Consider the following 72,089-nt stretch of genomic DNA (forward strand, 5'->3'; position numbering starts at 1 on the left):
GCAGACACACAGAGAAAGAGGGAAAGAAAGAGAGAGAGAGAGAAAGAAAGAGCAGGTGCAACAAGCTGATATTACCCTATCAGCGAATCTGAAGCATGTTCTTTGAAACTTTCTCCTTCAGCAGAAGGTCGCAGTGCTTGCTGCAGTCCATATTAAGGACACTATTGAAAGGCCTTTGTGTGTGTGTGTGTGTCTTTCTTGGCGCTTGCCGACTGCCGAATGGTAAACAGCAGAATGGCTTCCTCATTACCTCCTGGAAGCACGCAGACAAACGGCACCAATCGCAGAGCAGATACAAAACCCGCCGAGCGACAGATTTTGTGACTCAGTTTTTTTTTCCAACATAAATAGCGAGAAAGCAGACACCCTCCCTGTGTAGGTCCACCTCAGATTGCTTAGTAACTTCAGTGCTGGCGTGTTTTGTCCTTCACACACAGAAAGAGAAAAAAGCAACATGGGAAAAGATAAATAAATAAAGCGCCCTGAGTAATAATATCTGAGGCTCTTTCACACCACTGTGGCACATCATAGTGAGCCATGTTCTCCGAATAATTAGTGGATAACCTGTTAGGGGCAGCAGCTGAGCATTGCTGGGAGTCACTAATGAATAGTCTCATAATCGCTTCCTAGGTTAGATTAGAAGGACGCCATTAACATCAACTCATCTGCCTGGACATCTGACGCATGAAAGGAGGCCCATCCAGCCGCAATCATCCAGTTAGTTTCTTTTTAAACGGGGCCTTTATCAAAGTCTACTTTCATCTATAATGCGCGACTTTCTCGGGAGGTGGCGGAGGCTGCACAATGCGGCGCAGCGGGCCTCGGTCTGTCACATTGGGTAGATGTTTTTTTGTGTGTGTGTGTGTGCGTGTGTGCGTGTGTGTGTGTGTGTGTGTGTGTGTTATTTGTCGGCTTCAATTATAATCCGGTCGAAAGGCACCGCAGAAAGTGCGGTGCGGAGTGTCTGGTCCCGGAGGAGGGGCCAAAGAGTGGCAGGGGGCTCCCAGAGGAACATCTGATGTCGCTGTGTCCGTCAGAAAACAAACGCAACCAGAGCGCGTTAGTGTCACTTGATCATTTCGGCTTCCGTGACAGATCTTGTCCACGGATCCTCAGTAGGAGAAAGATCAGTGGGTTGTTAGACACAAAGTGGGGGGGGGGGGTTCCGTAACAACTTCCATTGATGATACAGATTCATTTTATGTTCTACTTCCTTTGATTGGTAATCAAAAGATATCATTTTCACGCGACGCCATTTCGGCAGGGTTTTGTCAAATAAAGCGGTACTTGTCAAGCTTAGTGGGCCATTCTCATTAGGAGAGCAGTGTGTTGTTAAGTAGCGTTTGCCGCCATAAATGCCTGCTTCACATTTCACTAGTTCCTTCTTTAAAAAAATAATAATAATAAAAATAAAAAAAATGGCGGAACATCAGTCAGATCGGAGGGAAACATCCACTTTCGAGTCTGGAGTTTGACTAGGTCACTCTAAAGCCATTATGTTTTGATGGAAACCGTTTTATTGCAGCTCCATCTGTATGTTGAGGGTCATTGTCCTGCTGTGTCGCTCTGTCTTACCTTAACTTTGATGAGATTTTCTCTCTCTGCTGAAGAAAAGCATCCTCACAGCAGGAAGCTCCCTGACCAGCTTGTCGCATGTTCGGCAGAATGTCTCGGTAGATTTGCAGATATATTCTCTCATTTTCAGATAATGGACTGAACAGTGTTTTAGTCAGTTCTCAAAGCCACATTGTTATATGAGTTAATGCTCCCTCAATAACTGCATCTCTGACCTATCTTACGACTTCATGATGATATTTGATGCAACATGCAGAGGTTAAATACAGGTGGATTACATTTACTAATTAGGCGACTTCAGAAGGCAATTGGCTGGAATAGATTTTGACTTATACATGATGCAACGAAATGTATTACAATAACAAAAATCTCAAGATTCTTATATGCAGATGACACCATTGTATATTTATGTGTAAAAAAAAAACAAAACAACAAGCATCAGGATGCATAAAAAGTATCTGGTCATAATATTTAAGTTTAGTGTTGATGCCAGTGTGTGTGGTACTTTTAGGATCTATTTAATACATCCAAATGTTACTGAGGGTCACAGTACTGCATAAGGTATATTATTAGACTCAAAACTTACTTCTAAAGTTCATGTAAAAAAAAAAAAAAAAAAAAAAAGTTGCAACTAAAATGTGATTTAGTTAATTGTGGACACTTTACTACCAACGCTTCACATATAGGAATTGCACATAAGTTATTATATTAAACAGCAATGTTTTAAAAATACTGAATTAAAAAGTAAACATTTTACAGCAGCTGCAGAGTTTTGACTCTCCAAAGACAAGATCGAATCAACAATTACTAGTTAGAGATTTATGCTTTTTTTTATTTTTTTAATTCTTCATTTTTCTGAGAAACTTTTATCCAACATTTTGTAATTCAATAAGTCAAACGTTTTAATGTTTAATGTTGCTTTTCACAATCCGCCAGTCAGGGACTGCAGGGGCTTTGATTCTACGGCTGATTCTGGCATGTTGTTGAAGGACGAGCTGAAGTGCTCATTTTAATAAGTCTGGATTGTTCTTGTTAAAGTAAATAAAGGATTTTGACACGAGGACTGCACTTTTTCTTTTTCTGCTCCTCCTTCAACCAACATGTTGGTATTTTGGTGCAGCTGGCGGACTTTGAAGATGGCTTCCTGAGAATGAAAAATACCTGTCCTCAGGCTAAATCTGAAATTTTAATGTCCGCATCATCAAGCTGGGATGTTTTAGGGCTATGCAATTTATATGATGTAGCTTCTGATCATAATTTCATCGTAGCCTCATAAACTTACTACTTTATAGGATGTGTTGTGTTTTTATAAGTCCTATTTGAAGTGTGAAAAAGTTCTCCTGCTGTTATTGATTTCCTGTCCTCTTCATTGCAATTATAGTTTTAGTTTTTTTTTCCAAGCCCTGGCAGTTTTCATGGCAACTTTAATATAGCTAATCTGGGAAAGTAAATTTCTCTGTTATACATTACATTTGATTTAAATTAAATATGGTCTCTGGGGTGCATACATCCACACTGGCTATAATGAATCAGTCCCGGTGTTTGGAGAAAGTTGAAAGCAACCAGCAGTCACTGAGAGATGTTTTGTTGTTGTTTTTTTAAACATTATTTATGTAATAGTACTGAACACAACAAAACTAGAAATAGCCCGGGCCTCCAGGGAAAAATATCACATCAAGAGATAATTAGGAGAGCAGACTTGGCTTTAGTGGTTCTCAGGACAGTCGACTACAAAGACAAAAAGAGAAAAGTGAATTCATCTTTAATGTAATGGGCAAATTCTGCTTAGCTGCTGGATATTTTTTTTAGTTCTCATTAATTAGGATTAATGCAAAAAAAAAAAAAAAAAAAAAAAAAGTTGTGAAAATGTATCAACCAGATTTCCTCAGTTTGTGTGCTTCAGATCTTCAAACTAATTGTAATAGCCACAGCAATGGCAGATTACTCCCTGACCTGCATCATCAAAAGAGGCTAAAACATCCCCAAAACACCACATCATAAAAGTTACAAAGTCACTTCTAATGCTTAAAGACTCGGGTGATTCGGTTGGATCTATTGTCCACAAATGGAGAAACAGTGGACGGCCTTTGAGGAGCCGACAGGCGAAAAGACCTGCTGACCAAAAGCAAAATGAAGGCTCGTCCAAAGTTTTCCAAAAACTGTTTTCAAAGAACTGTAGCATGGAATATCCAGATTATTTCTTACATTTAAAACTCAATGCATAAGCCTGGAACTATTGAAGAATTTTAATACGATATTGTGACTTCTAAGGACCCTGCAGAAACACTTTTAAACATGTTAAATATTAATATTGCATTACAAGCTGGGAATTGGCCTGTAAAACTGCTTTAGATCACATTGATGTAACATTCAAGCTTTGAAAGTCTTAGTCAAAAAAATCAAAAACATGCAGTCATATTTTGAAGAAATATGAATTATTGTACCTGGGGGGAAAAAGTCCACGGATCATTTCCTGCATGTCTTCTTCCTGTCCAGCTACTAACAAATCGAGGCCAGTAACTGTAAAACTAAAACTATCACAATATTGCAAAATTTCGTCAGTTACTGTTTTAAACTTTATTTAATGCGCTTTTTGCTCCCTTTTCTCATCCACCTTTGCAAAAGACAAAAGATATAAATTAATCAGTATTGTACATTAAAATTTACTTTGTAAATATTCATTATTTGCTTCCCCTGATTTTAAACAAACTAAAGAAATAAAATAAATGAATAAAATCAAGTGATTTTTTTTTTAGAAAGAAGCAATTTTTCCATTTATCTTTGCTTTGATTAAAGAAAAAAGTCATTTTTGTCAAAACACCAAAATTTATTACATTTTCTGCAAGTAACTCACATCAACATGGTGCAGGTTTCTTTAGAAAAGTATTTGACAGCAATATTGTACAACACAACTGAATATTCTTCATTTAGATACAAAAACGGGTAGATCTGAAGGAAACTGTGGACGCCGCAACCAAAACATTCACCGGAAAGATGAGGACATGATAAACACGATACCTTGCAGAGGAAGACTCTGTATTTGGTCACACAAGTCGTCTTTGACTTTTAAAACCTCTTCAATACCCTTTTTGTTACGAGATGTTTAGATATGAAAGAGAAACATTTAGAGCTCTTTCCTCATATTATAGGTGTAAGATTTATTAATGAAAAACATCTGAATGAATCTGGGCAGATAAACAATGCCATAAGCAGATTTTTTAATATTCTGAATAGATATTGCAAATAAAGTTATGTGCCTTCAGCAGTATTGGTGAATATTAGAGTGTCTCCTCTATGCAATAGTGTTCAATCTGTCTCGTAGTTCAAGATTTTAACTGCAGCGTGAACTGGGATATGTACACACTTTGAATAAAAACATGAAAATGCAAACTCTAGGGTCAGTTCCTTTTTATGAATAATTTAAAAAACTAAATCCATACAAATTCTGTCGACGTCAAGGCATATGCAAGTGATTACATGTTTCCAGTGCAAACGAAAGATGTCACTAAACCAGATGTCCAAAATGAGGAGAAGGAGACGGCCATGTTGGAGAACAGATGTCTCCAACACACGTATTTGATACACGGAGTCTCTTACGCTTTTGCTTCAGCTCAGAAAACTGGCATGAAAGCTTGAAATCTGGCCACAAGCCAGAGCTAAACACTCTTGCTCCCTGTTGTGCTCCACCTCCCATTTTGGCGTGCAGCGGCGGCCTTTAGTTGAAAGAGGAGGAGAGACGGAGAAGCGGCCCGGTCTCCGGCTCGAGGATTCCAGCGCAGGCCGTCTGTGAGGATGGAGGGAACATGGCGGTGGAGGCTCCTCTCAGCAGGAGCAGTTCCCGCAGCCCTTCACGCTGTTCAGGATCTCCTCCTGCAGCTTCTTTCTCTCCTCCTCCTTCTGGGACAGCCGCTCGGCCGGCGGCTCGGCTGAGTTCTTGCCGGCGCCGCTGTTCAGGATTTTGCTGTTCTGAGCGTTCCACAGTTCTGCGTATAAGCTGCCTGGGGTGGCGAGGAGGGCGCGGTGGCTGCCTTGCTCTGCCACTTTGCCCTGGAAACACAAGAGAGGAGCGAACGCTCGGATTAAAATGAAGGGGCCACGAGCGCAGAGACACAGTCGGCGCTGCGTCGTGACCGCGCTGCTAAGAGTCCGCGACGCCTCCCCAACAACTGTTGCGTTCTCGCAGCAAAAAAAAACAAAAAAAAAACACAAACTCGTGGACGAAAACGACAAACGCTTCCCCTCCCACGCAGCCAACACACAAACGAGGGCATCCCCTTCCCCCACCTCGGCTGAGCGTGCAGAGGTGTTGGCAGTGTCTTTAGCACACCCAGGACGAGCATGTGACTGTACCCTGCTCGTTATTTTAATGAGCACCCCAGGCAGTCCTCTGCTGGTGACACTAGCAAACACTGTGGCGACATCACACGCAGACGTGCCTCCTCGTCACAACCCCTCTGATCCCCGCCATCTGACTCCGGGAACACGGAACGAGACAAGCAGTTCAAAGAAGTCTCCTCTCATTTTATCCTCCCGCTCAAGCACTGGTGGAAAATGTCAGCTCACCTGCATCGCTTCTAATATTAACTCTTACTTTCTAGATAATAACCGACTTCACTCCTGGTCTCTTTGTGTTTCACAGCCGTGCGCGGCGCCGCTTATTTCCGCTCGCCTGGACGCAGAAAAAGAGATTCGCTCCTGCCACAGTTTAGAACAATCGCGGTTGTCAGAGGAGCCATCTGAGGAGCCATGTATAGCCCTGAACAAGGCCTCATCAGTGTCTGGGAAGATGGCCCATACATTATTAGACACGGAGACAAACAACACGAGCCATCTGACCAAAACAGCCAGTCGAGTCAGACTGCTTTAATGAGCCCTTATGGAGAAAATAATACATTCTCTTCTGCAGACAGTCGTCCTGTTGTTGTTGAAGTTAATGAGAAAAGTTAAACGAAGCAGGTTTTTATCACGTACGATGAGGAAAAGGTAACGGTGGGAAATAAATGAGTGCCAAAACCGGCGCGGCGGGCTATATGCTCATTGCTGGCAGATACGGAGCGCCGAAGGTTACGCAGAGTGCAGGTCATCGTCCTTCTCTTCAATGCAAACGTAGCTAATTGGACTGGCAATTAACACCGAGGATGTTTGGGCTCAGAAAGTCAGCCGCGATATGATTCGCTTTCCCATCACGCCAATGTTCTGAATGAAAATGTTAACGAGCGGAGATATGCAGCCACGCTAAAGACGCACAGGCGAGCTCTCACCTGATTGAGGACCAGAATCTCATCCGCATCTACGATCGTGGACAGCCGGTGTGCGATGAACAGCGACGTCCGGTCTTTTACTATCTCCTTCGTTGAACTCAGGATGTTCTGGAAGCACAAAGAAAATGATCGAAACCTGCAGCAATTTGTTTTCTTGCAACTTTCGTGTGATAAATCGACATAATAGAGTACATCATTGTGGAGTGGAGGGAAAAGGATCCACGACTTACAAATTGTACCCAAAGAAAAATATGAGAAAGGTGCCATGTTTTAATTTTCAGCTTCTTAAAGCATTTATCATTTCCCTCCACACCGAAGAAATTCAATGTTTTTAAAAGAATGCGTCATTTTCTTTCCGCTTCACAACCATACACTCTTTGGCGTCGGTCTGTCCAATAAAATCCCACCAAAACATTATTGAAGGTTGCTGTTTTAATGTGAGAACATGTGAAAAAGCTCACAGGAAGTGGATACGTCTGTAGGGCTCTGCTTAAGATCCTAAGCCTTACAATAGCATCCCGTAATCCAGAGGAAAACAGTTTGCAATAACTGTGGTGTGAAAAAGAGCATGAATGACAGAATATATATGAAACATATTCCCACACCTTGATTCGACAGAGACACTCAAAGTCAATACAATGTTGCTCAGCAACATCCACCTTCATTTGCTTTTCTTTCCACTGTGTGCATATGATAATCTAAAAACATCTTTGTTATGAGAGGCAACAGTAAAAAAAAAATAAATAAAAAAAACTCAATTAACAGCCACGTTTGCTGCCCAACTCGGGGTTTTTTCTGCACAAGTTCAGAAAGATCGTGCTGAACTTTCTCATTAGATGTAACATTTACAAAGACCGTGTGGTTTAAGCTGAGCTGGAGATTAAGTGGGAGAAACAGAGGCAGGTGGCGGGGGGAGGAGTGCATTGGGGTGCAGCGCGTGTGTGCGTGTGTGTGTGTGTGGGAGGGTGTGGTGTGTGTGTGTCACAGCAGGTATGTGACGCAGGAGGGAGCTGAATTATTGTGTACCTACAGCAGGTGACTGAGTGGGTGTTTGTTCTGCTAAATGTGTATGCAGACGGTGCGAACTGTTATTATGCACGCATGCCGGTGTCTGTCTCGGCGGCAGGACCGACCTCTTCTGTGATGGAGTCCAGGGACGAAGTCGCTTCGTCGTACAGGAGGATGGGCGGGTTCTTGAGGATGGCGCGGGCGATGGCGACGCGCTGCTTCTCCCCGCCTGAAACAGACAAAGAGACGTTATTAATAAGAGGTGGAGAGAGCCGCGGTGTTTGACATACGCAAAGAGACGGGCAACAAGTTGCCGTTTGGCTCGTCTCTTCATTATTGCCGCAAACTGAGGGGCCATTGCTCACACAATAGCAATGCTGCAGGCTTTGAGTCTGTGAAAAAAAAAAAAAAAAACTGACTTTCATTTAATTGTGAGGAAAAAAGTCAGCAGGGCTCAAAGATTTCTCCCACTGTGTCTGACTCGGCCTTTATTACATGCGAGCGGCGTGTGGCCTCTTGAAAGAAAGCGGCTTTCAGCGAGTGTAAACATGGCTGGCGGTGGAGAGCGGCGAGCACGGCGACGCACGCTGGCCCCTTCCTGATCCACACCCCTCCTCTCATCGCTCGCTGGCAGCTGTCACATACAGCAGCAGTGAAATTAATGAGAACTTAGTCATGTCTTTATTTTGTCCGTTCTCTCACTTACTCCACATGCCGCTGGTAATTGCGCGTCGAAGACAGAAACGGTTCACAGCCCTGTTTACGTGGGCTAAAGTGAGTGACGCTAAGAACCCGATTGCACAAAGTCTCGTGTTGATCGAATTAGGACAACTTACAGGCAGCCTGCACTTAAACACACTTATGGTCTTCAAGTGAAGAAATGAATGAGCGCAGCGATGGTGGAAGTGATTAAACTGAAACTCTGACGCAGTTTGTAGCCGTTTCAAAAAAAGTTATTTTGACAACTTAGCCGTTTGTGCATCCGAGGTCAAAACGTTTCTGAGCAAATGCTTAAAAACGACATTGCTGCCATTTCAAAATGTTTCATCAGAAAATACAAATTATTTTTAGAAGCAAGATGCTTTTTTTTTTTTATTACTTTAACTCAAAACAAGCCAGGTGTAGCTCACTAAAAATGTTCCAAGATCTGGTGCCAGTTATCAGTGACTCATGCCAACAAAATTAACACTACTCATTGGAAAAAAAAAAGAAAAAAAGAAAAAAAACTAAATGTTCGTTGAAAAGTTATTTAATTAAATCCAAATGTCTCGTGTATGCCTGCGTAACTTTTGTAAGTAACTTTGACAAGAATTTGCTTTGCATGTTGATACCCGCCCACTTTTGAGGCGGCACTCTGCTCAATGCAAACACAGCCAGGACCGGAAAACAACAGGGCCAGGCTCGGCAGGGCAAAAAGGCCTTAATGCTGCAACATAAAAATCATGCAACCCACCCACAAAACTGAAGCTTTTCAGCCAGTCGCACCCCTCCATGTCAACGGAAAGAAAAGGAAACAATATCTGCTAGGAAACATGGAGGAGGCTCAGCGTTATATTGAGAAGCACATGGCTTGGTATTTATAAGATTCTATTTATCTATTTGAATTCAAGTCTATTAAACTTTTAATTAAATTATTTTGCTATAAAAACAGTGAGGTGATTTATGTGCTCAAACACTTTAACAGCCTTTCTTTGTCCAGAACTGCAGGTGAAGGTCTGACAAAATTGCAATTTTGGAAAACATTTTAGCTCCAAGAACTGATTTTTTTTTTTTTATGCTTACAGCTACACGCAGTCATGAGAGGAATACTGCAAAACTCTTTCAAATCTCCACATCCTCATGACAAATATACAAAGAGAACCAATCTCTGTTAGTTTGTCATTCGCTCGGTGGAAAAACAGAAGACATCTGTGAACGTGCGTGAAGGTGTGAACCTTGGCTTTTAGAGATGGAGGAACGGCTCGAGTGTGTCAGCTTATTGTCTTCCTGGATGACCTTGTTTCCCTGGAGATTCAGCCCACAGACAGATGTCCTAACATTGTTCGTCACTATTTGTGATATAATGAGTAGCTGATTTGTTTTGTTTTTAGCAGGAGGGAAGGTCCGTAGGGAGCACAGCATGGCAGGTTCATGGAATGAGCAGATTTGGGTGATTTTAAGTTTAATTAACAATGGTCATGTATTTATACGAGAACAGCTTGCAGAATTGTGTCATAGCGTTTGCATATTAATTTGTCAATCCAGCAAATCTGGATTTCTGCCAACAAAGTATTTTTCACTCTTCAAAGTAAAAAAACTGTGATGTCTGCCACATTTTCCTTTCTGACCTGTTTTGTGCTCCAATACACTGATGATGAACGCAAAGTACCCAAAATGCAGCTGAAACATTTGTCATTAAATTTTACAATGCTCAAGACAGAACCCTACGTTTCTAAAGCAGGAGAACAACATTTTCTGCAAGGTTTGTTAATGAAAACATTAACTAACTCTACTGAAATTTGTTATGAGCGAAATTATCAACAAGTCATATGAAAACAGAGTTAACATGCTAATGTTAGCGTAGCGAACATAGAAATGCGAACACGAGGCCAGGTTTAAAAAAGAAAAAAAAAAACGAAAAAACTAAACTAAAAGCTTTGCCATATTTTGGTGACACTTCAGCGGCTTTACGCACCCAAAAGCACAACCAAAAAGTATATAGAAAATCCAGAGGAACTGAAATGTCAGGGGTTTCACTAGGGACACACAAGGAGCCTGAGCTACAGTAATAAATATATTTCATTATTCTTCTTTAAAGAATAAATAGGTGATTAAAATGTTTCAAATCAGAAAAACAAATCTCTTCCATTTTTAAGGAAACATTTAAAAAAAAGCTCAGTGTTTGTGATATTTGACATTGATATCTAATATTATATCTAATAATGTTGAAAGTCAAAACTTGACTTTAATCAATAGCTGTCTGGTATTTCATTATTGTAAATCTCATCAAACATACAACAGCCTGGGTTTTGTTTCCACGCCTTTCCTGAGCTTTTGTCAATAGAACATAAGCTATTAGTAGCTAATTAACAGGATGACAGCTGAGCTTTTAAATTCTTTACTTAAGAATGCAATCAGGGGAGCGAGACAAAACACACAGCTCCGGTTCGTATCTGGGAGACGGCGTCCAATGAGTAGACATAAATGTGCAGCAGACCTGACAGCTTGAGGCCCCGCTCTCCAACCTGGGTGTCATAGCCATGGGGCATCCTGAGGATAGCATCATGGAGGCCTGCTAAACGTGCCACTTGGTACACCTCCTCTGCTGTGGCGTTTATGTTGCCGTACTGCAGGTTGTAGAAGATGGTGTTGTGGAACAGAACGGCATCCTGGTGATGATAAAGTCGGGGAACAAAATGAGGCTTCCGAGGATATTTTCATGGCAGCAGCGAGAGAAACAGAGGATGGCAGATACAAACAACAGGATTGGGGGGCAGAGGAAGAGGAGCAGAGCAAATGACAAAAATATGTTCACGCGCCATCTGTTCAGCTCATCCTCGGTGCTCGCAAAGCAAAAATGATCATTGCTAACAATTACTCTAACATTACTCGATGCTAATCATCGCTGTGTATAATTCCCCAAAGTCGTTTTTATATTACATCGACCATTTATAGACTATGATAGTAACAGGGATCCTATAGATTTCCCCATTGAAAATGTTAAGGCGTTTCAAAACCTTCTGTATGAAATATACTGCATCTCATTTTCATTTAAGGAGAAGTTTGGTTTTATCATCTGCATTTGGTAAAGGACAAGAGGGTAACAAAACAAAATAACACAAAGTATTAAAATTTGGAAATTTAGATTTTATATTTTAAACAATAAAAAAATCTAATCTATTTTCTTTTATTCATGCTTATAATGCAAATTATAAAAGCAAACTCAATTTCCAAACATTATAAATCTATAAATCAATGTCATTTAGAAAGAACTCTAGATGTACATAATTTGGTAGGACAGTGATGCTATAAACACATTGTTTTGGTGCTTTATTGCACTGGTGTTTGTCAGACCTGCGGTACGACTCCCAAAGCCTTCCTCAAGCTGTCCAGGCTGACTTCTCGGATATTCTGTCCCGCGATGTAGATGTTACCCTGGTGGGGCTCATAGAAACGGAACAGCAGCCGCACAATGGTGCTCTTCCTGCAGACAGACAAGAAAAATCTATGTTATTGCCTCGTCTGTAAAAATCAGACAGCCACACCCCCTCGGGGTCTGCCAACTATGCTTCCAGTCGTTGGAGGAGTGGCGACACTAGAGATGCACCAATCAACCAACCTGAGGTAATCAGCAGGTCAAATACATGATTTTCTTCTTACTATTCAAACAGTGTCCCAAAACTAAGAACTCCTCCCTGTTTGTTCTATAAACGCAACAATCAAAGCACGAACTTTAGTGCAACATTTAAAAAAAAACAAACAAAAAATATATATATATATATATATATATATATATTGAAATCAGGTAAATTGGTGGACATACAGCAGCAAATACAGAGTATTTGAGCCACTGGAGACCAAAAACAACACAGAGGCCAACTTTGCATGTGCTAAAAACATCAATGATGATGAGTTTAATATTCTGGACGAAATGCAGTAAATGAAGGAACTATGAATTCTACTTTATAGCAGAAAATCTTGTCGTAATATTTCCGGCATTTAGGTTGTAGAGCAGGACAATGGACTAAAGTGCACCCTCATGTCCACATCCAGCATTTTAACAATTTTTGGAAGGTGTGATGCTTTTTGAGATATCTGACAGTTGTCCAAATAACATGAAAGCAGTTCATTCTTGATTTAACAAGGAAGTAATTGTAATTTAATGTTGAACAAGGTGGTTTTGGATGCCCATTTTCCATTTTTAGATATTTTTAAACATATAAACATTTTTACAGTAGTAAAAATCAATATAATTATGCAAATACTTTTTTTTTTTGATTCAAAACTACAGCTTCAACCAACAAACCTGCAACACATTGATCTCTTTCACATCTTACAGTCCTTAGAAAAACAAAGAAAGTCAAAATAGGTTGATGGGTCGACTTCAATCAGAGCCAGAAACTGGTGTCACCCAGGATGTGGCTGTTTGGTGCATCTCGACATGACAACGCTAAAGGTTTCAATTTACTTTTCAAGCCAGAACCTACCCTGACCCGCTGCCACCAACTATAGCCACCTTCTTCCCGGCGGGCACCTCAAAGGACACCCCGTTTAAAACCTTCTGGCCCTCGAGGTATTCAAAACAGACGTCCTCGAAGCGGATTGTGGCGTCCTGCGGTGTGACGATTAGTGGCGGGGCGAGATCCTTCTCCTACAGCAAACCATCCGAGGGTTGGCAGACAAAAGAAGAATGGGAGAAGGAGAGAAGCGTGAGTCAAGGCCTGGAGTGATGCAACGGCATCTTCTAAAGAGGCAGAATGCAGAGACATTCATTGCATTTGTAAGCCGTCATTACAAAAAGCCCTCTGAATCTTCACTCTGCCCTTCATTTTGAATGCTCAAGGATCAATAATAAACTTTAGCTTCATACTGAGCTCAGAGATGTGGCCAAGGTCAGCACTGAATAAAACTTGGTCCTTTGCCTGAGAGTGAAAGCATTTTCTGTAAAACCTACAAGAAACATTATCACCCACAATCTGCCTCTCTCAATTCATGTAAATAACCCAGAGAGCTTCAGAACGCGCATTATTCCAACACTCGCCAACATGGGGGGAAAAAAAAGCTACAATTATTATTATTCTGTTTTTGGATTGTGTGCTGCAGTTTCAAGTGAGGGTGGGGGGTAGTTTTAAATAATTTTACATCTGCATAATGGGACAATGTGTTCCACATTAAAAAAAAAAAAAAAAAAAAAAAAAAAGCATTTATACGAAAATGGCCTGCAGGGCAGCATCATTCCACAAGGAATCACAATGGAGAGGAATATTACTGATGAGTGGAAAAATAACTGGACAGATTCATGTCTAGCACTGTAATTACAGGCTGGAGATGGGAATGGCCTTCTTATTGTCGGGCGGCAGACACACATTTGCACTTAAGTGCGCTCTTATGACGCAGGATGGGCTGTCATGTGTTTAAAAAGAAAAAAAAGGGAGAAATGCAGCAACATTTCCAACACAATAAAAACTGATAGCTGGAGAGAAGAAAAATACAGTGCTATAGACACTTACACTTATTGGCACCTCTGATGAGGATGTAGAGAAACATTGAAATGAATTCAGCTGCTACTGCAATAAAATTATGCCACGTTAAATAAATAAAATTAAAAACTTAAATCTGAGTGCAATTATTCAACACATGCCGAGTAGGGTTGTTTTTGTTCCAAATCACTGGTGGAGCAATTATTGGCACTACTGCTAACAATCAGCAGACAGACAGCAAAGTCTTTTCTCCCATGTAATTTCACAAGGTTGAAGCATACAGAGAGGGTGACCTTTGACCATTTCTTTTTGCACAATACCCTTGGATCGTCCAGAGTCCAGGAAGACGGTCTACTTTGTTTCTATGGGATCATTGTTGTGTTTATTTCTTCAAATGTTTGGAATTATTCTCCTAAATGAGGAAGTATTTTAATACTTAGGCAAAGGATTTCAATCCTTTTAAGTATTTCCAGGAGTTCATGACATCATGTACCCCCGACCTCCAGAACAGAACCAAGCACCACCATAATTAGAAGTGGATATAGGAAATTTTACCCTCATATGATTTCTTTTGTTTGCTCCCTTCTCAGTGGCTATAGCTGACCAAAATATAAGCCTTTCTGCTCATCTATACAAGAGGGGTCAAACCAATAACCTTATAACTGTTTAATTTATTAATGCTACAACTTTAACAAGCACCAGATGGTGGTTGGATCTAGAAACAATTATTAATCAACAGGTCCAGCCTCAGACCAGCAACACATTAATTTGATTCTGTTATTGAGGAGGAGCACTGGACAGATCTCATCGTTTCACCTCTAGCTCTGAAAAGTATGAAAGTGATGATGATGAGCCTGAAAAACTCCAAATGAAAAATGAGGGAGTGCCAAACAAAGGCAAAAACAAAACCTAAAAAATGATGCCACCTACTGTTTTTTGCTCCATTTGAGGGATATTTCATGCTCCCAGTCTTACAAGAAACACACTTAAACTTTCAAATAAAAAAAAAAGACTAAATACAAAACTTGAACAAGTTCAGAGCTCTGTAATTTATATATCTAAGACAGACTAAAATTCTTAAAATAAATTATACGCCAAGGAAAAAAAAAAAATCAGTTAACGCTATTATGTATTTTGCAAGCACATAGTACCATTTTATGGCAAAAATCAAGTAACTATGTTATTTTCAGCTATTGCAATTATGCTGTAAATATGAAACAAGATATATCAAAGATAATTTGATTTGTAATTGAAATTTTTGCTGCCATTTCTTTAAGCTCCTACTCTACAGCATGTCATCACAACAATGCTCCTCATTTTGGTGTTAACCATTCTTAGGAGAATGGTTAATACTGCGAAGTAGTTTGTACAATGAGCTTGGCAGACGCGCAGTTCCACCACGTTTGCTAATTGTTGCTGCCACTAGTCTGAAGGAGCTGAGTGGGGAAAGCTGGGGGTCAGGTATAGGGAGACTTTAGGCACCCTGAAAAGGCTAAAAGAGAAGATCCTACATATTCTCAAACATGCATGAAAGATTCAAGGCAACAATCGAGGTATGTTTTTGATATAACATTACGTAAATCTAAAGAAAACCCTCAATTTTACAAAACATCCCAGCATGCAACACTATTTTTCTAAGATATAAATGAGCTTTGCAGTTACGGTTAATTTCAACATATAGTCCAGTTTAATAAAGATTCAGTCACATTCCTGCTGAACTCCTTTCCTGATCCCACCAGTCAGGCACTACAGGTGGTAAAGATGAAGCAGCCTTCGAGTCGCACCAAGCACATAATTAGCATGTTTGACTACAACCCATCTTTTTTTTTTATTTTTTATACACTCATCTTGTAGATGGATAATCCAAGTCAAGCTATTATGAAAACTCTTTCAGTCCAGGATAAAATCGTAGGTACTGCTCTCTGTGTTACTGTGGTAAAGAAAAATAGGGTCTTGCAAAGAGGCTTTTGTATTTTTCTTTGCTTTTAAATTTCAGTCCAACCTCTAAGCTCACTTGCTGCTGTGCACAAATTCATCTTTTCTGTTCTCCTTTATTAGAGGATAAAAATGTACAAACACAAAGAAATCTCTGTTTTAGAGGCACAAAGTTTGTGTCAGGCTGACACGTTACCTTGATCTTTGTGTCGACGCTGAGCAGGGTGAACAGAGTGTTCATATCGATGAGCGCCTGCCTGGTCTCTCTGTACACTGTGCCCAGGAAGTTGAGGGGAAGAGAGAGCTGGAAGAGCAGGCCGTTCACCATCACCAGGTCTCCTACGGTCATCGTACCTACACAGTGGCAACAGGGCGGCTCACAGTCTTCAGTGCTTCGTAAGGCTGTTCATACTCCTTCAGCTTTTTGTCATTTTATAGCTACAAACTTTAATGTATTTTATTGAAATTTTATGTGATAGACTAACACAAGGCTGTGTATACTTGTGATGTAAAAACAAAAGCATTTACTTGTAATCAACCCACTTTAGTCTGATAGCCTTAAAGAAAGTCAAGTGCAACCAATCGCCTTCAGAAGTCACCGGTTTAGTAAATATGCGCCACATGTGTCTAGTTTAATCACAGTGTAAATCCAGCTGTTCTCGGAAGGCCTCACAGATTTGCCAGAGAACACTAGTGAGCAAACGGCGTCTTAAGAAGGACAAAGCAGACAAAATCAGGGATAAAATTAAACAGAAGTTTGTGGTAGAAACATGATAAAATGTGAGAAAATGATAGATCTGCATTGCTTTTGAATAGCTCTATCATTGCATACATCTCTCAAAGCAAGACAAAAAAATAAAAATTGTCATCACTTTCTCTTTCAAGTTGTAGTGAAAGCCGACTGAGCAGCTCCACGCCCTGTGATTTCATTTTCTGCATCAAGGCTATTTTATTTTCCATTCATGCCACTTTTTCATGCATGCTGTGCTTTGTTCTCATTTAGTTTCTATAATTGAGTTCATTGTTGGTTTTATTTGACAGTTTCATCTGTCTGATTTTGTTTTAAGTTTTCTCTTCAAGCATTCATATCGAAAGATTTTATTTTAATGAAACTCTGCGGCAAACAGAGTTCAGATTCGTTTTCTGCTTTTCTGTTTACAATTCCGGTAAATTCAAGGATGGCCTTAAATTAAGATAGTTCGGCGTCAATGTCCCAAATTAAACCCACATATGCACATAATCATCATGAGCTTTTAAATTACTCACCTGCTGTAATGCCTTTGCTTGCCAACAACATGATTGCAGTGAGGCCAACGCTGAAGATTGCACTCTGGCCAAAGTTGAGCATGGCGAGCGTCGACGTGGTTTTTAAAGAGGATGACTCATAGATCTTCAGGAATTCATCATACCTTTCCGCTTCATACTTCTCGTTATTAAAGTACTGCAGGGGAGACGACAAACACGAGGAGTGAGGAGAGATGGGAGCAGAGGCCAGGGAGACAAACAAATTCGCAAAAGGAACGAAGGGAAGTGCAAGTTTACAGGAAAAAGAGGGAGAGACACAAATATGTTTGAGGTGAAAGGTTAAGGAAGCATGGAGAGCAGTGTCAGGCAGATACACACTTTAGCTGTAGTCTGCCTCAAGGCTGCATTTGTTCTCAGTGACCGCTCCGAGCGGAGACTGTGTCTCAGTTGGGTTCTAAAGCACTTTTTCATGTCTGTGTCTTCATCTGCTCCCAACAGATTTTAAAGGACATGAAGGCGATGGAACAGAATCCAAAGCCTGCTTTGCCGAACTGGCAGCAGATCTGAAACTGTGACAGAGCAGAACGACTGTGGCTCAAAACAACAGTTACACACATTAGACAGTGAAGCCTAATCATCACTTCTGAACAAGAATTACAGCTGAGTGTTCATCACTGGGACAATTTTTCTTTGTATTTTCAGCTTCCACAGATGCCTACATTAACAACAGAGCACATAAAGCCGTCGAAAGTGTTACCCTACATAATTATGATTAATATCAATAAGAGAGAACGACTCGTGCATCAGCCAAACACACTTTTACGCTTCACACACAAAATATGTAAATAAATAAAAAACAGTCCACAACTCTGCTGCCAGTTACTAAATATTGTTGCAGAACTGCTGTTTGTCTAGTTTGCTCTATTGTTTTCCAGCTCCGGTTAAGTGGGCGATTTGCTCCTCTAGCTAACGGCAGTGAAGCTGCACCGCTACAGAGTTCCAGCGGATTTGCATATAAGAAAATGCAGCGAAATCGGAGAGGGAAATCAGAAAGTAGCACATGGAAGACAGGCGCTGCGTTCAGGTTCTCGTACAGCCCTTTGTGGAAGTGGAATGAATTTCTGAGTGGGTGGAGATCTAATTACATATGCACACTCACAGCTCAGAGTGATGCTAAATCTGGCCGCATTGACACAGATGACACAAAATAACACAGAACAAGATGTTAAGGAAAACAGGACAAAATTACACAGCAAGGAAAATAACACTAACAAAATATATTTGGAACGGCCACTGCAGTGCTCAAAACTGTCTGGTAAATCACTGTGTGCTGCTTTGAATTTCACTGGAAAAATAAGAGGAACAATTTGCTCTTAGACATTTAAACCTGAGTTTACTGAATATTATTAGCTTAGTAATCAGTATTTATCTTCATTCTGTAAGTCCTCTAGATAAGCTTTCTTGAAAGCTCTTCATGCTAACAAGGAACTGAGAAATCATTTGGTGATCAGAACCTGCAGATTTTCAGCTGGATCGGGCCTGACCAGCGACCGGCCGGTCAGAAACAAAACCAGGAGTTCACGCTGACAAAAACACTCTTTTATGGGAAGAAGAGTTAAGGATAGACATAAGATGCTATTTAAAAAGGAGACTATTTTTTAACCAGGCTGTGAGGAGGTGAGAGAGAGCAAGACTTCAGATTCTTTTGAGTTTATACATCCATCACTGATTTAAGTGTCTGCTCAATAAATCAATTTAGGTGTTTTTAGGTTTAGGTCACTTTTAGTTGTTAGCAGCTGTACAGTAAGAAGTCAGACCTTTTACATGGGGTAGAAGGTCTGAGGCTGGGAATCGAACCCAGGACAGCTGCCTTAAGGACTACAACTTCATGTTGCGTCTGCTCTACCACTGAGTCACCAAGCTGCCCATCATGCTTTTGTTTTTAAAAATAATACTAAAACAGTTTTACAGCATCTGTTTTGTCATACAGCTGCATCACATTATCTCTGTCCCTGATTTATGACCTCTCAGGGCAGGAACAAAATATTTTCCTACACTGAAGTTCTAAAAGAGAAATTAGAGTTGGATAACATCAGTACTGACAGATCAAAGCCTCACAAAAACCACACTGTCCACAAAGCAAGTCCAACCATAAGAAACCATTTTTAGACAAGACCATTAAAAGCTAACGCTGATGTAGAATGAAGATAAACTATCTGACACAGACAATAAGAGCAAAAGCTGTAAAGCAACGTTAACACATCACCAGTCAGCTGAGCACCACGTTGACTTTTCTGGATGGAAACAGTCTGAAATAGCAGGCGCCTGTGCCAGAACAGTAACCTACAACATTTTTTGCGTCACTGACTAGAGCAGGGAAAACATTTCATAGAGTCCAGAAAAGCTCAGTAGATTTGTTGTGGCTGGATTGACAAGAGATAAAAAAAATGGATAATTTTAAGCTGGAACAAGAAGGAACTTTAAGAGAATAACAAAATTAAAAATTACAGTTGAGTCAAAACAGCTTAAGCTTGAAGTTAATTTGACAAATTATTTCAGATTGATCATCAATGTTTAAAAAAAATAGTCAGGAGACACGAGGCTAAGAAGAGCAAACAGATAGATGTAGGCGTGGTGACTTACCTTCACAGTCTCGTAGTTAAGCAGCGAGTCAATCGCTGCATTTCCTGCTTCGTTGTCTGCTTTGTTCATCTCGATGCGGAAACGAGTCCTGTGTGCCGAGACACATGCATGGTGACCTGAGAGCTTTCATTAGTACGCTTCAGCCAGTGGGGGACATAATTTTTTTTTTTTACTGGTAGCACATGGAGCCGCTGAGGTATTTACAGAGCTTGTCAGGGAATAACAATCCTGACCTACAGACAGACAGAAAAGTCACAGAAATCTTCCTACCTCCACTGAGTAACAAGAATTGTGAAAATAGTATACGCTGACAAGGTGCCCAAGGCCACTGCTGCAAACTGTCCGCCACACTTGTAATACTGTGGAAGAGAAGAGCAGGACAAGCCATCTTTATGTGCAGTAATTCAACATCTTTGGAATAAAATCCACAAAAACCACACCATGCTCAGTGACCCAATGCTGGTATCACTCAAGGTTATAAGAGGGTCCTGAAAACTACGGGAAGTAATCGTATTAATACTTAGAATTTGGGCACTGCTAAAATTACAAATAGTCTGCTGGTTTTCCTTCAGCAACACGATGAAATCATACAATAGTTTACTTTGGATTGAATGGGGATGGGAAGCTGCTCCAAACTTTGGGATTCATCAGTGACACTAATGGACCGCATTTCCAACAAAAGTTCAAATCCTATTTACAATGTAAATGAGACAACATCTCTGAAAATAATTTGCAGACAATCAGCTGCGAAGATTGCCAAGGTGATGCAAAGCCCTGAGTGGCGAAGAGCTGAACGGTGCAGACGGCAAGGTGGAACAAACCTCCTGATGCCATGGCGCCCAGAAATACCCAAAATGATGGACCTGACGTTCTCTGGGTATCCATTTGGAGGAGTTTTATTATTTTTTGGAAGTTCAAAAAACTAAATTGGAATTTGTTTAACATATTCTAGCTTTGTGAGTCATGGTTTAAGATGATTTTTAAAATGTAAAACATACATTCTTTTACAAAGACGTGGAAATTAAGTAAAAAAAAAAAGAAAAGAAACAAGTTTAGTAATCAAGACCTTCAGGGATTTAAATTCAGACAAATCTTATAAAGAAATACAAAATTCACTTTTCAAATGATCATCTTAGTTATGTGCAAAAAGCTTCAAGCCTGCTGAACCCTACGCAGGAAATGAACGTGTTCTGTTGACCAATTATAGTTAAACCTGAAGAATAAATAAAAATAAGAATAATGTTTGCATAAAACTCATTTGACAACCTAAAGTAGGCTACAGACTCAAAAAAAAAAACAATAATTCAACATATTGTGCTATGATTTACAAAGAAATCAACATGAAGTAATCTAAAAATGCTTCTAAAGCCTATTTTCAATGAATCACAGGAAACATTTTGTGGCTCTGTTTCAGCCAGCTGATTGGCGGTGAGCAATAATATTTGGTTTACTAAATCCTCTTTGTCCATACAGCTAGAGATAACTTTGGTCATGCCATCGCTGACAATGGTAAATATTTTTGTTCTTTAAACAGTAACTGTTTTTAATAAACATAAAATACAGTGATCAGAAAACAAATTTTTGTATCTAATCACTCATCATGCTTGCAAAAACAAAAATTCTGTTTTATGCACATGTATAAACACAGATAGTCAATGCAAAAAAACTGAAGGACTGCAGCCAAATACTTTTAAGATTATGCCGTTTTAAAACTAGAGCTGATAATTTGCACAGAGCTTGTTTCTAACCTAGTAAATAGTCTGACAGCCTACCTAGCTTATTCTAAATATTTTGAAAACTAAATATTTGAAAACTACTATTTAGGAGCATGAATTTAGATGCTGCTCATTTTACATTGTTATTCAAATCAACATATCAAAAAAAACAAAACATATTAACTGTAATTATCAATATGTTGTATTATTTCTGCAGCAGTACCAATAATAAGCATCATGTACAAAAATAATGATATTGCTTTTTGTGTAAAACTTTGGGATCAGAATAGAGAAACTGTTCAACTTGACTCACAGTTCAGAACCTCACACTGGTCCATCATTACTAAAAACGCTCTGTGGTTGGCGAAAACTTTCAGTGCAGGACTCCAATGTGCATTTCTAAACTGCACATTTAGAAATGTGCAGTTTTATTTTTCAGAAAATTATTTTTTATCCCAAGCAAACTAAACTCTGTAGACACTATGTCAAATCCCAAAACTCACCAAAATACCACTGACAAGGGCCATCTCAAAGACTGTGGGTCCCAGGTTGAAGACGAGAGCGCTGAGGACGAAGGAGATGCCCCTAGTGCCGCGGTCGATTGCCTTTGACAGCGCCCCCGTCTGGCGGCTGAGGTGGAACCCCAGGTCCAGGTTGTGCAGGTGCAGAAAGACGTTCTTAGCGATGCGTCGGATGGAGCTCTGGGCCACTTTGCCGAACACCATGTTCCTCAGCTCATTAAAGAAGGCTGCACAAGCCCGAGAGAGACCATCTGGAGAAGCAGAAGAGACGGGGAGTTTTAAGTCGCCTGCTGTGAAATGCAGGAATATTTACACGGTACTGAAATCGTGTGTGACCGTGAACTAAGGGTTCTGAAATAAGACAAAAATGTGATTTTAAACGTTAACACCCTGAAATAAATTGCTGTATACGGAAGCAGATGAGATTTTCAGGCCTTTTGACTGCAGAAAGGCAGAGGAAGTACGAGGTGGAGGGACCTATCTTTCAAATCATCTCTGGCCTGTAAGCGCTGCAGTGCTCCAGCAACAGCCTCCCACCAGTAATTACATACTATGATGCTCTGTAAAGCCTCAATACACAACAGACTGGAGACAGGGAGGGCATCTGAGCGTGCTCAGAAATGTTGTGTGTGTGCGGGTCACATGTGTGATCAGAATACAAGAAGAGCGAGGCGGACTTAAAGAGAGTGTCACGGAAAGTTTTCAATTACCAGGATTAATTTCAACACTTCCTCTAAAGGATGAGGGTGGACGCAAGGGAGATCGCTTTTCTTTACACCATTTTAATTAATGCCTAATTTTATACTGAACATAATTAATCTAAACTAGCTCAGTTAAATAAAATTAACAACTTCACACTATAAAAAAATGAAGGTAATTATTTGATCTCACAAAACGCATATAACTGTGCTACAATTATATGCCTCAAATTGATAAGAGTTTGGGTTGAAAAGGTACATGCTGCCTCTGAGCTGTGCGAACACATGAGCTAATCTCTCTGTCTGTTGGTCTTCACGGGGCTGTAATGTGGCGTTAAATAGGAATGCTCATCTAATGAACAATGTGTCCACATCTGACAAGGTAGGACGAGCACTGTGCAACCTTGACAGCAAAATTACACCAGTCACTGCAGGCTTCAAATCCAGAGCCCAGAGTGTCCAAAAGAAGGAACAAAAACAATGGTTTCTCTTATTTAGATGGTTCGCCACGTTCCTCTAAAAATGGGCAACACAGCATCTTGTAAAGTTATAACTTTCACATTTATGTCAAACCTCAAAGATTTTTGTTGAGCTTGTGTGGGACAGAATAATAAAAAGCACTTGTTTTTTTTCCAATAAGTGGTCTTTGTATATATTTATTCTAATATCCTTAAATGAAATAAAGTGCAATAAATTGTTTATCAAATTTACATAACTACATCGGGTAAACCTGTGATACTGCAAACCTACCAATGCATGACTCTATTCCTGTCAGCCAGGAATAGAGAGCGTTAATCAGACAAGAGGAATGTGAAAACTCTGGAGGAGCTGCAGAGATCCAATTTTCTCAAAGGACAAATATTAAGTCAGAGAACCCCCAATATGTGTGTTAGTCGAAAAGTAGCAAAAACAAAGTCATTGTTGAAATCATGTTTGCATCAAGCAAGAGCTGCACATTATATCAAATCGCAATTGCAATATTAATGTGTGCAATATCACAAAGGACTGTTCAGATTTAAAGTTTGGTAGAATAGATCAGTTTAAGTGCCGTGCATTAACACTCAGTACACCAATAATACATTTTGCCATCTGGACAGTCTAACGGCTCTCGATGTTCAAACATGATGTATACTTTTAGTGGCATAGAGGTCAGACTAAATAATGTGGACATTTTTGATAAGAAAAAAAGTCAAATCCATGCTTCACACACACCTCTCAGATATTGCTACCACATATAATTTATCTTCCACCTCAAAATAATGTGCTTGATGATCTGTGATGTAAAATGGCGCTAAAAGAATTTTTTTGTAATAAGTAGAGTTCAAAGGGTGTCAATATTTTTTGCAAGGTACTGTAAGTGTACTAATCAAAAGAAAAGGCTGCTTAAGGTACAATGGTACATGTGATCAAGATCAATGATGCTGTTTGCTGGGGTCATATTTTCTTGCTTAGAAAACCTTAACATCTGAAACTAAAAATATCAAAAAGAACAAGAGATTTATTAACCTGTCCTTTTATAAGTGCATTATCTTCTATTTACAACTGAAAGCCCTTTAAGAACTATAATATGGATGAGGGAGTTATAAATAGACACAAAGTCAATTGCAGAAAATAGCTAATAAAGTTAATAACATGCAGAAGAGGTCGCGTAGCAGCATTCATATGAATGCTGCTGGAAAGGTCAGCATGTACACAACAGAGTCCTGCAGTCTCCTCGGATGAGCGCAACACCTGGCAGCGTAATACGAGTCTTGGACTTACAGCCAATCAGCATGGCCGTTGCCATGGTAGCCACTGTGCTTGGCGCGTCATTCAGGTTCAGCATGTGCCCCGACATCTGGTTAAGCTCGTCCACTGCATACTTAAACATGAAGGGCACGATCACATTGGTCAACTGGGAGGGAAGAGAAAGAGGAGGTGAGAAGGGGGAAAAAAAATGGAAAATGTTCCAACATGAGTTTCTTAGAGAGACGACTTACTACCACCCGGCATCATAAGACCAATTAGGATGTCGGGCCAACCTTTATAGAGATAACAGCTCTACTATGAAGGCTATCCACAATGTGGAGTGTATTTATGGAAATTTTTGACTACTGTTCCAGAGGTGCATTTGTGAGGTCAGACAGTGATGTTGGACAAGAACCTCTGGCCGGTTTCTGTCCCGATTCATCTCAAGGGTGTTCTATCAGGTTCCGGTCATGAATCTGTAGGTCAATGAAATTCTTCCGTACCAAATTTGCTCATCCATGTTTTTATGAGCTTTGTGCACTAGAGTCATGTTAGCACAGGAATCCCTTAACTGTTCTTGCAAAGTTGTCCAAAATGACTTGGTGCACTGAAGAATGCAGAGTTTTTTTCACCAACTCTTGAAAAACATCCCCACAACATTGTTCCAAGACAAGTTCAATAATCATGAATACTTGAGCCACCCATGTGTTTGTTAAATTATTCTGAGGGTCTTTTGAAGCCAAAAAAAAAAGCAAAAAAACAACCCAGGGCTTTTATTTTTTTATTTCAGCAATCCAATAAGTAGCTCTTCAGTCATGTGGACCTCAGCTGAACCCCCAACTGAGGCAACAGCTATTAAAAAGTTTTGCTGTCTTCTTTTAGCTCTTTCTGGAAATTAATTTACTCTCAACTTGTAGTTGCAAACCAGATGTTTAGAAGAGCCAAGAACCATTAAATATAATACAGAAATAAAAAAAGTTGAAATAAGTTAGTTTATGTTTGATAAAGCTATGTAATAGACTTAAATTTTGAAATAAATTACTGAAATAAAATTCCTTTTCAGTCATATTCAGAATTTCTTAAATGCACTGTAAACTGTAGAGGCAGGAAACTGAAAATGTGTTTTAAAAACATGTTGAAAGCCAAAACTGTAAAATCTTTTTTTAATGCACACCTCACATCCTGAAGCATGAGCTTACAAAGAAAATCTAACACTGACGATGTAAGTTCATTTTGGGGATATGTCCAAGTGCCCACAATTTTGTGTTGTGTTGCTGTGTATGTATGTTCTGTTTTTCTTTTTGACTGGCTGTAGTAGTGCTGGAGAGGAGCTGCTGCCTCCTGCTAATGGAATTGAAATAGTTATTAGGGCTAATTAAAAGCACAGGGACAGCTGTGTGACTCAGTCTGGGCGGTCTGCTGCACATTAGGACACACAACGAACACCGCGTCACACGGCGTAGCGTTTTTATTTTGAACTTTCAAACCCTGAACACAGGAGCAGGTTTTAAGGCTCCTTTTTTTACTGTCAAGCTCTTCATTAAATAGTCTTCAGGAATTGAGCAAATCAATGAAAAACCATAAAAGTAAACCTATTTATCCAGCCAAAAGCCATATCCCCATGGCTCCTGCTTCATACACTTGGGTATTACACTCAGACAATAGAAGTCCTCTTTATCCCCAAAGGAAAAAAACAATATCTGCCACTTTGCTACCAAGACAACAGAACATGACACAAAAATAGCCTGAGCCTATTATCACAGAGCCAAAACATGTCCTCAATTCTGCCACTAATACATGATAAGGTTGGATGCGCTCTTTTAATCCATTAACGACAACCACTGGAGATTAAATTGACACTGTGTCAATCTCTACCTGGCGATATGTCAGCCCGTAATAGAGATTCTGTGTCAAGTAGCAGAAAAAAGCTCCGGGCGATGGAGAATTAGCTTTACCTTACGCTATGAAACACAGACGGGCACAGAGACAGAGAGGGCTTCATTCGAGGCCAACTTGTGTGTAACCATTCATTTGAAATGAAAATGTCACTGATAATGTAGCTCGCAGAGGTGAGATGCACTGTAACCACGTAATTATTCAGTTGATTTAAAAATTGCATCCACACAGCTGGTGGTTTCGGTTCAAACAGACAAATTGGTAAAATGGAGGTTAACTCCAACCACGCAGGAAAATAGAAGGAGTCGATTGGATTGTATGCACTCGCGCCACACTCTTTTAGTACACACCAGAGGGAGCCGTGCTGGGCGGCAGCAGGACACACTTATTTGGGAGCTTTGAATTTGTGATTATTTTCCAGGGTGTAAATTAGAGACTATCAACAAAGGAAGAGAAAACACATCACACACTGATTGATGCATGCAATTAATTATTTAAAAGACTGCTTTAAATGCACGCTGCTTTCAGTTTTACATGGCGTCTTCTCCAAGTGCAATCACTTAACGCAAGTGCTCATGATGTTTCTGCAAAAGGTGCAGGGAGAGGATTTGATTAAACGGGAATATTTAAAACTTAACCAGTGCTTCAAGTGATCTGTTTTGCAACAACTTGTAAGTATACTCCTAAATATCACCAGGCTTTCGACATATTCTTAATTTTAACTTGTTTACACATTCTTACAGATTTTTTTCTGAAGATCTGCACGCTGTAGAAAACAATTCGATTTAAAGTTTTCTACAGTCGAAAGCGCCAGTGTGAGTGTCCATTTTTGATTGTTTTCAAAGGATCTGCAGTCAGTCTGTAACATAACAATACTGATGCAAAGGTATTCAAAGTAGGTTGTGACCAGGAAAAAGATAAAGCATGTAATTTAGCTATTATTCAACAAAAATCCAATGCAATTAGCTTGTATTAGATTGGGATCCAGGATATTCTAGCCATTCCAAAAAATGACAGACACATTTCTATACTCCGTACGTTTTATTTTCTCCACAATTATTCAGACCTGGAACATGCTAAAAATTAAATTATGTACTTTTCCAGATTTTAACTGTATTTAGAGTCCTGTAATGTCTACTTACAGTACGTCCATTAGGAAAATACTTCTGATTTAACCACAGCGCTTCACAAATTGATTTTCCATATAACTTTATATTTATTATGATCCTCAAATTTATGTCTTGTGCTTAAAAAAAAAAAAAAAAACTGATTATGAGAAGTTTTGATGTTAGAGTCGAGCTGCCATCTACAGCTAAACTTCCGCTTCATGTTGCATCGCTTTCCTGCGCCTTCAGCTCCACCAGACTAGTGGCAGCAGTTAATATGCAAAAACCTGTCGGAACTGCGAGTCTGCAGAGCAAATCATACGTTGAGATGATGAGCTGAAGACAGAATGTTGGAAAGAAATGGGGATTCTTAAAGAGACAGGGCCAAATTTCAAGGGATCAAACTGGAAAGTCAAATTTCATTTATATATATATATATATATATAATTTTTAACAACCAAAGGAACCAAATTTTTTATAAACAACCTAGAAAATCCCTCTCCCTTCCTTTAAGAATATTATGAAATGCACAAATGCTAGATGTGTAGTATACTCACCACTTTATGATTCATGATTAGTCTTTCATTTAAATAAATACTGTTATTTCTGTGGACTTTGCAGTGTTATGCTTGGTAGAAATCAACACCTTATCACAGCACGACAGCCTCAAATTACCATGCTTTTTATTGTAAGTCTGTTTTTTTCCAGCACCAAAGGGAAACAAAAGCAATGTCCTTCTGACAAATAACAAAAAAAAATGTTTGTCTGAAATGGTGCAGCAGTACTTTAACACCAATCTTGCTGCATTCCTTTTAAGCTTTTGGTTAGCAACAGCTTTAAATCCTGAATCTAAAAGGGGTTTCTGATCTTTGATATTCAAACTGGCATTGTGTGCAGCACTGCAATGTGATAGCTATGGCTCAGTCTATTAAATTGTTTGCACTTTAAAGTGATTCAACAGATTTCTCACTGTATGCTCCAGAGGAAGGATGTCTTGGATTTCACAATACTCCTTGAATGATTTGTTGTTCCTGGTGGGATTTTTGTTCCTTTGTCATTTATGTTTATTATACCAATACTTAATGAACAGAATCACAGTAAATCTAAATGTTACCGTTCCTAATTGAGAAGTTTATCTTTCTTTAAACACAAATAACTTGCATCCTGTAACACACAAAAAGACCCACATTATGTCTGATCACTTCCAGCAGTGCCCACACTGAAATAAGGTTTTTGGAGAGACTAAGATTGAAACGTGGCTGACAGTTTGTCACCACTGGTGTTCAGGCACATACTGTTCTACGTGGATTAGTCACTGCTGTTTGGTGTCCTTGGATGATACGCTGCATGCTTTAGGGCAGAGTTATTAGATTTTTTTTTTTTTTTTTAAATATGCCTCAAATAAAGTCTACCCACTCAATCACAAGTCTGTGCTGGTATATTTAACTTAGATATTTAGCATGCTGTTGCAATTATTAAGGCCTTTTGCTTCTTGATGCGTTTGGGATTTCTGTAATTGCACAATTTGCACAATTTCTTAAATTGCAAATATGATCACAATATCAATATATGCAATGCTGCAATTATTACAAAAGGACTGCTTGAATAGAATATTTGGCTGCATATAATGTATTAAGTGCCAGGCATCCAAATTTTTCACCCCAGTGCTACATTTGGCCGGATAGAGGATTTTCACTGCCCACACTGGATGTTTGAGATGCTAAAGCTCTCAGAAAATGGTGGGGATGTGATGATAACAATAGAAAGAAAAGAGTCAGGAAAATTTGTGGTTAATCATAATCTATATAATTATCACAATACTCAGTAGCATAGCATATAGAGCAGGGGTGTCCAAAGTCGGTCCTGGAGGGCCGGGATGCTGCATGTTTTTACACACTCTCCCTGGTTTTACACACCTGCATCAAATGATGGCTCGTTAGAAGGCCTAAGCAGAACACTGACTTGCTGAGGAGGTTGTTGCAACCAGTAGGGAGAGAAGTAAAACATGCAGGATGCCGGCCCTCGAGGACCGATTTTGGACACCCCTGATATAGAGAATATTAATCTGAGACTTTACAACACTACAAGCCAGAAAAATTACATCTTTTCCTTGCTTTAAAAGAAATAAGTTTTCCAGGAGAAAGTATTGATGGACCCAGGCCAGGGGCAGTAGGTACCAAGATGACAAGAGGGAACTACATGGAAAGGTCTTTTTAGAATGAAAAGAGCTGGCTGGACAATTCATCTCTTAGAAAGGCTTAATGAATTTCTTCTGTTCTGCGCAGCAGCTGATCTCTGGTAGTTTGTGTTTCATTATCACTCATTTATGGAATCAGCAGTTAATGACATAATAAACTCAAAGTGCTCTAGCAGGCTGCTTGTGATCCAATGCCTGTAAAAACAATTTTCCCTTTATTTAACAATAAAACTTCTTTATTGCCATCACTCTTGCAAAAGTCCACTGACTGATTTGAAAGTCTGATTGCGGAGATTCCTCACAAGTAATTTTTAGCTTGATTTTTCTTTTTTTTTTCTTTACTTTTCTTTGTTAAACAATGATTCCTATTTTCATGCAGTAATTGCCAACAGGAAACAGTGCAGTTGTTGCTGTTTCTAAAGAATACTCTACACACAAAGCAGATGAAGTAAAGTGCACCAGGGGTTTCTGCAAATTTCAGTAAGTTGAATGTAGGACTTTTAAAACTTACTTTAGAAAAAACATGATTTAAACACAGCCCAGTAAATTACTTAATAACAAAAACAACTTAAATAAAATCCAGGTTTTATCTTTTGCAATGCCTGTTTTCAATCCAAATCTTCTTGTACCTGCAGTATGTAACTTTTATTTAAAATTTGAATGACAATAATGCATTTTATCAGGTGGACAGACTTTGATTGTCCTTAAAGTCTGATTAATGAAGGAAAAGAAAGCATCGAGAAAGGAAAATGACTAATCATAATCAATATAATCATTTGAATATTTAGCATTAGTTTTGCAATAACATGTCTTCCTGATGCAGTGCAGCAATACCTCTGATCAAAGTAATGAAAACTCTGAGGCACTTGCTGCTGGTTGATAATATTTATAAGAATCCATTATAGCTAGATTATGGAGATTTATTTTTAGGTAATTGGTTGCAAAAGCAAGTACCAAACTTCCCAAAGATGAATCAAAATGAACCAATAGCTATGCATAAAACAGCTAAAGCTGGAGAGGTCCATCACCCACCAAGTAAGGAAGAGCAAATAGAGCAAATGCTACCAAATTTACTAGCATAAACTTTTATAATAAACTTACTTTAGCTCCAGCCAGAAGACCAAGCGAAATGGCAACACGTGCCCGCAGGTCTGGCCGGTCCTTTGGCCACACGTAGGCCAGCATGGCAGACAGGATCTTGGTCGAATTCACTTCTTTCAGCTGCAGCAAATCAACAACATAAACAAAATGTTAGATAATTTTCCCAGATTTCCAGGCTGTCTTTTAAAAAGCAGGAAACACGGATAAAATCATGTTTAGGATCATTTTAACTTTCCAATCTGCGTTCTGTCTGAAAATATTGGTGAGTAATGCTCATTCTGCATTCAGTGTGACAGCCGCAGCAACCTTAAGACCACAGTGTGGCAGACACACGGAACATCAAATGTCAGCAGGAGTCCCACGAGAGATCTGACAACAGCAATGAGAGAGTCTCCAGGTGGACTTGGGCATCCAGTCTGACACTACAACTCCCAGGAGACACCTGGGCTGTCATCCCAGCTGAGGCAGAGAGTCCGCCGGTGCCAGCGCGGTTGTTTACTCGCACTTCCACACACATCTGCCGTGGGGACTCTCGCCAGGCTACAGAATATGCGGTAATTCCTCTAATCCACTCAATATGGTGGCAGCATGTTCCAGCCCTGCTGTGTGGCAGCTCCTTGGAGCAAATTACAAAGAAAGTGTATCCATCACCTGCCTTTAATCAAACACAATCAGGCAAAGTGTGACACTGCAAAGGCAGCACAACTGATTTATATGCAACTTAAAAGAGCCTGAATATATCACAGCATGTAAAAATCTATACAGTATATGATGCTAATTTATTCAAAAGCCACAACTATAACCAACCAGATTAATCGACAGTGAACCGATAAGCACAGATATGAACAATGACACTGCATTTAGATGCATGTCTACTGGAATCACATTAGCTAGTATTGATCCCCTATAAGTTGAAGTGATGAAAAGTTAAATTAACTCCGACATTGTCAAATCAATACCCTAAATACCCACTGACACGGGCGCTCACTTTACATTAATTTCTCATTTACGACTTCCAATTACTGTTTATTTAATTGCTATGAATAAACACAGCAGTGTGAAACTTTTCGTCGCTGACTGGACCTAGGTACAACACCCACCACATTTTTTGGGTCTGCACTCAAACCTCCGCCTGCGTGGCCATGCCAACATGTCCGCTTGTCCATCCCCTGCAAATGCTGTAGAAATATGAATAGAATCACTTTGTAATTTCAGGTTTGACTTTGTAAAACACACTTATTTTCAGCAGTTTGGAAAATACTACTCACTTTCAGCCCCTCTAAAATCCGACGGCTGCTCTCCAATCTGTTTGTGCTCCATGTCGCTGTTCGTAAGTGTGGAACGGAGCTCAGCTGAAACACAAGAGACGCCGTATGTGACAGTCGCCTTGTTTTTGTTTACAAAGTCGTTTTTAAAATTTAAGCATGCTGAAACAGAATAAATACGGGGCTCAGAAAAATGGGCTCCCTTATAGATTTCATACTTTAAACTTCCAGCAGCCTGAATTAAAACAATTCAGGTTGTAAAAGTCAAGACAAGAGGTGCAAAAGTCTCTTAAATACTTCATGACAATAATTATTTGTTCAAATAGAGACAGGCTAGTTTGCATAGCTTTTCACAAATTAAATTATCTGAAATGTTTTGTGTGTATTCAGGTTATCTTTGTCCGATATTGAAATACTTTTGCACTCTGAAACATTTAAGTGTAACAAACACGCAAAAACAGGGCACGCTCCAAACACATTTCAGAACTTATGAGTGTATATCTGCAACAGAATTTTGTTTTATGAACAGTTGCAGTCGACGTAGGATGAGAGCTACAAACACGCCTACAGAAGCTGAGCTGACTGTTAACACAAGATATCTTGTGGGTGGATTAAGAAAAGCACATTGATCTTAAAGTAAACCTAACCCATAGTGACCCGTTTCTATTGTTGTGCATAATTCCACGGTTGAGAATCTATATATACACACACAAGACTGTTGAAAAAGTGAGTGAGCAAATATTGAATCCTTTTTTTTCCTAATTAAACTATTTTAGCTTTAATAATGAAATATGCAATGATTTATTGCAACTACATTTAAGTTAGGATGCTTCTTTTCTCATTAAGTGTTTTTTTTGTTGTTGGTGATTTTACTTTCATATCTAACCTCTCACTAAAACGTTAGGACAACACTGAAATGAATTAGAAACTACATGTAGACCAATAAAAAAAAGAGTAGAAATACCTTGGCTTCAAGGTATTAAAAATGTTGCATTATTATTTTGTAGCAGTTGGAATAATTGTAGATTTGTATTTTAAAAATACAGCAGCTAAGTCATGTTTTACATTATAAATACCTTGGCTTCAAGGTTTTTGTAATGTAAAATGCAAACCCATAATTATTCCAACCGCTACAAAATAATAATGTAACATTTTTAATTTATAGCATAGTCAAATGTTTTGGGGGTATTTTCATACATACATCTAAGCAAAAACACAGTTGTGTTCTGAATAGGTTCAAGTAGATCTTTGATATTTACTTTACTTAGTTATACTTATGTTTTACTAGCTCAATATTTATGCATGTCTTAGCAAGACTTTCAATATTATAAAGTCTTGCTAAGACAATAATATTGGTAAATATTGCACCGATATCAATTGCTATGAAAGTCTATTTTGCTCTTCTGTTCCCATCTCATGTGTGCTTCCATCGCTCTGTGACCTATAGTACTATGGACAATGTCATTTGTGTCCAGTGTGAGCATCTGTTGCTGCGAGAAAGCACTTTGAATTGCCTTGTTGCTGAAACGTGCTACACAAATAAACTTCACCTGATTAAATGTTACATTAGCCCATACTATTTGGAATATATTAGACAACAATTATTGCACTTTAAACACTGATTTGCAATACCAATTTTGCAGACACCAATGCTGCTTTGATAAATTAGTTACAATATTCACCTTTAAGCAAGTTTTTTTAAAACTTGTTTTTACCATTTTTATTTACCTTTGTGGTGTGGCTTCATCATATTTCTATTTTTTATTTCACAGAGGTTATGGCAAGGAGAACCTTTCCTTAGGTGCCAGATCCGTCTACAACTCTGTGTGTACTTCAGAGGTTTCTGTGAGTGGATGTGTTTTTATAAATTTAGGCAATCGAGTAGTAAGGAGGGCTTATTGACTTTTAATCCTTTATTTTCCGGTTTCTCCTTACATGTTTCCAATGAAATACAATAAATAAACCCTGATTTCGGTTGTTGTCTTTACCAGTGAGTAAGAGCAGAAGTACTTTCTGAATTAAAATTTTCGGAATAAACTGGCAGCAGAGTTTCGTTGATCATTGCCAAATAATCCATACATTTGTTGACATGAGATGACTAATGAGTTGTATCAGCCATAACACGAGTGAACCCGGGTGGGACTGAGGGTCTTATCTAACCTGTCAGATGGACTTGGAGACACGTGACTGGGTCTACCGTAAGGCTGCACGGTTAGCTCGCACACAGCTGATACAAAACGCTAATGTACATTAAACGCATAAACATGACGCGTAACCCGTTGCTTACGCAATTATTCCCCCATTTAATAATGGGAGAATAATTGTCGGTCAATAACTCAAAAGAAAGGTTAAAATTAACTTCAGATAGCAGTTAGCTACCTCAAACTTTAACAACAAGCTATGAAAACAGTAACTTTTGAATGTCAGCAAATATTTGAGCAGAGAACTAACAAATGACAGAAAAAAAGACACTGTAGCCGAATTATTTTATCTCACAGTAAAAGTTAGTTATAGGAACTTTTATACCTGCCCTTGCGTAAAGAGTGTGTCCTCTCCGACCAGACGTCCCGTTTTACTCACCACATATGTGTTTTGTCGTTTATAATTCCTCCCGTCTTCAGCGCCGCTTTTATTCCAAACGTGATATGAGCTGGTCTGGCGTATAAGAAAGGCCAATTTTCTTTTTTGGAAGTGAAAGCCGCATTTTAGCGGTGCCAATATCGGCGCCATGTTTCACGACGGAGGAAGACGATTAGTCAACACACCGGGTTATGCGTCACATCCGGCTTACGTAGCCATCGGAGCGTAACGGTTAGTAGCAGTCAGAGGCAACGAGGGCTTTTTCATCCTGTTTTTGTCTTGTAGAAGAGATTGCGTAGACTTCGACAAAACGCGACAAAGTAATTGAATCTATTTGAATGCGAGCCTCACAGCTCCTGACCGTGTGGTTACCGTGTTAGTCGTAGAAGTTTGAATTGAAGAAGCTAAAGACGGAGCACGTTTCCCCCCGTTACCGCGTTGTTAGCGTGGCGTTCTCATTAAGACACGCTAGCTTTAGCATTGAAGCGTTTTGACCTCGCTGTCAGGATGCCATGCCACAATCAGCAGCTGAACAGTGTCAACAGTGGCCAGGAGCACCCGATGAAGCAGGTTCGGTTTGCCAACAGCAGCAGCAGTGTGCCTGCGGTGCTGAACAGCTCTGAACCGACTGATGTCCCCACGCAGCCGGTCAGCCAGGACAGCCTGGGTCCTCAGCTGAAGCTGCTCCCTCTGAACGACCAGATCCGAGAGTTACAGACAATAATTAGAGACAAGTGAGTCCCCGTTCTTATATCTGCGACACAGCGCCTTATCCGGTTTGGTAACATGGCCTCTCCAGAGGGAAGCAGATGCCCAAAATAAATGGACTGTTCATAAAACTATTCATATAGTGAATTGTTTAAAGTGCAATCGTGTTTGATAAATGATTTCGATACTTTCCCCAAATTTCATGTGACATCCTGAGACATGGTCTCGGGTGTATTATCCAAAAGACAAAAAGAACTCATATTTACAGTAGTTTAATTCAATTTCACTATCCAACATCTTCACTTAGAAATGTTTTGTTTCTCTGCAAAGTTTATGCAGATCTTGGATTGTTAGTGTGGAAGATTTACACATGTGACCCTTTCACATCCAAAGCGTGGTGCTGCCACTTCCACATATTTTACTTTAGATATGGTGTTGCTTTCATGCTTCTGGAATTGGTGCCAAAACCTTTGCTGGGCCTTTGTTGTTTATCTTGAAATAAAATACTTATGTCTTTCAGACATATGGAGAATACAGTAAAATCTTGGTAAATGATGCATTCATACCGCTGGCAGAATGACATAATATAAGTAGAAAACCTAAAAAAAAAAGATATAGTCTGTGATTTTGATACACAGATTGAAGCAAAAATATAGAAGCAACACCAGCAAATTGTAGAGTTTGATATTTTTGAATCAATCAAAAGTTTGTGTGTGTGTGTGTGTGTGTGTGTGTGTGTGTGTGTGTGTGTGTGTTGCACCTCTTTGCATTTTAAGTTGATCTAACCTCTGCTGAAAAATTGTTAACCTTACTTTCTCCAAGCTGAAATAAAGCACAAAAGTGTAAAAGCGGAGGCTGATCTAATCAAGTGCCTATTTATACTTTCAGAACGACCAGCAGAGGAGATTTTGTTTTCTGTGCGGACCGACTGGTGAGATCATATACTGTACAGCAACGTGGCAAAGCCATTTGTTTTCAGCTTTCTGAAATAGTTTCTGTTCCCTCCCCCACCCCAACAACAGATCAGACTAGTAGTTGAAGAAGGCTTGAACCAGCTTCCCTTCTCCGAGTGCACCGTCACCACTCCCACAGGTCAGACCGTCTCAGGTTTAACGCTCCAGATTTGAAAACACTGAACTGGTTTTTCTACTCGGCTCCATTTTTTATTTATCTTTTTTGCAGCGCTAGTCAGTACAGCTCCATTTTATGTCCGTGTTTGATTTTCCGCCCCTTAGGGTACAAGTATGAGGGAGTCAAGTTTGAAAGAGGCAACTGTGGAGTCAGCATCATGAGGAGCGGTAAGTGAGACCCGGTGCAGCATTTTAAGGCTTTTCACTGTGAGGACACTTTAGTCTGCGAATCTCTACTTTTATATTTCCGCTTGTGCTGCACGTTCCCCTGCTGCTCGATCTCACAAGCTTAAAATGTCTGCTCGGTTGGCCGTTTTTCATCACTCTATGGCGATACAATTAGAGTGATCGATTCAAGGTCACTTGGTACGATTTTATATTCAGTCGGTTTTTGCCAAGCACGAGCTTTAAGCTCATTTCAGCTGTAACTTAATGTCAAGGATGAGAACATTGTTGCCCGATCTGCTTTCTAAAAGCTGTACATGTCTTCAAGTGTGTGATGCGAGTCTAAGCACAAAGTCGTGTTGATCTCACCCGTGTCGACACATCTTTAATTATACATCGCAATCCGAGAAATACATTCTGTGTTTTGCTTGCAGGCGGTAGAACTTATTGTTTTTTTGAATGGTAGTTCTGCAGGCTTGCTGCAGGTCTTTTTCTTGACGTTGCTTCTTAGCTCGAGTATCACTTGAGTCACACCAGAAGCTTTGCACAGTTGTTTCTTTTGTAGTTGGCAAACAGCTCATAAACTTAAGGGATGAGACAATATTTTCTACATCCTGACACAGAAGTGATTGTAATTTGCGTCTATAGGCACTGTACGTCTAGCAGCCTGCCACAAAGATGCGTATAAAAGGTAATTCCTAAAGAGCCGTAAGCTGAAATATTTGCCTTACGGAGGGAATCAACTAAACGATGTCTCTCTCTCGTGTCTCGTTACATTGAATTTACGTGTGACTTTCAGATACTGAAGGTCGTATCTAGGTTCCTCAGCCCTCATGCTTCTTCTTTTGCTCGTCACCTTCCTCCTACCTTTAAGTACACACGGCACAATGTGCTGTCACTGTCAACACAAGATATGACAGAGTGAAAAAGCAGACAATATGTATAAAGAAAAACCGTGGAGGACCTTCAGAAAGCTGGTGAACTGTTGACAGAGATCAATTTAAAAGGTTAGACTAAAGTCTGTTTTTTATTTTTTTTATTTTATTAAAGCAAATAATGAAGGACCTTGGAAAACGTTTTTATTTCGCACGTTATATCTTTAACGGCATATAGTTAAATCTACAGCAATAGATCAACTGTAAATTGATATCGTACTGCTTTATTGTCAGAGCATATCTGAATTTTATCTTGCATAACAGCAGATTTGTTTACAAACATACATAGACACGTGAACAGACAGAATCCACATGTAAGCCGGTCGCAACAACCAATTAATCAGTCGCATAATGCATGACAATAAACAGTTTTCATTCTGATCATTAATATATTTTGAAGGGTAATTTTGTTTTAGTATTCAGTAATTAGAGACTTTATTTTTGGATAATTTTTTCCCAGATTTAGATAAGTATGGAAAGACAACTGAGCTCGGAAACATTATTCTCTGTCCCAATGTCAGAATATCCCATCCAATCACTGATTTGTTCATCCATCCATTTGGCCGTATTTCAGCCATCCATCCCAAATTGATTGCTTAGAAATTTCAGTTTGGGAGTTTTGTGATGGCAAAGCATGTGAACAGAACCCTGTCAACAGAACCACGTTTGGTTTCCACAGGTGAAGCCATGGAGCAGGGCCTCCGCGACTGCTGCCGCTCAATCCGGATCGGAAAGATCCTCATCCAGAGCGACGAGGAGACCCAGAAAGCGAAGGTCTACTACGCAAAGTTTCCCCCGGATGTGTACAGAAGAAAAGTGCTGCTCATGTACCCCATCCTCAGTGAGTCGCTGCAGGCTCAGCCCGGCTCCGGTTAACCACCTCCGGTCGCACAGAAATGTCAAAACGTGTCTAATTTTATGCAAAAAAAAAAAAAAAAAGTTTTTTCTATACTCATTCATTGTAAGAAGTCTCCCTTGAGTTGACCTTCACTGCCACCACCAACTCTGCATTGCCACATCATACAGAACCATTCACACTGCTCTGATAATTATAGCTCTCATGGGAGAAATTATACACTGCCTCAGCGTTAGCCACCAGGCTGCAGAATAACATAATGAGGACCAATAAAAATAGGATCCTAATAGTTCTGGTTTCCTGTTGTCACAACGGGCATGTTTCCGCTGTTACTTAAAAATGTAACGATGGGAAAGCTTGATTTACATACAGATAGATTTTTTTTTGAGGGGGGTTGGGGGGGGGTTATATCACACCAATGGATAAAGTTTAACTAATGCATACAAGAATGCAATTTTTCCATCAGATGAAGTGTCCTGTGTAAGCAGGCAGGTGAAAAAAAACATCTAATATCGTATCTGCTGCGTCTGCAGGCACAGGGAACACGGTGATCGAGGCCGTCAGGGTGCTGATAGAACACGGTGTCCAACCCAGGCACATTATTCTCCTCAGCCTCTTCTCCACACCTCACGGTAAACCAGCTCACAGCCCCGCTTTTCTGTCCGTTTCCACTTTCTCATCTCTGCATATGCATGTGCAGGATTGTTCACTGGTGCTTCAATGGCTTTTGACGATATAAGATTGGAGGTTCTTGGTAATTTATGTAGTTTCTATAACTACCGTCCAGGTTACTGTGACATTTAATGTGGATGTTAAAAAAAAAAAAAGGATTTCAAGGTAATTCGACTTTGTGACCTTTCTTCCTGAGGATCCGTCAGGTTAAAACTTAAACTTTGGATATAAGACATATTTAAAGCTGAAGGGCACGATGCTATAAATGCACTCTGGGATACTTTTTTTTTTTCCTTTTTAAGAATTGTTCTTGACACAGTGTAGAAAGTGTGAGGTTGAAAGATGAGACAATGTGAGGAAAAAAACAGAATTGAAACGTAGCCGATCCAACCTGCTGGGAACTAAACCAAGAACCACATTCCTCAATTCCTTCCCAGTTTTTCCTCTTGATGTTGCGTCTGAAAGCTGTTTTTGTAAACCTTTGACCTGCTGTTACTGACTTTAGGTCATGTTAATTATAAGTCAGAAAATGTAAAATACAAGAGTATTCAAAATCTTTTTTTGTTGCCATGATCTGCCATCAGACGGAAGCAACGTAATTATTTCAATAAAACGAATGTTAAGTGGAGTAAATTAATGTGCCGCTTTTCCAGTCTTACAAGCGAACCACTCAAATCGCTTGTCACCAAAAGCGGCAGCAGGAATTGAACCCACAACTTCCATATTGCGCGACTGCTACTCTCCACTGAACCACAGTTTGCTCCAGCAATACGTCATCTCAGTTTTAGCATCTTATTAGCAATCAGCATCGACAGAAATCAGAGGCCTTCGCGTTTATTTCCTAGAGCAGTTCTCAACACGCTTCGATGTTTCTGCTCCAGAACATGCCATCATATCGGAGCCAGTTTATCACCCATTTATTCAAATCTAGAATTTTCCTTTTATTGCAGCAATTTAAGAAGAAAAGTTGTTTACGAGTTTCTGAAATTTAAGGCCTTTGAGATTAATTTTCTGTTGCATTTTGTGCTTTTAATATCCCATGTTTCTATAGCTGCGTTCGTTTACGTGTCACTGCATTACGACATTGCGTTGTCCATTTTAAAATGTAATCCATATTTCCTTTAGGAGCCAAGTCCATAATCCAGGAGTTTCCAGACATCACCATCCTGACCACAGAGGTTCACCCGGTGGCGCCAACACATTTTGGACAGAGATACTTTGGCACCGACTAAAACAGGACAAAATGCTTTTGGTATTTTGTCTGCAGACTTTGTCTCTGCATCTCATCGTGTCCTTGTGTCACGCAGTACTATTAACTCAAGTTGTTGAACTGACACCTAATGATTGACCCCATTACTCGTATTTATTGCTTTTTTTTTTTTTTTGCTTTTTATGCTCAGACTGTAGAAAGAAAACCACAAAGATTAAAACATGGATCATTTTATTTTGTGTTGTATGAACAGATGAATCAATAAAGAATTTATATTTGTTTACAGACAGAACAATACATGAAAGTGGATTGAGGTGTTTTTTTGGGGGTTTTTTTTGTACGTCAGTAATGGTTTAAATAAAATAAAATGTGGAAGCACCGCTCACCATACTCAACAGTTAAAGGAACCACGTTTAAATGTATCTCTTTGCTGCAAATAATCTCATGGATTTTTATACATCATGGTTTAAGAAAAGCACACCACTTTAAAGTTTGTTACAAAAGGATCAAAATATACAGACACTGCCTGCAGCAGGTATAAATCAGTGAACCAACATACAGGGAAAAAAGGAATGTAACAATAAATAGACAAGACTGTGTGATACACTTAACATCAACATGATCAATATTTCATTATGCTTTATACACACTTTTAACAAGTTTAAAAAAAGAAATCAAAATAAGTATTTGTCACTGGAGCAGCATCGGATATGGGTTTAGACAGCTGGGAAGCATTTTAAAGTGTCCAGATGGAACAGCATCAAAGCTTATTAAAGGCCAAAACTCTTATTTGTAGGCTTATAAGTAAATTGAAGTACAGAAATTAAGAGTTATACAGGAGTTCCAGCAATATTTTTAATTATTAAAATTTTACAAACATTAAAATGATGTAGAATCTCACCCTCCTCCATCAGTAAGCCGATGAGAACAGGTTTAATAAATATGTACAATAATGAATGAGGATAGCTGGTATGATGGAGGACAAACATAACAGGCATGTCCAATAAGCGCACTCCAGAGTTCAGCAAACAGCATCCCAGTCATGATACACAAGATATTCAGGATATTACTTCCTTCAAAAAGAAGAAACAATATGTTCAGCTTGCAGCTGTAAAAAGCTTAATCAGTGCTTGCTTAGTTTTTTTCTATCTGGTGTGTGATATGTCCAATCTGATAACACAGTTGACTTCACTGCTTGGAAAACCGCTTCTTTTTTTTTTGTTTTGTTTTCTTCCCCAAAAACTCCACAGTTTGCCTGGAAAGGACGATGCGATGGATACATTCTCAGGAGAAATTTCTCCAAAGCACACAGGAATACTTGCGTAAGGCGCAGGTCAAGTCAGATCTTCTAATATGCTTGTAACCTTTCGTTAGAGTAAAATTAAAACCTATGTTACACTGGGGGAAAACGTCAAACTGATTGGACAGCTGGGTCCCTACGTTAGACCTCCGCAGGCCTCAGGGTGGGTTTTAATACTCCTTCTCCCTCTCCCCACGCTGCCTCCTGCTGAGAAGGATTGTTAAGGTGCAACACTGTAAACGCAGCCCAGCTGTGAAACAGAGGCAATGTAAAATAGCACTGTACCACACAGCATCACCAACAAACCAATAATAAATAACATCCTTTTTACTGAGGTAATAGGTTTTCTTCCTAAATAAACCATTATTTGCACTTCAGCTTGTCGTCCACCTACGTCATCTTTCCTCATCGTGTAAAACTTAATTGAAAATTGGCAAAAAAAAAAAAAGAGCAGGTCATAATGCAGACCGTCTCCCACTCACCATCTCCAGCATTCCCCCCTACCCCCTCCAACTTCCACATTATTTGGAATGCAAACACATCATAACAAAGTGTTTGATAAAAGTCAGTATTATCTGTGCAGGTTAGTCGTCCATCTCGATAGTAACGGAGGGGTCTGCGTCCTCAACTGGAACAAGAAAAAAAAAAAAAAAACTCATCTTAGTGGGCAAATCGGGAACTTTTTTCAAAGGTCTTGTTCGAACTGGTGGATTTCATAATAAGGGAGGATTGTTGCATTGTATGTCCACTAGGTGGTAGCAGAATATTCAAACAGTCGTGCGTGTGACTGATCCGCCCAGATTCTGCCTTCATAGATCGTATCTACAGTACAGAGTTATGATAAAATAAGAAAACAGCAAAAACTAAGGGAAATAATCACTTTAGTTGTTCCACTGAAAACTATTATTTCTTAACAAGGTTCACCCACCGCTATAGAATAAATGTTCCTAAATTTTTAGTAAGATTTTGCTACAGCAAAAAAAAAAAAAAAAAAAAAACTAAGACTTTACATTGTTCTCCCCGGGTTAAAGTTTAGAGAGCGCTGCGTAGTGTACTGTATCAATATCCAGTTCCTAAGGCTAATCAGTGGAGCTAATGAAAATGATTGTGTAGGGAGAAAAAAACTTAAAGAAAAAGTTTCTGGAGCATATCTGAGTAATAAACAGAAAAGAGAACTTACCCAAACTTCCTTCTGAACCATCATCCGACTCATCCCACATGTCCTCGTTAGCTAGCAAGGGGTTATGGGATTCAGAGCTCTGACTCCTTAAAGGGAAGTAGTGACCATTCCCTTGGCTGCCATTACAAGATATGAAGAAGGAAATTAGTCAGTGTTACTTTTAGTACATTTCTTTTTTGCGTCTTGTTTTATGACATACAAAAGTACTTCCTTATGTTTCTTAATCATATTTGTGATCATAAATTTACGTTCTCCTTTTGTAATTACCTTGTGAAAACGGGGATGAACCACAGTTTGCGGTCTTCTCCAAACACCTGCAGCAGGTTTCTGTGTAGGCCAAGGCTGAACCCGTTTCTGTCAGGTCCACTGGCAAATACTGGAGCTGAGAAGGCCTCTACGAAAGGGAACTGAAAATTAGAATGTGTTCTCATGCCACAATTTTCCTGATTTCATTGGATTAAAAAGAAAATATATCGATATATACACACATCACATAAATGGTTGGATATTCCCTTAAAAAAAAAAAAAAAGAAAAAAGCATGTCACCTCTCACCTAAAGTGGATCTGTTCTTGGCCACTAACCAACAGTGGTAAGTGAAGAGAAACATGAGACTGACAAAGAACATGAGTGCAACAAACATGAGGAAGAGGATATGGAACTTTGCAGGTCCATTTGGCAGGTCCCCCTAAGGACAGAAAGAAACAGGAGACATCAGTTCACGAGGAAACCAGTGGCAAAAAGGACAAATAACCTAAACAAACTTTACAGTAAAATTACACTGCAAAATTTTTTTTTTTTTTAATTGAACAACAACAATGACACTCACCACCCAGAATTTGAGAAAATACTGAAGGACTGTTGCTGTGATGAACACACAGTACAGCATGGAGTAGGCGAGGAAAAGTAGGAAAAACTTGTAGTTGGAAAAACCGACACAGTTGTTTACCCTGGGAGAAAAATAAAATTTGGTAATCAGGGAACAGAAAAACAATATCAATGCAATCAATCTACAAAGTACTATAAGTTCCAACTTACCAGGGACAGTGATGGTCCATCTTTAAGACACAACTAAAAAAAATAAAAATATACTTTTTATGCATCACTTCCAACAGTGATTGATCTTAAAACAGTAAATCAAGGTAAATGCTCTTGAATTATTGTGCCCAAAAATGAAGTTTCAAGCATAAATGCTCTTCATGATAATTTTTTCATCCAAGTCTCATCATATTAAATATAAAAGAAAATATCAACTGTCTGAATACTAACATGTTTTTTTTACAACCATTTCTGGCATCCAGTGTTTGGCAAAATTGTCCACTTTCATGTTCTGTCACATTACAGCCACAAACTTCAAGTTGCCACACAGCTGGAGAGCTTTTGGTGTGTGTGTGTGTGTGTGTGTGTGTGTGTGTGTGTGTGTGTGTGTGTGTGTATATCAGATGTGATGGAAAGAATCCGTAAACATCAATTTCCAAGTCCTGTCACAAATTCTCAGGTTTGACCTAGGTCTAGACTTTGACTGGGCCATTCCAACACACAAATATCCATTGCAGTTCTGACCGCATGTTTAGAGTCATTCTCCTCACAAACCTCAGAGGCCTTCACAGAACAGCAGGATTCATACGGAGATTTACTAACTACACCACTTTGGAACTTGCTGAATGGATTTTCTCTAGAAATAGAGTAAAATGGGCTGGAAACGAACACTGTACTTTTAAAAAATGTTTACATGTAAACAATCTTGAACATTCTGTATGACTTCCTTCCAGTTTACATCTACTACTGTGCTGACCTAGGTCACAAAATCCCAATGAAATAAGTTGAAGTTTGTGGTTGCAGTGGGACACAATGGGGGGGGAAAGTTCAAGAGGTGGGAATGCTGTCTGTTTCTGCCAAAGCAATGCACTGATTGACCCTCAGGATTCTGTTTCAAATGAACAGAGCAGCATTCTCCTAATTATCACAACACCTACTGGCCACAATATCTCTCTCTAGATGAAGGTATTGGGGAGGAAAGAGAAGCTTACGTTTCACAAACGGAGCAGTGGTGACAGCGGTCGGGCTTCAGTACCTGGCAGCGGTCACAGAACCTGATAGCTGGAGACAAGAAGATGGACGAGTTGAAGGGACGACATTTGAGCTGAGCATCCTCACCCCCCTTCACACACTTCCTGCAGCCTAGATTGAACTCGTAATCAGCACTAATGAAAGAGATGCATCTGCTGATTACCACTCAAGAGAGCTGATAGTCCTAACCTACTTGTTTTTTTTATCAAACACAGATAAACTGAGACGGCTCACCTCCGGATTGGGTTCGGGTGAAAATGGGTAGTTTCTTTGCGATCTCGACGAGGATTTGCTTCTGAGCGTCTGGTCTCTCCTCCATCTCGTATCGTTGCTTGTCCGAGTATGACAGCTGGAACTGGATCGTGGCATGAAAGCAGATTAATTATATTTCTCAAACCACATGCATACATGGTAGATTTATACGGACAATCTAGTGTTCAGTCCACCTTTTTGCATGGTGTAGCAGGAGGGGTGAATATGGACTTCCAGTATGTCCAGGAGAACATCCCAAAGCAGACATGAAATACCAGCAGATAGACCGCTGCACATAAAAAAAAGAAGGAAAAGCAAAACACAGAAATCAACAAGAGCCGAAACCTGAAAATCCAAGATATTAAGAGTTAAAGCGAGAGCGCTCACCTTTCTCCAGTGTGTTACTGATTGTAACTGTTAAAACAAGAAAATTGAACATATTTAGTAATTCGCTGAAAGTGGTACCAATTGTTCAGAAGATGCATATTATCTGAAAGCTAACACAACTAGCCAGGGAGTAGTTAGCTAAGAGAGACAATAACAGCAGTTTCTGTGTGAAAACTAGTTATCGCCAACCTGTCAGAGGTGGCTTTACACAAACTAAATCGAATGACGGCAAACATTAAAAGCCACTTCCGCATTGCCCCGTCTACCAGTAACCTTACTGTTGTTGTTCAAGTGCTTCGCGGTAATCTGCGCTGTTTGTGGAGGAAAGAGGTCAAAAAAAAAAAAACAGACACGCAGTCCGTCACACTTACAAAGACACAGCTCAAACACGTAAGCATAATAAGACCAGAGCACAACGGCGGTGATGATGAGGACAGGGATCCAGGAGAAAACCCTCTGACAGCATCTCAAACCCCTGGAGAGAGCCATTTCCATCTGAGCTCCGCTCCTCCTCTGAGCTCCGCCAGCCGCCCTGGCGCTTTATCCATCAGCGACATCTGCGAGCGATTCACTGCCCTGAACTCCTCCTGTGCTGCTGAGCACAGGAGGAGAAAAAACTACTTTATTGATTAGCACAAAAATGTATTTCAAGCATGGTTTATAGCATATGGAAAGTAAAAACTCAGTTACTTTTACAATTAGAAAATTAAGTAAGATCAATAAAAAATATATATATTTCAGTGCTGAAATGCTGACCTACTGAAAACCATGTCCACGTATTGTATTATTTATGAACTGAATACTTGTTGTGGGCTCTTTTTGCATGAATTACTCCATCGACCTGCTCTCACCTGGAGGCGATCAGAAACTGCTGAGTGATTTTTTTAATGACCCTGATGAAGAAAAGTGTTTCCCAGTATGTAAGGAAAGGTGACCACCTCACCAGATCTTTGACCTGCTCCGTGCACCTTAGGAGACGGAGAAGTTGTGCCAGAAATCTTTGGATCTCCGCAACTTGAGCAGGTTCCAGATCCTGCAACTGGATTTGTCATTTTGTATAAAATAAAAATCAGAATCTGGTGTAATTTGCAGGGCCGTCCAGAGGGTGGCACTGAGAGACCTTTTTTTTGAAAACGACCAACTCTGAGCATCTTTCAGCACATCTCTCTCTCTCTCTCTCTCTCTCTCTCTCTCTCTGCGGCTCTTTAAATCTGTAGGCTGTGCGTACGGGACATCTTGCTTTGCAAGTTTTGGTATCAGCATCAAAGGAAACTGAGGCTGAGTAACAATGTTTGTGAGGATCAAAGTATCCAGTTATAGACTTGTTTGAACATAGATTAGTGGTGGGAGGGGGGCGGGTTCTGGCTTGGAGTTGAGATTGTGGTAAACAAAAAGGAAACACTGCAGAAGATGATAAAAGAAATATGATTATCTCACCACATATGGTTATGACTGTGGATTCGTCATCTTTCATATCACCCCTGCCTCCTCAGATAAATACCTAATGCTATAGATTTATGGGCCTGTCGTCATCCTCTGACGTAACCCTTCGACACCGTGCGTAAAAACCTGTAGTTGTCTCCCTATTACCGATTGCACTGAAACCTTTCATCGCGTCATGGACCTCCGTGTTACTGAACAGTGGAGAGCCCCTTTGTTCCCCTTACACTACCACCTGCCTGCCCTCCCCATCTTCACATAACGCAGACTCCCTCTCTGGAGCGCCCTCTGGGAGCAGGGTGTGAGGAGGTGAGTTGCACCCAGTTCAATTCAAGCCTCTTCCTCTCTTCCCTCACACATGTGCTCCGCTCTCAGCTTCCAGGCCCCGGGTCCCTTTCTCTCTCTCTTTCTCTCTCTCCCCCCTGACATCTTCTCCCACTTCAGCACATTGTGTTTCACATGGCTCTCTCCATCCTGTTCCTGTTGCACTGCAGCCACCGCCCCTCCTTTTTCCTCTCTCTTCAGGCATCAGTGTCGGCAGCGAGGCGATGACAGCTCCTCTCTCATTCAACCGCTCACTGGAGGCAGGGAGCGGCAATCCATCCATCAACACGGCAGCAAACCCCTCTGCTACAAAGTCATTGTGACTAGCAAAATAGTAACGGCCTTTTAATCAAAACATTTACCCGTGTGTGCAGAAGTAAAACACAAACAGCCCGGTATCAGCAGGTTGAGGCAGACTCCTTGGGCTCGGGAGGTGTGTGTGAGGGGAGCAGATCGTGCTGGAAGTGCATTCCTTGCCGCCTTGGTGGCAGTCAACACAAACAGGCAGCCGGAGCTGGAGAGGAGCCCGTTTGGGGAGAAGTCGAGCGTGGCGGCTGGAGAGTGCGAAGGGATCAGGGCGCACAATGAGCCGCACAGCCACGCAGGATGGGATGGAAAGAGGCGCACAATGGCCGGTGCAGTCCAGTGTTTTTATTGCTTGTTGTTAAACCTTGAAGATGAAGTGGCACTTCGAGTGTGCGTTTCATTTGACCCCCGGGGACCCTCGTGTCAGGCAGCTGGTGCCGGGGACGATGACATGATTCATTTGGGAGCTTGTGTTTCCGCGTGTATTGTCAGGGAAGGAAGATCAACAGTGGAATTGTTTGTTTTGCCTGCCTCAGTGAGTTGGTGCAGTAAGTTTGATAGGATTTCCATTTCATTCCCTGCATGCTTGTGCGTCTGGACGGGGAATTCACCCTGCGTGCATCCGTTTGAAGTTAATCTAGAGCACATATTGGAAAGTCTGTACTCATCGTGGCATATTGTCATTGGCAGGGCCAGCCCAACAAAAAAAAACAAAAAAAAAACAGGACTTGATAAGAGGCCCCACTAATGTGGTCTTTTAATGCTCGATCATCAAATCTTATCAAGCGAATGTTAAGACAAGTTGAGGAAATGCAAAGAAGTGATTCTGAATGATGGGTTTGTTTATTAAGGGGGAAATTATTATTGTTGAAACAGCCTTGGAGCATTTAAGGCAAAATTAAGTCAAGTTTATTTTTATAGCACATTTCAGCAACAAGGCAATTCAAAGCGCTCTCTATGATAAAAACATAGGTCCAAAAATCATAACTTCACTTTCAGGCAATCAGGTTTTTGTTTAAGAAACAAGAGAGACAATTATTTTAAATTTGCTGTTACTTTTTCTTTTACAGCAAATCACAAGTTAATCATTTCATTTTTTATTATTATTTCAAATGTTTTTTTGTGGTTGCTTTATAATGACACTTGAAATTCTTAAAGATCCCCACACCTCTACTGAATGTCAAGGTTTTGTGAAGTAAAAAATCTGGGACCACTGTAAAGTATTTCTGAATCTTTTGCCACCTTTTTTGACCTGTAGCCACTAAAGTACAACAACAACAACAACAACATATATCTGATGTGCACTACTGTTTTTGCACCAAACATCAGAAATACAACCAAAAAAGTTGAGCCTTGATTTCATCAATCCGTAGTGCTTTTGACAACATGCATTTGGTTTTGCTCAAATCAAGTTGAGTAATAAGTTGAGCATGGCTTCTGTCTTTCGCCCCCGCGCCGCTGCCCAGATTTATAAGGACTATAAGTGATTGTTGTCACTTGCATCACACAGCCTGAAATTCCTGCTGCTCCTGTACGTCTCCTGGCATCGCACTACACCACTTCTTTCATCAGTTCGGGAAGGACATTAAGTTGTGCCATATTTTGACCTCTTGAATGCCCTGGATATTCTTTATTTTCCTTCTCCTGACTGATTTAAAACAGATCTGTAGACAGTCACTTTTTTTTTAGATGCGACAAAAAAAAAAAAAAAAAAAAAAAAAAGCCAGGAAAATCTTTGTAGAGTTTCTTAACTGGATTTAGTTAGAGGCAAATGGCGGCACTAGGCAATTGGAATCAATTTTAGGGCTAATCGTGAACACAGCTACATCCTCAGCAGAGAGTCTGCACACTTTTCTGTTACGTTCAAAAGTAGAACCTCTACCTATTTCAAGCACAAGTCCTTGAAATAAAACAAATAAATCAAAATTGGTTAAAATCAGAAACAGCAGCTCAGGCTGCAACGTAAACAACAAATTGGGGGGCATCAGTTTGAACAAACATGGCCATTAAACTCTAAAGATTACTCTTGCAAATTTCTCATCAAGTTTTAATGTCAAATAAATGTAACTTTTAAATAAAAAAGAAAAGAGTACGTAAAAATGGACTGCTTTTAAATACCTGCAGAAAAATACAAAGTTTTGACTGTTTCGCTGTGTCAGAACTGGGGGAGTCCTGGAGGCCTTCTGCTGACTTACAAGTTTTGTTTTCCTATATGCCTCGGGTTTAGATCAAAGAGCTGCTGTTTTTAGTAGCACACATTCAGACGAAAACATGTGCGCGCAAAAAAAATCAGACACAAGCAATAAGGTGTAATTAGAAAAGCAGACCAGGACGAGAAAACACAGCTACGAATTCACAGATTACAGTCACACACATCATCTGCAATTAACCTGAACACAGCACAGAAAAAGATTTACTTCAGCTCTAAATTTACCTCAGTAACACCAGCGCATTTCAGGGGGAAGCGGCTAGTTTCGCCGTATTATGCATGCATGGATATGTCAGGGAGAATAATATGCACCGCTTCTGGACTTTACGTCACGCGGCCACATGTTCCGACTCCGACGGCGGCTGCGGAGCCTCAGGGGTCCGATGGACACGGTGGGCTCGGGGCGTCTGGAAAACCGCGGAGCTGCCGTGACATCAGCAAACGGCCCTCGGCGGAGCGCGGAGAAGCCCGACGTTAACAGGGTTAATTTCTGCAGAGCCTCTGCTCATATTCACACTCAGCAGCAGAACAAACAATGACAGGGCAGGGAGGAATTGCAGACACCTCACCCAGCATGTGTGAAAATAAATCTGCTCAAGGGTGGAGACGTGTTTGTGTCTTCGACAATCATGGAAACTTCAATGGCCACGCCACATAGGAGGACTATATGCGTTTTAATAAAGGAATTTCATTACACTGCAGCCACGTCAGGCACTCGTGGGCAGTTTGGGCCCCTCTGTGGAGCTCTTTTAACGGCTTTGATGGAGACGGGATTTGAAGTCAAAACTCATTTCGCCGCTATCGTCGTTTGTCCTCCCTGTGCTCGTCATCAGACAGCTGAGCTAGACTATTGCCTCGTGTTATAGCAACACAACGCATTTAGCCACCTGATAATATTCAGAGAAAGGACTTTGACGGAGAGTCGTAGGCACTTTGCTGCATTCAAGGACCTTCTTGAAAGCCGGAAAACTGCCGCTGCCTGTCTAAACTCAACTACCTCATCGGTGCTGGAAACAACTTTTGGAAAAAGTGGATTAGCGATAACCCTTTTCTCCACAAACACAAGGAGAACAAAAGGCGGCCCACTTATTCAGGCCTACTTTCATCACCTTCAGACGGCTTTCCATGAGTACAATCCACGGGAGCAATATATGCTATTTGGCCGAGTAAATAGGAAGTGGTTGTTAAGTGGCACCAGTGAGATACAAACAGAGCAGCGCTGAACACAGATGGCGGCTGGAAAATCTATCATCCCTGAGGTTTAGGTGCTGTTTGCTTTGGTATTGTACATCTGCCTTGAGTCACCGTCAAGGACACACAATATCTCTTTGGCAGAAGATTCTTTCCATTGAACGTAGAGGTAATAAACAGCCATGTTTATCCAAAAAAAAAAAAAAAAAGTCGTAGCTTTTTCTAGAATTTGTCTACAAGATTCGTTTTCCATTCAGGCTTTTTTTTTTCCTGCTGGCACCAGGAGCCCATCCCAGCTGCACACAGGAGAGAGGTAAGGTACAGTCTGAAACACATCGGCTGTCAGTCCCAGGCCAACACGGAGACACGAAACCATTCATGCACACGCTTCCTCCTTCGGTCAATTAAAGATCACCAATCATGCATGTTTTTGGACTGTGAGAGGTAGCTGGAGAACCTGAAAAAAAAAACAACAACAAAAAAAAAAAAAAACATGCAGGCACAAGTTGAACATCCAAATAACACACATTGTAGTCATAACTCAGAGAAATCTTCCGTTCATGTTAATGCAACCACAGAACTAGCACATCGAAGAGTTGAAGTGAGTTATCTTTGCACAAAACGAGTGATCGCTTTCAGTTTAATACCAGCAACATCATCTTTATATGCACGTTTAGGCACATTAATATATGCAAAAGAGATTGGCTAACCTTCCTAAAATATTTTCCATGCTCAGAAAAGAGACAGAACCTTTCCCCTAGGTGCCTGTAGTGCCAAGGAAAATTGATTACGGAGTGATCCAACAGTGAACAGACAGGTAAAAGTGGGAAGGCCTCAGTAGGTTCTGCTGATCCAGTGTTGATGAACGGACAGTACATCAAGTTCAATCAGCCTTATTGCACCACCAGTATATGTCCCTCATTCTAGTGAATAAACACTGGTCTGGTACATGCATCAGTCAGCTGTTTTAAGGACTAACAACGATACTGAACTACTGGAATATGCAGATTAACATAATATGCCAACAATACATACAAAATTCACAAATCTCGAATGTTTTTATCTCTAGTCACATTTCAACTACAAAGTTCAATGTATTTCACCGAGGTGTGATGTGACACAAAGTGGTGCATAATTGTAAAGGGGAAAGGAAAACGGTGTATGATTTTCAACATTTTTACAGATAAAAACCTGAAATGTTTGATGCGTCTTTGAATTCAGTCCCGTTAAGTTAGTCAAACGATGAACAGCAGGAACCAATTACAGGGGAAGGATGACACAAATAATCAAAAAGTACAAACTAAAAAGCCCAAGACGACTCAGAACCATGACAGGTTTTTGTTTCATCTGTTTTCTCATGTACACCACCCAGGTTACCGTTTCATTTCTTCTTGACACCAATTAAAAAGGCCTGATTTGTAGCTTCCATTGACTAATATTGTTCCTGCCATTCAATTTTCCCACCTAAGCTCTTTGTTCAATAATTTTCTCCAAAAGCCTTCTGAGGAACATCATGGAAGAGCTTGATTTGTAATGTGAATAAATCACACACAAGCGCTGCAATTCTTGCAGGTAATTGGTTAAACTGGATCTTATTTAGGAATGTCAGAGTGATATTCCTATATCATTATATGCTATATCAGATTATTCTTTGTTAAAAAAAAGAAAAAAGGAAAATATATAATTTTCCCTCCATTTAACAGTAATGCACTTCTTCATACTGGTCTATCACATAAAACCCTAATAAGATTGCAATAAAAGTTTGTGGGTGTTGAGACTAAAAAAATGTGGAAAAAGTTCAAAAGATATGACAAATTAGCAAGGCACTCAGAAACAGTATGTAATGAAAAGGTCAGGTAAAGAAAAAAATCAAAAAATCAAACATAATAATCTAAACAAACCAACATCGCATGCATGTTGCAGACCCCACAGCTTCCCAAAGTTGTTCATGCTTTTGCATGAAGACAAGAAGGTTAACTCAGTCAGCAGCTGAATTGTTCCAGATGTCCATGACTCCGTTATAGCTTGGTCATGCAACAAACCGAGCTCCGCCAGACCAGTAATGTGCCATAAAGAAATCCAAGTGACAACAGCTCATCTGTCTTTCGCTGCAGCAGTGAACAGCTATTCATGAGTAGCTTTTTTTTTAGTCACATATAAATGAATGCTTTCCAAGATTGCACGCTCATAAAAATCACAATGAGTGCTTTGAGTAAAAAGGATGATATTTAAATTTGTAATTTCACATTTTTGATTGATTTTCTTTTTTCCTTCCTCAATATAGACGACCTGTTGGAAAGCTTCCCTGCACGGAAAGCATCTGGAGCTATCGTTGCACATGAGTTTTCAGAGCAGGTACTTGAGGGAATCAGTTTCTGTTCTGCAGCTTCACAGACCAAAAGAGAGACAGAGAGAGAGAGAGAGAGAGAGAGAGTGAAAAAAAGGACAAAGATGAATGTGGGAGGAAGGGGGGGATGACTGAAAAGTAATGAGGGAGAGGTGTAGACAGGAGGGTAAACAAAGCACAGGTAAAGAAGATTAAGATGCAAGAATGTAGGGCTGCCGCCAAAGAAATACCCAGATAGAAATTGAAAGCATATGGGGGCTGAAAGGCATTTATTGATGTGGCGTTGCAGTCAGAGCTCCCGGCACACAGAGGGGGAGAGAGAGAAGGCAGCCAAAGGTGGCACAGTTACTGAGCTGGAAATGATATTAAGTAATCCCCAAACTTTGCATTTAAAGCCTTGTGATGTGGGCACTGCTGTACTTCCTGCCCCAGGGTTACCAAAACAAACTGGGTGACCGTGTTCTGCTGTGTTTTGACGAAGAATGCAACAGATGCAGTCTGGAGCCGCAGGGGGGGCCTGGCTGGAGAATACGTTATTGACCTCGTGTGCACCCCCTGAGAAACCCGGACCGGTTCGCTGCATCTGATACACGCCTTTGAAGTGCAGAACGACCGACAGACAGACAGACAGACAGACAGACAGACAGACAGACAGACAGACAGACAGACAGACAGACAGACAGGAAAGCGTATACCCAAGACAACGCTTATGCCAGCAGCAACACTTCATTAGGTGACGTTGCTTGCAAAAAATAGAACTGATTTGTTATCCATGTGTCAAATAGGTCGATGCTCATTCCAAAGAAATTTGATGTCATGTCAACCTCCTCCTTGTGTCGGAGGACTTGGGCTGCGGAACCAGTTGTGAGGACGGAGACTTGACAGAGAGAAAAAGTTTCTCTCTGACAGATTCTGCAGCTTATTCCCCCCTGTTCTTAAATGTTTCAGAGCTTTACAAAAGCTTTAACATCAGACAAAGACAATCTGGGTAAATACAAGAAGAAGCTTTAAAATGCTGGTTTATCCAAAGCAACCTCTCCTCATGTCAAAGAGAGTTGTGGTAATTGTTGATGAGTCTTTTCTATTGACATGAAAGATGTTTGGCAGACCCTTCTTTGAAGAATCATTTTAATTACGCCGTATTAAAGGGGAACACCAGCCGAGACATTGGCCACTCCAAAATCTTGATTTTTTTTTTTTTTTTTTTTTTTTTCAACCATTCAGAAGAGGAATTACTGGTGTGCTTCAGACCATTGTTCTGCTGTGTAGCATAAGTGCACTTAATGTCGAAGGCTGGACAAAATTCACCTTCAGACAACAGAATTTATACTTTCATCAATTATGGCAAGACATCGAACTATCGGTAAGATGTTCCGTTTCTGAACATGCTGTGCTAAGTGATAGCTGCTGAATTTGTGGCCACATAAATGTTTTATTTAGTAAAAGTGAAGGAAAAAGTGCTCTTTGATTTGTAAGGATTGCTTACCATTGCAATAAATACTGTCTAAAACTAGGGCGGACGAAAAGTGATGAACATATTTATTAGACATGACAGGACTTGGAATTTCCACAAAATGTGCTTCAATTCTAAGAGCAAAGCTCCATAAGACACATGTGTCTTATGGAGCCTAAAAGTGTGACAGCAGTTCTTGTTCAGGGCTGCATGCGAGATGGTTTTATGCTGTAATAAAGCAGAGAGATGTAGACTTTGCATGTCCTCTTGCTCCGTCCACGTGTTTTAACCCTTCGCCCTGGTACCGATTCGGTGCTTTGACTATTTATGGTCGCTTGCGCTGTGATTGACGGCTGACCTTTTCCTGGTGAATGTGCGTCTTGCTTCATTCAGGTCAACAGCACCTTTTATCAGTTGGTGATGGAAAGTTGGTTTCACTGGGGATCTTTCCACTGATGGGTTTTAATTGGGCCCCATCTTTCCACTGGCAGAGCCGTGCAAAGCCTGGCAGCTGACTTTGTTTCCCCTTGCAGCGGTAGAGTCCCGCTATAGTCAGGAGCCACCAGACAGACAGACAGACCAGCAGCTGTCTGGAGAGATATTCTCATGTGTTGAAACCCATCTCGGTCGGGGCCACTATTGGATCTCGGCAATGACAGCGAATCCTCGTTCCGTTTATGATGTCTGATGTTCCCATTCCCAGCAGACGAGCTCGCTCCTACCGACTGTACCCACCGTAACCTGAACGCCAGCTATGGCATGCTATTCCAAACACTATTATAAACTTGACAACATAAGTAATTACTGTCAAAAGAGTGCAAACATAAATTCCTCTTAATGTGTGTATGATTCATTGATGGGAAACAGCAACTGAACGGGCAGAAACATGTTTCTCTTGGATGGTCTTGTAGGTTCAATATTATGAGCAAATGTTGTACATCTGGCTTGGATTGACTTCAGGCCATGAACAATGCCACTGCTGCTGTTATGATTTAGTTCATGTTCAGTCAAATTTTTGTGCTATATTTGGCAATCGATGCAGGCGAAACACAAGTAGTTGTGTTAAAAATAAATCGGCGATAGTTTTTGTTGATTTTTTTTTTTTTTTTTTTGCTTCCTCGCGGCCACAGATATTATGAACTGTATACATGATGGTGTTTCCATCTCCATGGCAACAAATTCGAGTCGCCCACATGCCATCAGGTGGCTGATAATGGATTTGTACCATAGTGATGATGTCACTGTCTCCATACAAAACAGAGCCGCAGCATTAAAGAGAGTGTGGAAGAGACTTCTCGTTCGCAAAAGAGCTCTGTGTTGAGTTAGGGGATTAGAGGGCGAATTAAAGTGCCGATGTCACCTCCAAACAGTTCCCTCATCTTTTAAAGTCACATAAAAACTTAAATCTATGCACACGGTCAGCAACGAGAACTTTGTTACATTGTATTTTCCATTTGGGTCCAAAAGCCAAGAAAAATATGGCAGAGCCAGCAGTACTACATCAAAGTCAGGAAATTTCAAAAAGGAAGAGAGGGAAAATGAAAGCCGCTACAAGAGAGGAGGGCACTGTTCATGCTGGTACTGTGAAATTCACTCTTCCAGACTTCTGGGAAGTGAACAGGGATGTTCTCTAAATGTACCAGTGTTGCTCCAGTAATGCACCCCATCACATCAACACTTCTCTCCACAATCTCCTAGCGTACAGCCCAACAAACGCTCCACCTGACTGACGTTGAAAGGACAGAATCCATGAATTGGGAATTTGCAGGTGTAATGACACATCCGGATCACGAGCTGAGACGGCAGATGAAACTGAGTTCATGAGTACAGACAAGATTATTTTTGTTTGTTTCACAAGTGAAGTAATGAGGGTTATACAAATCAGAAAACCAGTAAATAATTTAAGCTTTGAACAACTTCGGTTTTCCTGCATGTGTAACTTTAAGACCGGCTTCAAGCCAAAAAAACGAAACAAAAAAAAACATTCAAATTCAAATTCAAGTTTCTTATAATGTTGTATTTTGATATAAGTGTATAAACATTCAGTTCATGCTTCAATAGGCAAAAGCGCTTTTGGATTTTGAGCTAGCAAGGAATAAATACAGTTCAAATTACCAAACAACAAAGTAAAACTGATGGGAAGCTTTGAAGCAGATGCTAACTTTAGTTTTTTTTTTTTTTGTGCAGAATTCACACAGTGCTTACAAACTAGTTGTGTTTCTCTTCCTCTGTTTATGTTTCTTGTTTTCCTGCCAGCTGCCCAATTACTGCCAAACAGAAATTAAAAATTAAGATCGTGTTCAATCAGGAACGGCTGACTTTGACAAATAAAAAAATATCACGTTGTTTCAGTATTATGAGATCTTGTGTCAAGAAATCTCGTTAGACTCCTAACGAGAAATCCTGCTGAACTTGAGTAACCTCAAGATCTACCAAACACCTAAAGACTTCAATCTATCAATCAAGTTTATTTGTGTAGCACATTTCAGCAACAAGGCAGTTCAAAGTGCTTTACATCATAAAAACACAAAAATACAAAGTCATGGAACACGCAGTCGACTACAATTCATATTATGTGACTCAGAAGAGTTGTAAATTGGCAAAACAAGTTAAACTTCAAGTCGAAATAATTCAGAAGAGCAACCAGAAGACCACCCATGATGAAGGGAAAACAGAGATGATTCAAGAAGGCCAAATGTAGTCATGTGCTTGTTCATGCCTTGATGAGATTTTTCTGCCAGTGCTGGATGTTAGAAGGACCCAAACACAGGCTTAGCAACAGGAGACAGGTTAAAGCTTTATCAACAAAGGAAAGCTGAAGGCCTTGCTCAAATTAGTGAATCCACAAACATATATCCGAAAACAAACAGTGTTAAGTGATGACACACAACGAAGGCAGAGAACAGCTGCCACACACAATGATCTGACAATAAGTAAAGAAAATATGGTGACTAAGTAAGCTCTAGAAGCAAATGACTGCTGGGCGTATAGCCGTGGCAGTCACAAGTTGAGGCCTTACCAAAAATGGGAAGTAAAGGTGATAAATCAGGACTAACTCAAAACAGGAGCACAACTAAACCCCAGATCAACGCAACGGCATCAGCTACAGAAACTGTGAACAAAGAAGGAAAAAAAAGCAAGAAAAAAAAAAAGACGATGCAGACCATCTGCACAGCCTGGAAGCAAGTCACCGAGGACCTTTGCTCAAATCTTCTTCAGATTTTAATAATACAGATGAATCACATTTTTCCTCACAATGCTGGCCATGCTGCAGTGAAACAACCCCAAACCATGACACTCCCACCACCACATTTCACAGTCTGAGGAGAGCTCTTTGTATGGCATGAATTTTAAATCTTCCTAACGTGAAGATGCTTCTCTGATTTAAAATGAAAATAGACAGTTCAAATAATCATAATGAGCGACTCTTTAGTTCGACGGTTGGACATATTAATGTCAGCGTTGACTGACAAAGGCGTGAAGGAAACTTACTGATTTTGTGATTTTAATACCCAATACCAACCACTGAACAAAATGAAACACTGTGAGAACTGGCGGAAGAAAACATCTGCTGTAGATAGGGAGAGGTTTCTGAGCAAGAATTTATCAGTACAGCTGTCAGAACAAAGACACCTTTCATGTAAGTGGACTAAGGACATCTAGCCCACAATCCTGTCTAACATAGCGTGAAAAAGACACATTAGGATTTTTTTTTCACCCCATCACAAACACGGCAACTTTGTAAATTTCTTTCTCAGAAGATCAAACTCTTCAGAAAATTTTCTGTAAATCATGCCTAATGAACATTAACGGCTCTGTTTTTAAGTCACTGGAAATCTCTTTTGTTCGTGCCATGATGCACTTTAACAAATATGTGTTGAGCAGATTAGGGCTTGATAGATCTCTGTTCTTTAAATAAAACTTGTTGTTCACTAGCAACTAATCCATGTACCGCTGATCAAAAACACCTGACTTGGTTTCACCTCCTCAAAACAACTAATTTTAGAGTTTTTGGTAACACTTTATTTGAAGGGGTGTGCATAAGACTGACATGACACTGTCATAAACATGACATAGCACCGGTCATGAACATAAAGAAGTCTTTATGAATGTTTATGACAGTTGTCATGAAGTGTAATTTGGTAAATAATGACACTTTTAATGCAAAGTTGCTCTAAAAGTTGCATTAAAAGTCCATTAAAAGTGCCAACTTTGCATGATTTTGTAAATTATAATAATTTAATGCAAACCCCTTCAAATTAAGTGTTACAGAGTTTTGCATACCTCGTCGTTGTTTCACCTATAAACATAAAATACACATAGGAGGAAAATATATATATATATTTTTTTTTGCTTATTTCTTTTATTTTAAAATTCACGGAAATACAAAACGTAAAAATCCAACAACTTGCAATTTAGGGTTTTGTTGCTCAGCCTTGCAAAAATATTTGTGTCCATTCAACTTCTTAAAATTTTGTCACATTACAGATGCAAAGTCTAATGTATTTTTATTTGGCTTGTATGTGGGGGAAACACTCAAAGTTGTGCACAGTGGTACACAGCAGGAGGAACATGGAAGGTTTAATATTTTCTTGCAAATAAAAATCTCAAAACATGTGTGTGTTTGTTTCAGCCCCTTTGACAGTGATGCCCTGAAGCAAAGTCAACGCCTTCGGAAAATAGATCGAATTAGTAAATAGAGTCCAGCTGCGTGTGATTTAATCTCAGCATAAATCCAGCTGTTCTGTGAAGGCCTTTGAGAACGTTAGTGAACAAACAGCATCATGACGACAGAGGAATACAAAAGACAGCTAAGCAAGAAAGTTACTCAGAAGTTTAAAGCGGCATTAAGTTAATGTGTTACAGGCTTTAAAGATGTCACAGAGAACTGTTTAATTTAATATCTAAACACAGGAAGAGCATGACACAACCTACCAACCCAAGTCTGTCCATCTAAAATGACATGCAGGGCAGGAAAAGGCGTTAATCAGAGGCCTATGGTAACTCTGGAGGAGCTGCAGAAATCCAGAGATGAGTTGGAAAATCTATTAGTCCTAGACTCTACAAACCTGGATTCCATGATTAGTGCAAGCCACGCTAATTATGAAATACATATTTAAAAACCACGTATCTTTTATTCTCTTCCCACTGACGGTGCTACTTTCCATCGGCTTATCACGTCAAATCTGAATAAAATACTTTAAGGTTTGTGACTTTGATGTGTCGAAACTGTGAAACCCTTTACGGGTTATTAACACTTTTTCAAGGCACCGTGCATCGTCAACATGACTGATAAAATACTGAAAATGTTTGCAGATATCTTCATGCTGTTTAGTCTAAACACGTCAGTTTGGTTTTTAGTTCCCCCCCAGAAGCTGACAAAAACGGTAAACGCATGTTTTCATTGTCTTGTACAAGTTGTTGTTGTTGTTGTGACTAAGCGTGATGAATTATTTTGTCCTCGCAAGACAATCTACGCAAGAGTTGGGAAGAGAGACACGCAACACCCACAGCTGTCAGGACAGCCTTGCTCAGAGGATGAATGTTTTCAGTCTGATAGACTCGTATAATAACGCTTCAAAGCCGAATCTGCTGTGTCTGTGTAAAAACTGGAGACGGCACACACACAGCTCTGCACACACATCCACACCGTACTTTCAATGTGCGTCGTCACTTCCACTCCATCCTCCACAGACAGCGATGAAGCTGCTGGTGTCTCGTATCGAGTTGAACTCGGATGCCTGGCCACGCAGAGGACAGCCGGGGTCACGGCGCCGGTCGGACAATCCCCATGCCTGACGTCTGCATTCTGCTCCTGATAGAAAACAGACATCATTAATAGCAGATTCCTGTCTGTGATTGATGATATTGATTCAATTTTCCCTAGGCTGTGTTTTCTCCTTTTCTCCTTCTGAAATATTTCAGCAGCATTGCCATGGACAATTAGCCTGATTGCTCTGCTCTGGCATCAAAGCCGGCTGGAAGAATACAACTGATGGGTGTTTAACATCCAAAGAGCCTGGAAAACAAGTGCAGAGTCCCTTATCTGATATTTTCTCACATAATCAAAGACGCCTCAACGAAAATGTCAGCTATTCCAGCTATGTCCTTATGATTAACATGCATGAACCACTACACGGACTGTGCTCTTCACTAAACGGCCACCAGGGGGATGAGACAAGAATCCTCTACAGGAATGACCTTTTATTATGCAAATTCAAATATGTTCAAGTTGAATATCATAGGTCAAGAGATTAAAGGCGAATGTATGTATCTTTTTTTTTTCAGAGATGAATCAACCACAAGGAAATGTCATTTATGTGGGGATTTCCAACTGCAGCGACCAAAGGACAAAAGGAAACAATCAGATGTGAACCAGGAAGGGAATTGACCAATGAACTGTAAACACCTACAGTTTTTAGATTGTACTGAGCCACTGGACCGTCCGCAGCTAAAGATGCCTGACGCATGTTAGCCAGGGTCAAAAAGCACCCAGGGGACAAATGTCATAAATCTTTGTGCAACGATAATCTGAATGCAAATGTGGTTCTGACTCTGAACATGTTTACTCGATGCCCTTGGAAAGAAAATAAAAATACATTGAGTTAGGCAGTTGCATCAATTTTTATATTTTTCAAATTGTCATAATTTCACAGCACAACACCAAGATGTATTAATTTAGGATTTTATATGATTAACGAGGGGTTTACCACTCCACTTCTCAAGGGCTGGTGTCCTGCAACGTTTAGATGCGCTGCTGGTCCAACACACCTGAATCAAACGACTGACTCACCTCCTCAGTGCAATCAAGTTTTCCAGAATCCTGCTAATGACTTTATAATTTGACTCAGGTGTGTTGAGGCAAAGACGCGTTTAAAAGTTTGCTTTGTAAGATGTTTTAAAGCTAATAAAATTGTTGTGCAACATAATTGGATTTTAAACTGCTCCACTGCTTTATCCGAGTGTTCCTTGTTCTTCATGCTGCTTGTTCACTAATGTTCTGTAACAAAGCTCTGAGGCCTTCACAGAACAGCTGGATTTATAACTCTAGAAATCCTAGAAAATTCCCACCTTAATGCAATCATCCATAAAAAGACCAGCTTACATGCTCAATAAATTTATATCAAGGTGGAATCTAATTAGATAATCTAAAAATCACAGGGTTTGTCCAGGGAGTGAACACATATTACTCTGCAGGAATTTTCATTGTATTGTTTCGTTAAAATCTGCGTACATATCAGCAGAGGCTATAATTACTGCCGACTACTGAGCTGACATGTCTTCCAAACGACGTGTTGGTGGAATTAGATAGGCATTATTAAAACGTAAAATAATAGTTATACCTTATGGTTGTGTTTACTTTTTGTCTTGTAAATATTCCTGTTGGATGCATACTTGCTTCTAAAAAAAAAAAAAATTATATATATATATATATATATATATATATATATATATATATATATATATACACTGCGCAGAACCCTCAAGTTCAACCAGAGGACCCGAGCTCAGAGGATGAAAATGAGACCACCCGCAGAGGGTGAGAAGGGAATTTAATATATATATATATATATATATATATATATATATATATATATATATATATATATATATATATTTTTTTTTTTTTTTTTTTTTTTGGTCTTAAACTGTCTCTATGTCTTGACGGTATAATATGCGAAAGATAGTCTGAAAAATATTGAGCTCCTCTGCCTTCGCCCAGTTCTCCCAGTGCTGACTAACAACCAATCAGAGGCAGGAGGAGGGTCTTAGCGCTGTCAATCATCCCGTCTGGGTGCGGCTCACCTCCCACCTCACTGCAGCTTTAGCAGACGTAAACATTAATGTCGCATTGCTTTGAAAATGCACAACATGCTGGAGAGTACGTTTGCACTGAAGAAGTGATGCGAGTTTGAATCTAAATTTATGGTTATTTCTGTGAAAACATGTTTTAACTGGACTGGAATTCGTGGCCAAAAACTTTACCAGTCATGCTGCGTGTCGGGACTTCAGCATTTACAGACTGGTTTTTACATGTTTTCATTTTATACTGCAGAGAAAATCTAATATTTCCAAAGTGTCAAATGATTTGATTAGCCAAATGCATAGAATTTATATAAAAGTTGATATTTACTGTGCTGAGCCTCTTTCTTGGTTTCTATGATATTTTTGACTTGCTAGTTATCAGATTATTGGCTAAATCCTGATGGATGGCGATCCGTTTTTGCTTTGCCTAACCAACAAACTTGAGAATTTACAACAGATTCTCAATCTTGAGAGTTTTTATCACAAAATGACAGATTATCAGCACACCATTCAATTAAATAGCAAAAAAATAGAAATAACTCTGACCTCCGATGGATTCTGACATAACAAGCACCATTTTTTAGTACGTTTTATGCAAAATAATAATTTCCTATGGAAATAATCGTTGACTTTTATGTAAATAACCATTCATTTACATTTCCACTTAGTTTCTTCCTCTAGGCTGTCTCTGAGATAAACACAATGAACTCCTTACAGTCAGAGTGTAACAAAACAAGCATGTTTGCACTACCACAAAAACATGTATATACCATTACTTTTATATTTTATTTCCTCCAGAGTTTATATATTTGTACTTAATGTCTGCTGGAAGCGCTTGAAACCAAACTTAAATCCATTGTTTGTACACACAAACTTGCCAATAAAGCTGATTATGTGTTATGGAACAGATATTTCTTACCTCCAAATAAATGGCATTTGTACACAGGAAAATCCAGCCATGTGTTGTTTCCTTTTATTGGAAATGACTTCATAGAAACTTTCATCACAGGTTTGACCTCTGTAATGTGCAGTCGATTAAAAAAAAAAATTACCTCACAACACAACGTGCAGCTTGCAGCTCAAGAGACATGGATATGGATGGCAAGAGAAGAGCTGATGTCCATGGAGCTTACAGTGTTCAGATTCCTAACATAAGTTATGGCGCCTTCTCTGTCACCTTGGTTATGAAAGTGGGATAATCCAGCCCAAATGGCTACATAAAGTTCTTCACTGGTGCTGAAACATGTGATGTACCTAGATGAGGATCAGGCTGCAGGATAGAAGGAGAGACACGGTTCTCTCTTAAGCCAAAAGATGCATTGTCATGTTGCAGTGGCCTTACCTAAACACAGAGAATCAATGTTTCTGAGAGGAGAGCTGCACATTTGATGCACAAAGCTTTATCGATTTGGTTATGACACTCTGATTCACTCTATCTCCAAAGGGTGCCCCACCCTAACTCGATCCAGATGAGCTCCATCATGTCATAGTTGGAGGGGAACCAATCTTACATGACAGAAATGGGTGGGTATTTCTATACTTCTGATAAAAATGACTGGAGTAGGAAAGAACATTTCTTAGGGGACACTCTATTAAAGAACAGACATGAGGCCTTTTCCACAGCTGTTTTGCACATTGGCCTGAGCTAAACAGCTCGACTGGTAATGGAGTGATAGGCTGTGTGAAGGCTTGCTCCACCGAGGGCCATTTTATGGTTTTCAGGGTGTTTAAGGAGTATACTAGCAGGACCGCACACAATCTGAGCGTTCTCTGTTTCTCACGGAAATACAGCTGGATATCCAGTTTATTCATATTTCAAGTCAATTTAAGGCAAATACACAAGACATTAAGAAACAGAAGATAATTTCAATCCTTCAGTGGCTGCAATTGAAAGCTGGACACGTGTCACCACTGTTTGTGGCTACAAAGGCCAAAAGAAGCAGCTGACAGCCAGGCCACAGCTGGGAACAATGTGATCCCAAGAAAAAAGAAAAAAAAAACTCCAGAAAACAAACGCAACCAGCGAGTTTTAGAAAGTGTACTCATCTGAATGGCAAATCAAAAAAAATTTTTTATACGTTTCCCTTGTAAGGTGTGCCGAGAAAAGAGTGAACTCCTGAAAATAAAACACTGGAGGCTTTGATGTCAATGGGACATAAATTATTGCATCAAAATGAATTTATCTAAGAATTATTTGATATCGTTTTACACATTAAATCTTGAATTCATCATTGTTTAGAACTCCACTCTGCCTCATATGTATCAAAACTCCTTGAACCTCATTCTTTGTGGAGTCCAATTTGTGGAATATACTGACATCTAGGGACTCAAGTTGCAAACTGCAACCAAATGTATGTCGTCTTCTAAATCCTAAAGCTGTAATAAAACATTTTTTCCCCGTTGGTCTATTGCAGCTACATGACAGCACATCATACTGGACAGGGGATGAATCAAGTTTATGGCATTTATTTTAAAACTTAAGCAAAAGGCCAAGTATAACCACAACAACCACATATTATTTACTCTCAACACTGGTTACCCAGAGAGCCAGTGTCATGAGTATTCAGGGATCGGGGGACGCACTTTACTTTTCCATTACTATTCTGGTTCCAGTTTAACCAGTCCACACAGCAGCAGTGAGGACTGAGCAGCCACTGGCCTAAAACATCTCAGACTTTCTCTGTCCACAAATTCCCTAAATTTAACAGCCTGGCACATAAAGGAGACGTATTCCACAACTGTGCACTTCAACGTTCATTTCAGTTTTCGCACACGCACTGATTGCCTCACCACCTACTTTAAAGTCAAGAGCAAATACTAAAGCAGGCTGTAAAATTGAATTTTCACTGAAATGTTTAACACAGCTTGAGATAATCTGCTGTGCACCAACAGACTTTACATTTCCCTGTTTCATTGTCAAGCCTTGTATCAATGCTGGCAGCAGTAAACACTTTGCATTTACACTCTGCTGCCTTTTGTGTTAGGAATTTCGCACACTAAGGGTCAACGGAGTCGCATATGATTAGGAGAAGATGGCCGACACCACCACAGGGTCTCAGCCTTCCCCGTGCGTAGAGTCTGCTCAGACCCTTCCTACTGAGTATTTTCAAACTTAGAGTCACACATTTCATCCCTCTTGCTGTGAATATGATAGAAAAAAATGTCTACATCAACAAAATAAAAGTTTAATCAACAAAAAAAAATAAATGTGAACCGTATGTCTCTTTTAGCAAACAAAATAAGTGCAAACCCCTTTTTAATATTTTCAATTCACAATGATTTCGTTAGCTTCTTGGGGGAAAAAATGTCTGACAAGTTGTTGAGTAGGTCAAGATGAAGAAAAATCATTTAAAAATCAGTTTCTTGGATTTTCAAAAAAAAAACAACAACAACTGTCCTACAAAATATTCTGATGTTAGAACAATAGTGCATTGCTTGCAGTACTTGTGCAGCTTCAGATCATCCCTCTCAGCTTTGACAAAATTCCCACATCTGACCTCCAAATCAAATCAGGATAACACTGAGTGGAAATCTGTGTTACTGATTAGGTCCTTTATTTTGATCAAACCCTTTCTTTCTATATTGGTATGTGTTGGTTTAAATTCTGCTTTAAAATTGTTGTTTGCTATCTCAGCACAAGCAGTCAAAAAGCTGTGTTGTTCAAGCACAACAATCGTCATAAAATTCTCAAAAGAGAAAGTGGAGAAAGCTTTGGGAGTGTAGGAAACTACAGTGAGATTATTCACTAATGGAGGAAACATGGAACAGTGGTGAAACTTCCCAGGAGTGGCTGGCCTACCAACAAATTTCAAGAGCAGACTGATTACATATCCAGGAGGTCACAGGAGAACCCAGGAAAAGCATCTAATGCACTGCAGACCTCGCTTGCCTCAGTTATGGTCAGAGTTCGTGATTCAAAAGTTAGAAAGAAACGGGGCAAAAATGGCCTCCGTGTAGGAAACCCAAGAGAAAACCACTGTTGAGCAAAAAGAGCAAATATGGCTGTCTCAGGTTTGGCAAAAAAAAAAAAAAAAAAGTCCTCGATGATCCTGATATTCTGTGAGCTGAGATACAGGTTTAACTTTAACAAAGATGTTCCATTACATCTTATGTTAAATGGACATTTCATAGAAGAAACATCATCAAAATTTGGACTTCAAATCAACTGTGATTGACCCTACTAAAACGTGTGTGAATTTAATCCGGTGAAGTTTGCATAATATTTAAATTTATTTCAGTGAGAGTAAAATAGCACAATTTGGGCGAAAACCTCGTCTTGGTTCAAATACAGTAGGAACGATCACACTGGGATTTCAGAGAACAAGCTGGAGGCATCTGCATGGACCTTTTTTTTAACTGTAGGTATACCTAATGCCAACCTACTGCTAGACTTAAAAATAACTTAAACAATGTTAAATTGTTAAAAAAAAAAATCTGCAATGTTATTGCAGTTGAAAACTACAATAACATTTAAGTGTTTTAAATAGTTTGAGTGCTTTTGGTTTTGGAAAAAGAAAAAAAAAATGCAAATTTGCTGAAACCCAAAAGGGGAAGCAAACATCTGAAGTTGCCTTGTATTTCTATTTATTTTCAGATGGATGATTGACGCAAGTACAGCTGCTTATTTTAACTATATAGCTCCTGTGGGGACACTTAAAGTCAATTAATTTACTGAGCTATAAACACCTTCACACATGTTTCCTGAAAGCCCTACTACATTCATACATTTAGCACTAAAGTGCCTAAAACAAGTCTCAGTAATCAGCAAGATCTCTTGTATATGAAAGCCCAGTAAGAGACAGTTTTCAACTGTGGTTAAGGTCCAAGGATTCACTCTGAATTGTTCCTGTTGCCAGACTCTATTAATTCACACCTTGTAGTGCTTTGAAACATGCTTGTGTCGGTTTTACAGGTTTTGGCTACTGCTCTGTGTCCACACTGACCAGTAAAAAAGAATCTGAGTGCACAGTGGAAAGTCAAGGTAGTTGGCCCATGTGTGCAATCAGACAAAGACAGTCAGGATGGGCGAGATACAGGGCCTCACAGTGCACACAATAATGTCACAGAGTGGAACAATGAATCCATGGAAAAGACACATAATCTTCATTACAAAATGTTTGGCATCCGTCTTTATGACACATGTGACTGGCGAGCAATTATGTATTCTCTGATCCCGTCCAGCAGCCAGCCTTCTGGAGGCTTAACGTTCGCAGAGTCCACCCGAAAACAAGGACATATCAGGTTCAATGCTCCTGCTTCCACTTTCATATTTGCTATTCTCGTTATGTTGCTCGATAATTTAGAAAATGCGTGAACCAGTGAAGTCTGTATGCACTTAACATTGTAGTTGGTCAGTGCTGTACATGTATATCTTGTACAGTAGCTTTTATTATTGGTATTTTCATGTTCGTTTTAATTGTTCTGGTGATTGTTGGACACAGCTGGCACGGCCAGTGCCTTGTTAAGTAATTCATTTTGTCCCATTACATCACTTTCAAAAGACCAGCACAAATTGTCTTTGGGGTACAAATAGTACAAAAAAGGTAAAAAGGTGGGATTGTGTATGTATTCCACCCTCTTTTCCTTGTTACTTTTAAATAAAACCCAATGTAACCAACTGCCTCAAATCACTTAATAAAAAAAGTTAAACTGTGCTTAATATAATGACAATATAAATCTAGCTGTTCTACAAAAACCTGGGAGTTTTATTTGCAGAGATTAGTGAACAAACAGTATCTCCAGATAAAGTTGTTTGGTGGTTTACAGCAACTGTTGGCTTTAAAACAATATCCGCGGCTTTAAAAATCTCACAGGGCTTTATTCAATCCATCATCTGAAAGTGGCAGGAGTAAGGCCCAATTACAAACCTAGGAAAGGTTAGAAACATGGGTGGGCTTACGTTTTTGGCTCAGTTCTCTCTATAACCTGACAGACAACAGCAGCAACAGCTTTGCTGCAAACAAGGTCCCTATCCAGCCACCTTTGCCCCATTATACCATCAGTCATGAACAAAACACCAAAACGCTGAGAATCTTTTTATATTTGGCTTCAGGCTTATAGGAGCTCAGAGCATGATGGCTCCCAAACCAGACATCCTCCTCTTCACATCAAAGCCTTAAGGTTCTGTCTTTGAACACCACAGAATTGGAAATAAGGAGGAAAGCCCAACACTTCTGCAGAATTTTCACAAAATACCACAAGGTTCACAATGAATGAAACCACTCATTAGCTATATGGGTGTAATGATATGATCCACAGCTCCACAGCCAGGGTGGTAGCCTCGTTGCTCCTCCTAAATCCAAGGTACTTCAATTGTTTGGAGCTTTCTTTCCAACACTCTAGAACAAACTTTCCTAAGAAGGCTGAGAAATCTTGATCGTAGGAAATCAATCTCCGGTTCCCTTTTCCTAAAAATTGGGATCACCTCCCTGGTCTGCTAGTCCACTGGAGTTATTCCTGCATAAGACACTGAATAGATGTATCAACCATCTCAGGCTGGGATAGTGCCCATTTTCCTTTCAGAGTTTTTTAACTGTTTGTCCAAGACTTCCTTGAGGCCAACCAAATTTTACTCCAAAAAGCTTCTCCAGACTCCTCAGATGACAGATTATTTTTGCATCTTCAACCACAGAGGCAACACTCTAGCTACCCTCATGGTTTCCCCAAATATAACCAAGGCTTGATGTAATCATTTATCTGCCTCACCGGTAGACCCAATGAGCTTCAGCTCCTATGATTGGTGTCTGCAATGGAGGCCTTGAACATGGCCCATTACGATTACATGTTCCTAATGTCTTGGTAAAAACTCTGAAGTTGTAAATTGAAGATCTTTGGAAGGAGATCCCCAGCCACATGTTTGGGCTCATTTGGGTACATCAAGTCTCTCCCCATTCCTGTCACTACCATCTACCACCTAGTAGCCTCACTGTCCGACTTTTAGGTGGTGATCAATTGACAGCTCTAATAAATACCTTGAAATACCAACAAAATAGACTAAAATTTGTTATCGTAACGTGACAAAACGAGAAAAGAACTGGAGGGTTTGAACACTTTTTGCAAGTGAATTAGGTGCAGTAGAGTTGTAGGTGCAGTGGTTCACTCGTTGACCCTGCATAGGGCTCCTCCAAAGGCTTGACAGGGTTGGCGACTCTTTTTCTGGGACCACTGGCTCTGTTATCCAAATTGCAGTCAAGCTTTAAAAATAAAGAGCCCCTGAGACTCATTCGCCTGAGCAGGCGAACCCTGCACCGACAATGCGTCACACTGTCCACACCGACACTTTCATGGCTGATTCTTTCTTCTTTGTTCATTTTTTCTTTTACATATTCGCACAAATGTTGACCTTAGGAATATTTTCACAATAATTTCCTTCTTCACTCTGTTTTCTTCAATGTTCCCCCCACTGCATTTTGCCCCGTCGCCTCCACGTCTGTTGTGGTTGTTTTTGTGTTTCTTCTTTTTGATTGCTATGGTGACAGTGCACTTCCCAGGAATAAAGGAGGCTGGGGGATTAGGAGGCGTGAAGGCGGATGGGATGGCTTTCTCATAAATAGGTAGGAAACTCCAGGACCTGGGTGGATGGGATCAGCAGATGTGCGACATGAGCTCCGGCTCTAATTGGTGAGTTTTTCGATCAGTTTGAGTTTCCAGGAGAACATTTGTACGGGAAAAGGGCAGACACCTTCTTTATATTATCTCACAAAAACAGAGGGGCTGCTCTGTACAAAGCACAAATGCGAAAAACCCATCACTTCCCTCCTACATGTAATGACATCATCACATGGCGATTGCAGGCTTCATTGCAGAAAGCCTCTACGCTTGACGTGACCCCATTTGGTGCAGCTCCAAATGGCATGGGAACTACGCGAGCAGTAAAAAAAGCCTCAAGTCACAACACATCAAAAATCCCTAGCAGAACAGGGGGCCGAGCAGAAACAAGCCCAGCATGTTTACAGTCTGATGTAGCTTGTTTGGAACATGAGCGTTGGCTGTACACGGGTTCACAGCCATGTTTCGCTGTCATTCTACCACAGCGTAATGAGGGAGTTGAATTTCGACAAGTGTTTATGTCGAAGGAAATGCCATCCTCTGCAGTGCAGCACTCCCGGCCTTTGGAGAGTGAGAAATTGGTTCCTGGCTGTGTGTCTGTGCGAGTCTGGGTGTGTGAGTGTTTCTTTGGGAGCTTAAAACATCCAGTGGCTGCAGCGCTCCATATTTGCCCGACCGCTGTAACCACAGGCGAACCACAGCGAGGCCTCCAAAGCCAATTAAAATGTTCTGAAGTGGAGCTTGCCTTATTTATTTATTTATCCCATAGCCACACAGTAAATGTAACCACAGAAAACTGCCAGCAGGTGTTGAGTTGGTTCCTTTTTCTCCTTAAATGTGAGAAACGTACAATTGGTGGACCCTCTGAGATCTGGCAGGACAAACAAATGCACACAGACAGAGCGAGTCAGACGTTTACATGGAGTCATTTCGGGCTACTAATGATTCATTTGAAGAGTTCTAGATTTGGGTGCACAATTTAGAATTGACTGTCAAACCAGAATAAACTGAGTTAATACAAAAGAACACTTTCCAAATGATGGTTTAATTTTTTTGGAACAAAAACTTCATCCAAGCCAACCAAGAAAAAAGCACCACTTATAAAAATCAACAAATATTTTTGATAGCTGAGTTCAGTGACTGTAGCTACGCCCCAGACTTGATTACAGCCTGCCAATTGGCACTAGCGAGTAACCTAAATGGGACCCATCTGATAACATGAAGCAGGCTAAAATATCTCCAATAGCAACACGTCATGCCTAAAGAAATTCAAGAATAAATGAGAAACAAACATCTTTCAGTTCAGAAAGAGTTGGAGACATTTCTTAGGCTACTGGATTCCAATAAACCACAGAGTCATCATCCACATAAAGAACAGACTGACCGCTCAAACAGGAGGTCACTAATGAGATCAGAACATCAGGAGCTCTGCAGGCGTAAAGGTCAGAGTTCATGATTGGGCAGGAAGAGAGAGATTGGACAAGCACTATTGATCAATAAGAAGACAAAGACCTGTCTCATGCTTCCAAATAAATCTTAATATGATGTGGACATCATTGGAGCCTTCTGGAAGGTATGTTTCACAGAAATTTTGGGGAAAAAAGGACATCACACTGCCTGTCACACATGAGTGTAGAAGTGGTCTGAGACTTCTTTGCTGCTTCTGAACCTGGACAGGTTGATGTCGAAACTTCAGGATGTTAGCTAAAGAAGAATGTCTGGCCCTCACGTGTGAATGGTTAAATCACACTTTTTGTTGCCGTGAGTAACCTTCTGGCATTCAGAACTTGCTAAACTGCGTTTATTCAAATATTATAGAGGCATGTAAACATATTTGAGCCTATCTGAATGATTTTGACCTGGCATGAAATGGAGAAAGTATTGTTCACGAAAACAAAAAGGGCAACAGCAATAAACGCAGTGACAATAAACAAGAACAAAGTGTAGAA

The 72,089-nt window shown here is 40.0% G+C and overlaps 3 protein-coding genes across 4 annotated transcripts; 1 reads left to right on the forward strand and 2 right to left on the reverse strand.

Annotated features, from left to right (window-relative positions):
- Nucleotides 1–4,381: 4,381 nt before the first annotated feature.
- abcb7 (ATP binding cassette subfamily B member 7) lies at nt 4,382–34,897 on the reverse strand. Of its 2 annotated transcripts, none has more exons than XM_014987570.2 (16): nt 34,654–34,897; nt 32,077–32,160; nt 31,909–31,986; nt 30,809–30,928; nt 24,542–24,674; nt 22,065–22,333; nt 20,117–20,205; nt 19,847–19,934; nt 17,225–17,399; nt 16,155–16,312; nt 13,031–13,194; nt 11,898–12,027; nt 11,041–11,212; nt 7,970–8,073; nt 6,837–6,944; nt 4,382–5,622 (listed from the first exon to the last, which is right to left on the reverse strand). In XM_014987570.2, exons 1-16 carry the CDS (start codon nt 34,801–34,803, stop codon nt 5,398–5,400), a joined length of 2,247 nt encoding a protein of 748 aa, XP_014843056.2. In that variant the 5' UTR covers nt 34,804–34,897; the 3' UTR covers nt 4,382–5,397. The 2 variants fall into 2 exon arrangements, with proteins under 2 accessions (XP_014843056.2, XP_014843055.2); XM_014987569.2 differs by having other exon boundaries at nt 34,600–34,897.
- Nucleotides 34,898–35,135: 238 nt separating this feature from the next.
- Nucleotides 35,136–40,633, forward strand: uprt (uracil phosphoribosyltransferase (FUR1) homolog (S. cerevisiae)). The gene is made up of 7 exons (XM_014987572.2): nt 35,136–35,387; nt 36,250–36,292; nt 36,384–36,453; nt 36,597–36,659; nt 38,271–38,432; nt 38,981–39,079; nt 40,245–40,633. Exons 1-7 carry the CDS (start codon nt 35,161–35,163, stop codon nt 40,349–40,351), a joined length of 771 nt encoding a protein of 256 aa, XP_014843058.1. The 5' UTR covers nt 35,136–35,160; the 3' UTR covers nt 40,352–40,633.
- Nucleotides 40,544–46,076, reverse strand: zdhhc15b (zDHHC palmitoyltransferase 15b). Its single transcript, XM_014987571.2, has 11 exons — nt 45,888–46,076; nt 45,517–45,543; nt 45,324–45,418; nt 45,112–45,232; nt 44,838–44,907; nt 43,846–43,878; nt 43,637–43,757; nt 43,363–43,495; nt 43,077–43,203; nt 42,810–42,925; nt 40,544–42,257 (listed from the first exon to the last, which is right to left on the reverse strand). The coding sequence occupies exons 1-11, from the start codon at nt 46,009–46,011 to the stop codon at nt 42,214–42,216; spliced, it is 1,011 nt and encodes a 336-aa protein (XP_014843057.1). The 5' UTR covers nt 46,012–46,076; the 3' UTR covers nt 40,544–42,213.
- Nucleotides 46,077–72,089: the final 26,013 nt, after the last annotated feature.

Source organism: Poecilia mexicana, unplaced genomic scaffold, assembly GCF_051168715.1.
Source record: "Poecilia mexicana isolate PSO_F unplaced genomic scaffold, ASM5116871v1 scaffold_10, whole genome shotgun sequence".
In the NCBI taxonomy this organism is placed as follows: domain Eukaryota; kingdom Metazoa; phylum Chordata; class Actinopteri; order Cyprinodontiformes; family Poeciliidae; genus Poecilia; species Poecilia mexicana.

What these genes read in the sequence shown, in the direction of transcription:
- abcb7 (XM_014987569.2), bottom strand. Translation starts at nt 34,803, where the DNA reads ATGGCGCCGATATTGGCACCGCTAAAATGCGGCTTTCACTTCCAAAAA. An exon ending in AAGCAAAGGCATTACAGCAG is followed by an intron (nt 16,313 to 17,224) that starts GTGAGTAATTTA and finishes GCCACTGTGTAG; the next exon opens with GTACGATGACCGTAGGAGAC. An exon ending in TGGACTCCATCACAGAAGAG is followed by an intron (nt 6,945 to 7,969) that starts GTCGGTCCTGCC and finishes TTGTGCTTCCAG; the next exon opens with AACATCCTGAGTTCAACGAA.
- uprt (XM_014987572.2), top strand. Translation starts at nt 35,161, where the DNA reads ATGCCATGCCACAATCAGCAGCTGAACAGTGTCAACAGTGGCCAGGAG. An exon ending in CACCGTCACCACTCCCACAG is followed by an intron (nt 36,454 to 36,596) that starts GTCAGACCGTCT and finishes TCCGCCCCTTAG; the next exon opens with GGTACAAGTATGAGGGAGTC. An exon ending in AGTCAGCATCATGAGGAGCG is followed by an intron (nt 36,660 to 38,270) that starts GTAAGTGAGACC and finishes TGGTTTCCACAG; the next exon opens with GTGAAGCCATGGAGCAGGGC.
- zdhhc15b (XM_014987571.2), bottom strand. Translation starts at nt 46,011, where the DNA reads ATGGAAATGGCTCTCTCCAGGGGTTTGAGATGCTGTCAGAGGGTTTTC. An exon ending in ATGGACCATCACTGTCCCTG is followed by an intron (nt 43,758 to 43,845) that starts GTAAGTTGGAAC and finishes TTTTTCTCCCAG; the next exon opens with GGTAAACAACTGTGTCGGTT. An exon ending in TTCATCCCCGTTTTCACAAG is followed by an intron (nt 42,926 to 43,076) that starts GTAATTACAAAA and finishes TTGTAATGGCAG; the next exon opens with CCAAGGGAATGGTCACTACT.